Source organism: Neovison vison, chromosome 9 (genome assembly GCF_020171115.1).
Source record: "Neovison vison isolate M4711 chromosome 9, ASM_NN_V1, whole genome shotgun sequence".
Lineage (NCBI taxonomy): Eukaryota > Metazoa > Chordata > Mammalia > Carnivora > Mustelidae > Neogale > Neogale vison.
Window position 1 is genome coordinate 101110277 of NC_058099.1, and position 70653 is coordinate 101180929.

General features: G+C 52.6%; 2 protein-coding genes across 3 annotated transcripts; both read right to left on the reverse strand.

The window, feature by feature from the left end:
- Window positions 1-652: 652 nt before the first annotated feature.
- On the reverse strand, window positions 653-13432 carry NFIL3 (nuclear factor, interleukin 3 regulated). 2 transcript variants are annotated; one of them, XM_044266105.1, is made up of 2 exons: window positions 13381-13432; window positions 653-2487 (listed from the first exon to the last, which is right to left on the reverse strand). In XM_044266105.1, exon 2 carries the CDS (start codon window positions 2337-2339, stop codon window positions 954-956), a length of 1386 nt encoding a protein of 461 aa, XP_044122040.1. In that variant the 5' UTR covers window positions 2340-2487; window positions 13381-13432; the 3' UTR covers window positions 653-953. The 2 variants fall into 2 exon arrangements, with proteins under 2 accessions (XP_044122040.1, XP_044122039.1); XM_044266104.1 differs by lacking the exon at window positions 13381-13432 and adding an exon at window positions 12685-12734.
- Window positions 12218-14185, reverse strand: LOC122916800 (collagen alpha-1(I) chain-like). Its single transcript, XM_044264181.1, has one exon. It carries the CDS (start codon window positions 14183-14185, stop codon window positions 12218-12220), a length of 1968 nt encoding a protein of 655 aa, XP_044120116.1.
- Window positions 14186-70653: the final 56468 nt, after the last annotated feature.

Sequence of the window (70653 nt, forward strand, 5' to 3'; positions counted from 1 at the left end):
GTTTACGTTCCTCTCTGGCAAACCGGAAAATAACAAGGATCATGTACACCCAGACCAGACGTGCCCAGATGGGATAGCTGGTGTGTTCTCTGAAATTTCAGAAACAAATAAAAATGGAATTTCACTAGCTTAACTCCCTGGACTGTTAGAGTCAAGAATTCTTTTAAGATTTAGAATAACACAAAGTGACCTCACCCTTAGTCTTCAGACGCTCTTTCAAAAGAACCTGTAGTTAATAAAGTGGGTCAGTGACTCAACTATTCACACGGACGTGTCAGACTCACAGACGAGATGGCCCGAGAGGGTGATGCCGGACCACGTGGACTTTTCTACTTAAAACAACAACAACAAAAAACACCCAAAACTGAAGCTGAGAGCAAAATGAATAAAGGGGAGTGACTTAATAAATTAGCCTCAAATGCATGAAAAGTCATTGTTATTTTTTTGCCCTCTCTTTGGAATGTTTCTAAACTTCCTATAGCCCAGACCAAACTAGAAGAAAACCAAACCATGTGCTGAACTTACATTTCGGCTTCCTAAACGCAGGGGAGTAAACTTCCCTGAATGAGTAAAACACGGAATATATTAATACCACTTTTGGAACTTAAATTGCTTTTTCTCTTCCATAAAATCATGTGCAATGGAGCAGAGGTTCTGTGTCTGTCCCCAATCCTTTATTGAAACTGGCAACGGACACGCTTTATAGCAGAACAACAAAAATAATGTCCGATATATACAGTCTTTGCGTGGGCTGTGTGACTATACACAAGGCAGAGTGAGAACACGATCTAATCTCCATAATAATTTGTGCACGAAAAGACACCCAGCAGACAACGTGTGAACATTACAGTGGAATGACATCACAGGTCCAGTGAAAATTCAGCCTAATACAAAACGTACTCATCTATTGCAAATGACGGCTTCGTAAACAGCCAGAGCTTCTCAGTAGTGATTCACCCAGAGTCCGAGGCAGAGATCTGGTGTGTGGCGATGAGTGTCTTGAGTGACACCACCTCTGCGGACAAGCCTGCCATGCCCCGCTTCAGAAACAAACCCTCTGGGTCAGACACTTTGTAGCCACTGTCTTGCATCTCCGCAACTCCCGTTTTGAAGCTGTTCTGAGCTTTGCCGTTCAGTTCTTTCGGATGCCAGTGTTCCGATTTGAGAGACCAATCCTGAATGTTGGTCACCTGCACGGAGAAAGGGGGGAGGGCAGCGTGTACCATACTCGGGGCGGCGTGCTTCTCCAGTCCGAAATGTCTCTTGGGCGCCCCGTCAACAGGCGAGGGCGGTTTCGGCGGGGCGTCGAACTCGTGATCCAACGCTTCCACTTTGATCTGCATGGCTTTGGCTTTAATGCGCAGCTTGTGCGGCAAGGCGGAGGAGTTCACTTCGGGCACCTTCACCACGGTGGCGTGGGTGCGCTGGAGCTCCACGGGAGAGTGGATGGGGCCCTTGGGCACCTGCTGCTCGTCCTCCCCGTCGGACGACTTCCCCACCGCGCCGTCGTCCGTCTCCGACGTCCTGGGGGAGTTGCTGGAGGACCGGGCGACCTGCAGCAGAGGGGGCGAGTGGGAGAAGCCGGGGAACGCGGCCCCCATGAGGCTCTGGTACACGGAGGCCCGGAAGGCGCCCCGCTCCTCGCCAGGCTCCCGCACGTAACTCTCCAGCTCCACCGGCTCTTGCTTGATGGCCTGGAACTTGCCGTCGGGGCTCCCGCAGCCGCCCCGCGCGGCCCCGTCCAGCGAGGGCTCCAGCGAGGACGCGTCGGAGACGTCGGACAGGGAGGCCTGCGGGGAGTGCTTGATGACGGAGATGCAGCCGCCGCTCACCACCGACGGCTCCTGCTCATCCACGAAGGGGCTGGCGCTGGACTTGGACGCGGGGTAGTCCTGGAAGTACACGGCGGTGGAGTGACTGAGTTTCTGGATCTCCTGGGCATAGGCTGCGGAGCTAATTAAACCAAACTTCAATTTGAGGGACAGCAGCTCCGCTTTTAAAGTCGCGTTTTCCTCTCCCAGGGCGATCAGTTTGTTCTCCAGGACCAGGTCATTCAGGCGGCGCTTCTCCCGAGACCTCTTGGCGGCTTCGTTATTCTTCCGCCTCTTTTCCCAATACATGGCGTCCTTCTTCTCGTCGGGAATGAACTCCCGTTTCCTCCGGCAGGCGGAGGACTTGCTCTTGCCCACGCTGCCTTCGCTCAGAAGCAGCTCCTCGCCCGCCGTCAAGTCTTCCGAGACCTCGGTCAAGGCCGCGTTCAGGACCATCTTGTCCACGCCGTTGCCAGCGTCCAGGGACACCTGCTCCTTCTTGATGGTCTGCATTTTCCTCAGCTGCATCAGAATCAGACAGACCCCCTTCCCCAGGATTCACAAGCGCTTTAAAAGCTGCGGTGCACAAGCCATCAACGTTCTGTCTCCGGCTCTGCTGTCGAACGAATCTCGCCGGCGCGTCTTCCGAGCGGAGCAGGCGCCGCCTCCCACGTCCCTGCAACACAGGAAAAGAACGTCACCCACTGGCCAACAGGTCCCGCCAGGCACGCACGAGGCGCTGCGCTCGGCAGGGTCCGAACTCAACACAGCGCTTGCCCTCGAGGAGGCTGGGGACGGAGATGGGGCCCCGCGGCCTGGGCTGGAAGAGGCAGAGGGACAGTCCCCAGCGAGACCTCCCAGCAGGGTGCCGCGTGGACCACGACGGAGGGAGCAAACACACACGAGGCCGGGGAGAAACCAAGGAAGCCGTTTCAGGAGCGGAAACGTGTGTGCACGGGGTGGGGGCCAGGCGGGGACGAGACATCCCAGGAAGGGAAGGACAGATCGCCTCTGGCTGGTTAAGTGTTAAACGGCGGCCGCGCGTCGTGGTGGTCCTGAGTGACTTCGGCGGACCTCCCAGCACCGCGGGGCGAACACGCTCACCCCCCTAGAGAACTTTCCCAGGTGAACGCGCGCCCGTACAGAAATTCTGCAACTACGCGGAATCAAGTACGCTCCAGAGCAAAATCTGTGTCTGAACAAAAATGAGAACAAAGCCACAAGACGGTGGAGTCGTGCTGGTTCTGCTCCGAACCCAGCGCCGAAGCACACCTGCCCGCCAGGCCCGGACCGCGCTGCCCCAGGACGCCCGCAGCCCCCGCCCCGGCGCCTCCCCAGCGCCAGATCTCGGGGTGCGTCCCTGCTATGACGTCAGATCCTTCTTTTTTCTGGCTCCTCCACACTGACTTGTCAAACGTCCCCTTAAGGCTGGAGCACGCCAGCCAGGTGCCTGTTTTGGTCCTGGAAAGTCTGTCCCAGAAGATTTCACTGAGGCAACCGTTTGGGACTAGAATAAACAGTTACTCTTCAAAGGGACCTTTTTTTTCCCTTTTTTTAAAGTACAGTGCATCCTTGAAACTTAAAATTATTTTAGAACCGGAGAATGTAATTATGTAAAGGATTTCTTTCCATTTTACTAATTAGTTTTAAACAAAATATTAAAAAAAAAAAAAACCTCAAAAATAGAACCGTCAGCTAGCTTCCTTTTCCACTGATGAGATATTTATAATCTGAATTTGGGTTGACATGAGGTAATAAACCCATATTAGATTCCAGTTACAATCTTTTTATGGTGCTTTTGGGATCCCACTGTGTTTCTCGACGGCTTCTCGGCCCGATTTCCCAGTAGGTAATATGCTCGTAAAGCCGACCGCCGTTCACTCGGTGCTGTCTGCATACGGCGCTCTCTCCTGCCACATTAAAAAGATTTAATGTTTTTGTTTTACATCACTCTCCCTTTCTTGTGCATAGTTTTGTAATGACTAATGAAGTAAAGTTTAATTTTATCAGCTGGAAAAGCTTGCCAGCTTCTTGCGCCTTTTCCAGAAGGAACAGAAGAAATGATGTAATGATTTCAGGATCATAAAGACTAAGGTTTTAATGCCACATTTTTGTCCGTCAGGCTGAGCCAACGTGGAACAGTTGCGACTTAGCGAAACCCACGGTTAATAATACCAGGTTCTGTTTGTTTTTGACGACACGACGCGAAGGGGGCGCGTCTGCACAGCAGGCAGAGGCGGTGTCAGAGGAACCTTCTCGTTATCACTGGGTGCGACAACGCGGTCCTCCACATTCCCACTCAGGCTCGCCTCCCGACACCAACACCCGTCTTTCCTCGACACTGTCCGTGGACTCCGGGCTGCGTGTGAAGATTTCTGTCCCCAGCTCCGTCACGTCCCCACCACTAAAGAGGGCGGAGGCCGAGACTCACGCTTCCAGCAGCGGGGACCGCGGCTCTGATGGATTCCGGTGTGCCCTGCACACCTCCAGCGGCCCCCTGGGTACTACTGTTTTGCTAAGCATCATACAGCTACTTGAACACGCATTCTGGACAGATTTTCCACCGGAGACGCACTCTTCTCCCCTGCATTTTAAAATGCATCCCCTCCTTTAAAAAAAAAAAAAAAAAGTCACCTTCCCTTCATGGCCGCCTTCCCCAGGGAGCTCCGCACTTACACGTTTGAGATGCCTTCGTTACTCTTCCTAAGCTTTCCCTTATTTCATCATTTCTTACCCATTTTCAGCATTTCAAATCTACCAGGGGGCGGAGACTTTCCAGCCTCCCGGCCCAAAGGTCGCCGTGTGCAGGAGCCTGGCAGAGTGGGGCGGGCGGCCCTCAGCACCGTGCCCCACTCCATGTACCAAAAGTAGCCCTGCTCCTCCCCGCATCTCCATGAGCCCCGTGTCCTCGCCGTCGAAGCACCGCGTGTCGACTCCGTCACCTCCAGAACCTCCTCGGTGCGTTCAACAGCGACAGGAAGTCGCCTTCCTATTTGATCTTCTTCGCACGTGAGTCTTACTACACGTACTAGACTCTGACGTCTTCCCTCACCTGCAAACACTGTCTCTCTGACTCACTGGCAAATCACCACCTACTATCTTAAGAGGATCTTCTGTAACATTTTTTATCAAATAATCTTGCGGTGTTGGAAAAAAGTTTCTCATGCACGCGAGGCACCGCAGAGCAGGTGCAGATTTCGTACACTGTACCCTCCGCAGGCCTGCTCTGTGCCCCAACGAGCCTGCAGTCCTTCCCAGGGGCAAGGCGCGGCCTTTGCGTCCTTGCAATGAGCCGGACACAGAGGCGTCTGACATCGGGCTGGCAGGCGCTCATTTGCCTTACCTGAGAGAACTTTGCAAACGAAACACTCTCTGATAGTCTTCTTGACCGAGTATTATCACGCATTCTATGTCATCACGAATTCTAAAAAAGACATCGTGCTTGTTCACGCACAGCTTCTCTCAGTGACTGGCTCACCCAGCAGGTGCGGCGCGCCGGCCACCAGGCACTGAGCCAGGCGGGGGCACATAAGGAGGGAGGGAAAACCAAACTGGAGAGTCCGGGAGCTCCTCGTCTCGGGCAGGAGCCAGACGGGAGAGCCCAGCGCTCGGGGAGGCGCGCGCAACGGGCGCCGTCAGCGGGGTCGGGTCCCGCCGCACGTCCCTCCCAGCCCCGCGGCTTGTTTCTTGGTCGCGGGGACAACAGCGCAGCAATCCCCACGGGCACCACTGACGGAGCACACGCCGCACCGCAGGTGCCGGGGGCCTGGCCTGCCCCCTGCGCGTCACCCCCACGATGACGCTTTCCAGATCAGAACCGGCTCGGAGACGTCGGTGGCTTGCCCCGCGCCCCCCAGCTGGCGACGCAGCAGAGCGGACTCCGGCCCAGATCCCGGTCCGGCTCCGGCCAGCGCCGTCTGCAAGTGCTTTTGCACAGCACGTCACGTTCCGTGATTTCCGCAGGTGGGAGCTGGGTTTTGTAAACGCTGAGCTGTGATGTGTATTCAAGTCAGAAGACCCCAATGTGATCTTTAATTAAGTTTAAAATTTGGTTTAAAAAAGTCTAAAAAAAGAATAAAAGTTCACAACATGAAGCCTCCACCTAATTCTTCCTCAAGGACGGACGGGGTCACTTCTGCTTCCGGAGACAGAGCTGTGCCCGCCCGGCCCCCAGCGCCCCTCTCAGAAGAGCCGGGGAAGTCTTCTTGCAAACAGCCTGTGTCACATATTTTGATCTAAAAATTCTGTCTACACAAAATGAGATACTATTCGATGTGCTTCATGTTTTGGAAACATTTTCTTATAGAACTCTCGTCCCCCACCCTCCGGCTGTGCCGCGTACTCCCTCGGAGCACAGTGTAGACGCCGCTCAAGGAAACAAACCATTTCGTCTTCATGGCAAACTCTCGCGGCACTAAGCAGACAGCCACTGGTCTCTGCCACAGGTGTCAGTTCGGTGAGAAATAAATAAAGCTAATCAATTCACAGCTCTTTAAGCTATAAAACGAGCGAAACGTCAACTGGGCTTCTTGCTGTAGGTCAACCACCGAGGACACGGCTGTCTCAGGAAAACGCTTTACTCTGTTCATGGATCAGAACGACACCAGGACTGAAAACCGGAGCCCAAACGGGGAAGAAGACGCATGTGCGGTCAAGGGGGTGGGGGATGAAAACTCAGGGAGCACTGCAGTCGCAGGGGGACTTTCTAATCAGGCTGAAAAATTAAAGGCTTTTATTTTTTAAAGTAATTTCTATGCCCAACATGTGGCTGGAACTCATGACCCCAAGATCAAGAGTCGCACCCTCTACCGACTGAGCCAGCAGATGCCCCAGAGATTTTTTAAACAAACAAAACTACGTTTTCCCATCTAAGTACTAACCAGGCCCGACCCTGCTTAGTAAACAAACAAAACTACGTTAAACCTCTCTAATTGCCAATGAAGTACCTTCCGTTCAAGAATATAATTGTGTCCGGGAACACAGACTTCAACCCTAATGTTAGAGAGGAAAGTGTACTGATCCAGATAGAAACACACATATACAGGGACCCTCGTGCTTTGCCAGAATCTGTCTTGTCATAGCAACAAACTAACCTACTTTTTCTCCTTGGGCGCATTTGTAAACAATTGTGTCAAAATCTGATCAAGTTTACGCTCCGTGAAAATACTTCAAGTTTCTTGCTCTCTGGTTCTCAACAAAGGACCACTTAAAAATTAGATTCAATCTTAACAAAAAGGACAACATTGCATTTTGTGATAGCTGATACAACTTAAGGGACTGAAATACGAAACAGGATCACCCGGCACTCTTCTGTAAGAGAGGCCAGTGTCTGTGACCTACAGCGCACAGTGCAATTTCCGGAAGACGGTGCAGAAGTGCACAGATGCTAACGCACAGGAACAACGGGGCGGCTGGAGAACCACAGACCAAACACACACTCCTGAAGAGGGAGAGGAATGGGGAGCAGGGTCAGGGGGAGAAGGGAGAGGAGTCATAAAGCATTTTAAAAAGCCACAGTCACTTCAAAGTGGGGACCACTAGTTTCCTTGCTACTTCCAAAGATCAATGTATCAGTCTAACAACGAACCTGAAATCCTAAGGAACGCCAACAAGCACAGAGTCACCCGTTACAGGAAATTCTGCCATTGGTTCGCACCAGCAGAGCCTGCGCAGCGCATGGAAGGGGGACAGGAATGGTGTAGGTGCAGGGCGGGGCGGGGGGGAGGGCAGGGAAAGTTCTCGAATGCTTGTAAGTTCCCCGAAGAACACTGCGGCTCTCCTCAGCTTGACTTTCTGATCTCTTCTATTTCACTTTCTTGCCCCTTGAGCAGATAATCACAAATGTCATTTACTTTATTACATGCCTTGTGAATAGGATGGATTTTTTAAAAAATGTTTCCATGTTTACTTGAAGACTATTGAACTGCCAGTTGAGATCCTTGGAGAGTTAATTGATAAAAGACACCATATTCTGATAACTAAAGGCTTATAATACAAAGATCATTCTGACTCCAACGAAACTGAGTCCAAAGCACATATTATTATGAATGGCATCTAGAAAAACCCCTGCTAACTTTCTTATCATAAAAACAACCTTAAGCTCTCTAATTAAAACCATAAGAGAAATGGTATTTTTTTAAACAGTTTTTTTTTTTTTTTTTAACTACGGGAAAGTTATTTGCAAAGAAATTTGAGAGGTAATTGGGGGCAATGGTAATACAAATTCATTTTGAAACCGAAAAACTCTTATGTAATGTCTGTGATCAAAGGTCAATGTCTTTCGACATTCTCAATGAGTCTGATCTGGATAAAAATCAACTCAAATACAACTTAGGAAAATAACAGGATATCAGACAATGTGTCAATGCTGTGAAATACTGGCACACCTCACAAAACCCAGAAATGCGTATTAAAGGAGCTTCAATTGCATTGTTTCTGTCATATTTTGAATCGAATCCCAAGTGTGCTCTCATTCCCTCAATACAAATTAAAAATAAACAACTCCTCACAGCATCAGTGCCATCTGGATTACAATGGAAATAATGAAGTATGTGTGATTTCAGCCCGGGTAAAAATAAAGCCGAGGCAATATGACTGCACCTTTTCCATTCCATGCGGCAATCACATTCACTTCGTGGAGCTGACGACCGACCAAGGCAAGGTCAACTAGAAATATCCACTCCGTGGGTGAGTCAGGCAGTTGCTCAACGCGGGAAAGCGCTCTAACAAAGGGTTTTTAATTTTCAGGTTGTTGCATCACACTGATGTTATAATTGGGCTGCGCAAAGATAAGCCTTTAACACAGAAAAGGAAACTGTTGCAAAGACTCCAGTGAGCTAGCATTCACACTCCGGGGAGGGAGGGGGAGTGTTACTAGCACAGCCCACCCCCCCTTTCCCGTGTTCGGGCTGATGGTCTGGGCTGCTAACCCATGTCTCCGTGCCTCCAGTCCCTCACCTATAAAATGGGGATGGTGACAGAACGCAGCCCAGTGCCAGGCACAAGCAGGCTAAGGGGCTGGGAAGTGCTAGGTCTTCGTCTCGGCAGCATCAAGGCAAGGAGGCTGGCGAGCCAGGGCGTTTGAGCCTCTTGCGATTCTTAGAGAAGCCCTGCCCTGCGCCGCAGGTAGAAGACTCAACCAGATGAAATCTTGTGTATTAATCAAAAGGGCCAACCATCAGCAGTTTCACAGGGCACGGCCTTGGCTGTCAACCACGCAGCCCGCACACATTCCTTCCCAGAGGGCTCATCTGTGGGGTCTAAGCAGCCTGGGCTGGTCTGGGGCCACAGAAGCGTAGAGATGTGCATCATCAGGCCACGGAAAACCATCAGAGTGGTCAAAGGAACTGGGCAAGGCCACGGGTCTGTGGCACTCGTCTTGTCACTCCTGCCACAGCCACTGGCCTCTCTGTTCCTGCCAGCACTTCCCCTGCGTCAGCCCAGTGATCTAGGAGGCCAGCAACGCGGCCAAGAATTCACTTCCAACTGAAGTTACCATCGAACACAACGGCACACAGTTTTAAGAGAAGAAAAAAAAGTAATCATTGTTACAACAAAAATGGATCCCAAAAAGGATCTTTAACTACAGGGTTTAACTCAAACCTCAGTCCTTACTGTTACTGGACAGAGATGCAGGCAGCGAAAAATGAAGGTGAATACTTTTATTTAAGACAACGAACCAGTCTGTCTGCTGGTGGTTTGCTGAGCTCCTCACAACTGCCCAGCCGGATAGGTCTTCCTCCCTCAGTTTACCCTGGACACCAGTGGAGATCACAGCGGCTCCCAAATCACAGGCCCGGGCTGAGGGCGCAGCTCTTCTGGACCCGAGCTCTCAGCCCTCCGCCAAGCTGGTCGCTGGCGCTGGACAGTGGCCTGGGCTCCAGAGAGGAACTGGATTAGGGGCACGGACTTAGGATGTGATCGCACAGAAACCAACTTTGCAGCAAAGCCGACTGCCGGAGAACACCGGTGATGTCGCCCGAACCCACCGCACACCGGCTGCCCGCGGTCTGCGCGCGGGGACGGACGTGCTGACGTCTGACCGCAGGACCGCGGCGTCTGCGTGGGCGGTGTGATTGTTGTTTTATTTTGAACTCGGGGGATTCAAGTTCTTTCTACTCCAGCCTTTGACCACACTAAGTGAAGGTTCAAAAAAAAAAAAAAACACAACATCAGCTCGACTGTGGCCACAGCCAAGCCCGGCGCCCTTTCCATCACCAGCAGGGCGGGAGCGCCCCCACCCCGGGGTCCGCGGTCTGCTGACATTTGGAGGCGTTCTCGGTCTCTCTCACTTCACGAATCGAGAAGCGCTCGGCTCCCAAATACAATGAAAGCTCCGGGAACAAAGGTGTCCGCGGCGCTCGGAGGCTCACCGGGCAAAGGCAGGAGGCAGGCCGCTCCGGCCGCTCCAGCCTCCGGGCCGCCCTGTCCTTGCGCCTCGCCCCGGGCGCCGCTCGCTCCTCCCCAGCTCCCCTCCTCGCCCGCCGCCGCCGCGCTCCTCTCCCCGCCCTCGGCCAGGCGAACCCCGAGCGCGCCCGCGCTCCCCCGCCCAGGTCCCTCCGCGCCCCCAGCGCGGCGCCTCACCGGGACCCGCCCCCGCCGGGTGGGCGGCGCAGCGGGGCCTCGGCGCTGGCAGGACCCCCTCGCCAGAACAAAGGAATGTGGGGAGGGGGCGAGGACGCGCGCAGGCCGCCGTGCGGCTCCGGCCCAAGCGCCGCCCAGGGCGCTCCCGGGTCCCGACCCTGGGCCCCCACGCGCCGCCCCCACCTCCCGGCCCCCTGCCTCCTTCCCCCCAGGGCCCGCAGGCGGGAGGGGCGCGCCCCTGGAGATCGCGATCGGAAGGTGGCGCTACGCGTTCCCCGCCAGGCCCGGGGCTCCCTGCCCAAGCTCCAAAGTAGGTCGGGGTCTGACACGGGGGGGCCTGGAGCAATATTAGCTTGTTGGAAAGCAGCTGCGATTATTTGGGGTAATATAATTTGTTCTAGGGATGAATGTCTATAACACGCGCCCCCACCCCCCAAAAAACCTGAACCCTGTTCTGTAGTTATTTAAATGTTAAGTCAGGGGGAAAAAAATCTGACATATACACACCATCATATACATATATTCACACCTAATTACACTACCTAAGAGTGCCGGAGGAAATTTAAAATCTCGGTATATTATATGTCCATATATACTCACAGGAATAAAACTCGGGTATCTACACCAAAATGCAATCCACTAACCTATATCTGTTTCCCATAAATCATGTCTAGCCTGGAAGAAAAAAAAATACCCACGATGTGAAATAAATACTTGTGACCTCATTCCCTGTTGTTATTTACAAAAGCCAAGACCAGAAGACGACACTTGGCCATCCCCTGCTGTTCTCAGGGAACACAGCAGTTTCCTAAAGTGTCCTTTATAAAGACAAACGGGAGTCAGCATCCAGCAAATCGCCCGGCTCTGCGAAATGCCTTCCTAAAAATATAATCTTATCAAAGGTCTCCGAAGGCGTGGAGTTAAAACTACGGCAAATGGCCTTGAACTTGAATCTGCACAGAGCCCTGGAGAAAACACCAGAAATAGCGCTGCGAGGCCACAATTGTTAAAATGCGATAGGCTAAATTTAGAAGAACGCACATTTCATTTAGGGCAAAAGACACACATTCGGCAGCGTGAGCTAACTCAGTGCTTTACCCGGTTGTCTACTTTCCTGTTTAAAATATCCTTTAAAAAAAAAGAAAGAAAGAAAGAAAGAAAGAAAAGGAAAACTGTTACAGTGACATTTTAAAGGCTGAGATTGTCCTACTTTCTTTGTAGCAAGAATATAAAATCACGTAATTAGCTCCCGTTTCCTATGCTGACTGCCAGCAAATTCGGCGGTTACATAATGCAACATTTCCAGGAAACTATTATGTGATCTGTCTCGTGTCTGAAAAAGCAATGACAATAAGGTGAGGAAAAGGGCTGATGGAACGGAATGCGTGAAAATCAAGAAGGTAGGGAGGTAAACGCCACAATGGTTCGTCCCAGATTTAAAAATAATAGCTCGGGACACCTAAGGGGCGAACCCCGGGAGTATCCAAGATCGGAACACAACGCGGGGAATTCTTCACGTCGTGGAGGAGTGTTGAGGGGCACGTCTTTTTCCTGGGGTCGTAGCGTAGGTGTAAACAACGACCCCACCGCCCGCGCGGCGCCAACGTCTCCAGATCCCTGCGCACGTCCGCGCACATTCCCACCTCGGCCCGGAACCCCGGCCCGGGTCTCGCGGCGGACAGATTATGCAATGCGCGCAAGGACACATCCCACAACCTTCCCGGGCGCCGGCAGCGCGCGCTGACGACAGACAGGGTGGGAGACGTCGGTGCCGACACAGCCCCTGACACTGGCAGACGCGGGCGCGCATTCCCGGGATGCCGTCACGGTTCACGCTGCCGACGCGCCTTCCCCGCCGGCCGCCCCGGACCAGCCCCGGCACTCGGCGCCCCGCGCCCCCGCCGCCCCCGCCGCCCCCGCCGCCAGCCCCGCAGGAGGGACGAGGAAGGAGGCAGCGCCGCGCTTCCCGCTCGAGGTGGCTCAGCGTCCCCGGCGCTCTCCTCCACCGAAACATCAATTTTCCTGAAATCGGGAGACATTATGCAACCGCGGCGGGGGGGCGCGAGCCGGCGCGAGGGCGCTGCAGCCGAAGCGGCCGCCTTCGGGTGGCGAGTGCCCCCCCCCCGCCAAGGCAGCAAAAGTTTATGTAACGAACGCCCCGCGCACTCTCGCCGCCGCCGGCCAGCCCCGCGCGCAGCCCGGCCCGCGCCCCGCGCCCGCCGGCCGCGCGCCCCGGCAGCGGGCGGGGAGCGGGGCGCCGGGCCGGGCCGGCGGTGGGCGGAGCGCTTACCGTGTTCCTGCTCTCGGGCCGGCGAGCCCGGGCGGCGGGGAGAGCGCGCGGGCGGCCGGGAGCGGGGCGCCGCGGCGCGCGGGGTTCGGGCCGGGCCTCCGGGGCGGCGGGCGGCGGCGGGCGGCGGCGAGGGCGCGGCGCGGGAGGCGGGCGGCGCGCCGGGTCCGCGGGCGCCGTGGCCGCGCCGGGAGATGTGTGTTAGTAGGTCAGTTCCGAGCGCCGCGCTACGTCGCCGCCCGCCAGCCTCGCGGTGATGGGCGGCCGCGGCCCCAATCGCCGCGCCCGCACCCGCCCCCGGCCCGCCGCCAATGGCCGCGGCCGGCGGGGGCGGGCTCTCCGCGGCCCCGCCCCCCCGGGCCCGCCCCCCGTCCCCCCCGCCCGCTCCCCCCCCCCCGCCCCGCCACCACCTCCCCGCTGCGCCGCCGGCCGCCCGCGTCCCTCCGCGACCGCGGCCAGCGCCGCCGCCCGAGCGCCGCGAGGATCCGCGCCCCGCGCTGGGGTTGCGCAGCGGCCGGCGCCGGCGTCCCCAGCGGGGCGAGCCGCGGACGGACCGAGACCCCCCCCCCCGCGGCCCCCGCCGTCCAGCTCTCCCGCCGCCGCCTTCGCCCTCCGGCGCCGCGGAGCCTCCGGGAGCCCCGCGGTCCGCGCCCGCTCGCAGGCGCTTTTTGTCTCCCGAGCACGCAGCGGCGGGGCTACCTGTTGCCGACCCACCGCCGGCCGAGGGCCGCGGGCGGCGGCGACCCGGGCGTGGCACGGACCTCCGCCGGCCCCTCCCCGCACCTCGCCGAGGACCCGTCCGCCTCCTCCGGGTGGGCGCCGGGGAGGGGGCGCTGGCGAGCCGCGGGCGCTCGGGGCGGGGGCCGTGCGGAGGGGCCGGCGGCCGGCTGGAGCCCCGCGGCGCTGCGTCGGCGGCGATTACAACGCCCCGCGCGTCTCCCCGGGGAGCGCGACGGCCCCGAGCGGGAGACCGCGAGCGCGCAGACACCGCCCCCTGCACGATTAGGGCGAAGATGACGGAGGCAAAGTTGTTGCGTAATCGGACTGGGGAAGGAGGCTGGCCGAGGTCCGTCTGCGCCCGGCCGCGCCGAGAGGCGGCCGCCGCGGGTGCCCCGGCCGGTGGCCCGCTGGCGCGCGGAGTGTCCCCGGCGGTCTCGGCCCCGGCGCCTCCGTGGTGTCGTCCCTGCCCGACTGGACGCGGTTGTCTTCCCCCCTGAATTCCCGGCTGCGTAAGACACGTAAAGGAACGGGAGAAATGGCACCTCGCGGCGCGTTCTGCGGGCACCGCGCGCGGGAGGCCGTGGCGGCACGTGCGCTCCCGGCGCGTTTGCGGAGTGAAGGAGCGAGCCGGCGGGTCGGCCTCTGCCGAGGGAGCCACGCTCCTCGCGGGGACGCACGCGCTGGCCCGGGCGCGGCCGTGGCAGGTGCGGAAGGACCCCCTGCGCCGCCGGGACCGCGGGAGCCGGGCGGAATGCCCTCGGGGACGTTCCATTCTGTTCCCCATGACACATTTTTTTTTTTTTAAAAGAAGAAAAATTTGAACCAAACCCCGAAGTAAAGAGGAGACTGAATCCCCGGCGACCACGGCCGTGCCCGTCATCAATAGAAAATCTTCCTGTGTCTCTGTCTCCCCCGTTCTCCTACTACACAGTAGTAATAAGCGCCCAAGGAGTGATGCTTAAAAATGTTTATCACGTATCACCTGAGTTTTGGAAAGCTTCACACTTCCAAGTGTTCTTCAAGGACAATGTTGTGTTTCGCAACACACACTTCTTCACAACCCGACTGGTCAAATGTAGGTTTACCAACAAGGCCCTGACAATTTAGGCACGCAACATAGGTTTCAACATCTGCCCCAGATCCACTGTCCGGGCCCTCACCGGTTCAAGAGGCATGTCCCTGGCTCTGAGTCTGCCCCTTCTATTAGACATTTATTCCACAGAGCTGACTCTGTTGATGAAAATAAGTCTTGGTTTTGGTTTATAATTTCCACTTCTCTCTCTCTCTCTTTTTTTTTTTTTTTTTTTTTTTTTACTATTAGGTTTCCTTTTTCCAAACCCTCACAATGCCTATTACAGTTTGAAAACTTCCCTTAGATGAAATTAAAACGATATCCGTAAGTCAGTTACCTTTTCAGGGTTAGAAATGCAGCGAATTCCTAGAACCCCAGAGCAACAGAACTCTCTTATCCCACACCTACAACATATTCTCCACATTGTTCTGCTTTTTGCATAATTTTATAAAATTCCAAAGCTGCTGTAAAATGAAGAGTGAATAATGGTTTTATAGAAGGAAAAACTGAAGAAAAGTAGGTAACATGCTTGCAGTCACCCCAGACAATGATGGGGGGGGGTCTCTGAACTTGGAAACTGGTTCTGTATGCTGGATTTTGAGACCCGATGTTCCCTTCATTACTGGGGGAGGGTTGGTTCTAGACTGAGCCTGTGTCATATCTGTGCATCAATTTTTGGTGCTATCCCGCTTGGAAATCAGAGGCAGTGCAGGAGAGGTCTGTGATACCAACTTAGAAAGTAACTCTAGAGCTCCTCCTGGTGATTGGGAAACCACGGAGCATTACAATGAAGGATCTGTCCCCACTCCCCAAGACGTGGTGTGCCTGATGGCGTGTCCTACAATGTTCCGCAACAGGCAAGTGCTTGCAGATGAACACAAGTCAGGGGAGCCTGCATTGGAAACAAATGACTCAGGGCGGGGAGGCTTCTAGGAAGACGTCCGCAGAGGCCTGACAGTGGAGCAGGGCTGTGACCAGGTCCCTGAGAGGAGGAGGGAAAGGGTTCTTGTTGAAGAATGAGGTCACAGCTTCCTCACTCTGAGCCCCTGTCAGCCCAGGGGCTGGAGGATGCCAGGGAGGAGGAGGAAGAAAGGGACTTTGAACGGGACTAGGGACAGAAGACGGTCGATCCCATTCAGCTACGTCTGACGACGCCCAGCGTACTTTCTGGCTAACCAGATATAAGGAGAGCAGAACGATGGACCCCAAGGGTGGCCTCTCCTTCCCGAGCTGGGCAGTGACCTTAGAACTACAGAACCTGTCAAGCTAGAAGGTTCCCGAGAGGCCATCTGTCTCCAGTGGTCTTTCCTTGGGGCCTCGACAGGCAGAGGAAGATGCAATCTTGGATACGTAGCGAGAACTCAGGTGAACTGTGTTGGACCGTGGCCGCGGGAGAGCCGCACACCCTGCTTCATCCCTCGTGGGTCCTTGCAGCACAGGACAGGGTTCTGGGGCCCTCAGGCTCCAGCTTCTCAAAAGAGAGTAGACATCAACAAAATTTTTATTTGGTAAGCTACCCTGATTTTTCAGTGTTGGCAAGCAGTCGGTTAAAAAAGAAAAGACCCCATGGCTTGGCGAGCTGGATGCTAGGCGGGCTGTGCCACCTGATGGAGAATTCTACAGGGATGCCCAGGGCAGGAGCCATCGCGGGGAGGAAGGCAGGCTCCTAGCTGGTGGCCCCGCTTGGACAGCTCCACCTCACCTGTTCCAGACTGGGGCTTCTGGATTCTTTCTAGGAAACCGTCTGCAGTTAGAAACCCTTTGGCCACCGCTGGGGCCCCAGAGCCAGGCTCAGGGCGGCGAGCCCAGGACCCCGGTGTTCCCACCGCACTGGGCCAACGGAGGGTCTGACGCCCATCCTGTAAACTTCACAAACTGCAGGTGAAACAATTTCTAGGAATGCAGAAGCTATAGACTTGTTTTGTTTATCAGGTTAGGCCTAAAGCCGTGAGCTAGTGATTGCCACAGCTGGTCCCCCACGGGAGGCTGCCCACACCCGTCAGTGTGCAGTACATGCTGGCATTTTGCTTTGACCTCATGAGTCATCGACTGTTTAGGCAGAAACTTCCTGGAATGGGCATTTCTTTCTTTCCTGCTCTTTGTGTTATTTGTGCACTTGCTGCCATTTCCAGTCACTGGGCTTGATCCTGTCCTTCCCTGAGCCTTCTCTTTCCTCCTTCTGCTGGTGTGGACCTTTACTCTTCTTTTGTGTTTTCTTCTCCTGATTCATTCCATGTATACCTTTTTTTTTTTCTTTTTTTTTAGCTTGCAAGGAGGGGTGGGGGAAATGGCGGGGAGTGGCCAGGAGGAGAGCAGAGTGGGGGAAGGAGGGACAGAGAATCGTAAGCAGGATGTACACGGAGCACAGAGCCCATTGTGGGGCTCGATCCCACGACCCTGAGATCATGACCTAAGCTGATCAAGAGTCCGACGTTTAACCAACGAGCCAGGCTCCCCTTACTCGATCATTCTTAGTTTTTCCTTTGGCCTTTCCCCAGGCGTCAGACCCTCACTAGTCCCTGGCTCTCCTCCTTTACCAAGCTTCCACCTCCCCTGCTTGGCCCCTGCCTCTCCTGGCCACAACCCAGACAGCGTGACGGTTTAGAATTCCCACCCTGCCGTCCCCGTTCTCTGCCGCATGGTCCCATCCGCAGGAGCTCCATGGGCATGCTCGGCCTTATTATTCAAAAACTAGTTGTTGTGGGAAATTGAGTAACAGAAGATGGTCAAATAAAGTCCCCTAGAAGCACAGGCTTTAGAGTACGAGAAGCTGAAATGTTTCGTATTCAATGGCTCTTGCTCAAGCTAAGAAAGAAATTAGATCTCTACACCATGATTTCCCCAGACAAAAGCAGCTGATGGCCTGAATGCATTTCAAAGCATCTCCAAAGACCCAGGAAAACACCAGAAAGAGACGGTTTTGCCAAAGAGGACAGGATGTTGCAAGTCTAGCATTACAGAAACCGAACTGGGTCTTCAAACCCGGCCGTGCGGACAGCACGTGTTTCGGTCCATGTCTGTGCTCCTTCCAATTAAATGGCCGGTGTGAGTGAAGGTGTCAAAATAAAGGAAACTCACAGGAACGGCAGGTGACGAGCAGGGGAAGACACCAGAAATGGTCCAGACGTGGGAAGCGGCTGATTGCATTTATTGCAAAATCCCCCAGTGATGGGGCAAGGCCTGTGGCAGCAGTTAGCCGGCAACGGGGACGTGGCAGGGTCACAAGAGTGTGAAATAGAAAATTGTGAAACATGTTCTAACACAAACATCTCACTGGAAATAAGAGGTGACCCATCCGCCCGGCAATGCAGCCCCCACCACCGAGGCAAACCTTATCTAAACATTTCTGTGGAGTCAGGCCCGGACGTCCGCTGGAAGGAGCCAGGACTGCAACCCAGGGGGCCGGGGTGCTCACGCATGTTTGACCCCAGACACGCGAAGGGAATAATTTCACCGGTCTGATCCCCGTTTCTTCCTCGGACGGCTGATGCGGTTGACCAACTCCGCAGCGTCCCTTCTGGCCTTGCAGTGCAGGGCTCTCCAGGACACGCCCAGGCGGAGGGCAGCACATTCAGCATCTGCAAAGAAGCAGACCCTGGTTCACACTGGCTCTGCCCCTGACCTTCACTTTGCCTAATTGCAGCTCACACCGTAGGAAGTTAACGGTGAAACTACATGGACGGGCTTGGACAGAAAGCCTCTTCGTAGGTGCGGTTTGTTTCAGCAAGAGATGCAGAGGAATGCTATCAGTTTGGTAAAGGTCCTGGAAGCCCGGAAACTGGGTGCTTGACCACATTTCTGGTCTTCCGAGAAGCTTCTAGCTTCACAGATTCTGAGCAACAGAGCAGAAGTGCTTTAGACTTTTGTGCAGCTCCGAGGTGTGACGACCTTCCCGAGTAGGGCGAAGCGTCTGCCGAGGGCTGTCATGCGGGTGTGCCGTCCGAATGACGGCCGCGCAGGGACTCGGGGGGCCGTCACCCAGCAAACGGGCGGAGAGCCCGGCGGGGAGGAGCAGACAGTGCTGGGTCCGCACCTCGGCCTCGCGGCCCACGAGCTGCCCACGAGTGGCCCACGAGCGGCCCACGAGCTGCCCATGAGCTGTCCACGAGCGGCCCACGAGCTGTGCGGACAGAGCAAATTACCTCCCTGCCTTCTCTCTTGGTCTCCGCTTCTGGCGGTTGACGACCACAACGCTGATGTCACAAGTTGTTGCAAGGTGAAAATGAGGGAGGACCTACCACCTGCTTCGGGAAGTACCCGACACGCGTTAGGTGTTGTTGTTAACCCAACCCAGAATCGACCTGCGTCAGGGAAACCATGTCCACCAGCAAAGCGGGTGTCCACGAGCATCGCGGTGTGTGTGCACAGTGTGTGTCTCCGTTAAGCGGTGTCCACGATGAATGACATTGCAGTCGGTGCCTCCTTCAGTGGCCTGACCAGTGAGGGCTCACATCTGCGTGAGGCCCCCAGACGTGCCCTGCACCGTGGGTTCATTCCTTCCCTCCCTCCCCTGACGCGCGTTCACTGACCGGGGCCCAGGGACTAAGCTGTGCCTGTGCGATGGCGACGTGGAGCGGTCACGCGCGATGCCGGACCATGGGCCACTAGACACCGTCCCCCCCGCAGGGAGATGGGAATTCTCCCTGAAAGAGGTGGAACTCGCCAGAACTGTTAAGACGGGTGGGCGTTCCACAGGTGTGACGGCTGGTGGAGGGACCTGATGGAAGAAGGGAAGTGGAGGTCAGGGACCCCGGGTGGCCCAATGAGTCCGGGGTATGCAGGGGTCTGCGGCCGGGGAACAGGTGGGAAGGCCGGCCAGGCCACAGCAGCGAGACCTGACCGTGATCCAGGCAGGCAGGAGCACAGCCGGTCTGGCAGACGTGGTCTCCAAGAGCGACACCCTGTTTCAAACATGTTCCTATGCAAAATGTCACACACAAAGCGTCAGCGTGGGAACCGGTTGAAGGCCTGGACCCTGCCGCCTGATGGCCCTGCGTTCCACCCTGTTCAACAGGCGTCTTGCTCAGAGCCGTGTGCCAGAAGGAGCAAGCTGGGAGCGGCGGGCAGGATGAGCCCGCTGGGGGGGGCGCTGGGGGGGGCGCTGGGGGGACTGGAAACAGGTCACTCATACAGGCGAGAGGAGCTGAGGTAGCAACGCCTGGGGAAGTGGGGACGCGCAGGATGACATGGCGGTCCCAGAGGACACAGGTCCCCCCATGCCGTTGGCAGCAGACAGGAAGGTGGCGGGAACAAGCAGTGGCCCGGTGAATACGGTCCCCTCCAAAGACAAGGTGGCAGCCGATGTCCCAGCTCTGGGATTTTGAGCTGCGTGGCTCTGCCCCACTCCCGAGCCCCCAGGTGTCCTGATGTTCCTGCTTTGCTCTCGGAGAGGACGCTGTGTGACTTCTGAATGGTGGGCACCGGGGCCCACACTCCCAGGGAGGGCACACTGAGATCTGCGCCTCCCCCGGCTTCCTGAGCTCACCAAGACACGGGAAGAGGAAATCTTGATGTGCGAAGTTGGTTTACTTGCCCAGGGCTGAAAATTCCTGACCGAGGCCGGACGCGTACGAAGCCAGGTGCACCGAGGTTTCAGCAGGGGCTCTCCGCGGGCCGCACGTGCCTGTCCATTCCAGTCACGGCTGAGGTCACAGGGTACCCCGGGGCTCTGGGACAGGACAGTGCACGCCCACGGCGTTGGACTCTCGTGCCATCCCGCCAAGAGGTGAGGGGTGCCGGGACCAGGGCTCAGACCCCAGCTGCCCACACTGGACGTGAACGGGGAGCTCGGTGCCTCGGGGCTCATGTCCTCCTGTGCGGTGTCCGCCCCGTGGGGACAGCCCGACTGGCCCGTGAGACAGGAATAGGGGTTGATGGGCAAAACTCCTGCCGAGGCCCACGTGCCTTCAGCCCCCGGGCATTGACCCCTTGGCTCACGGCCGTCTGTTAGGTGGTTCCTGGCGCAGGAATCCTGCTGCCCCAGCCCCCAGCCCTGCCACAGAGGACCTCCTTCCTAACATACAAGAAGGAAACCTCTTCCCTGATGAAAGCGACTGCTGCCCCGAGTCCCGAGTCCCGGGGTGCACTCCTCCTGGACTGCCTGGCCTCAGCCGTCCGCCCCACCCCCACCGGCTGCTTGCCAGGGGTGGAGGAAGGTCCTGACCCGGCACCTTCCCCCCTCCCACCTCACCGCCGTTGCAAGCGCTTTCCTGTGTGGGTGGCCTCATCTCCGCTTCCTCCCTGCACCACGTCAGACCCGGCAGACTGGACAGACACCCCAGTGCCTCCGTCACTGAGAAACTCAGACTGGCGCCGAAGGGGGGAGGCCTGTCCTTTCCCGAGGTTGCCCGTGGGGTGGGTCGCGCGGACCTCCGAGGGCAGGGGAGACAGTGCAGCGCAAGGAGGCCTCAGCAGGTTGAAGGGGGAGCTGGACAAGCCGCTCTCCAGCGGCCTGGTGCTCCCGTCCCTGAGCAGGGCCCGTTTGCTTGGGGACCTGGAGTCAGCCTGGCAATACACACCTCCGAGCCGGTCGCCCCTCGGCCTGCCTTCCCTTCCCTCATCGTGCAGTTCTGGAATCGTCCCTCCTAAGAAAGCCTCTGCGCACCAGCTCTGACTCCAGCTCCAGTTTCTAGAAATCCCAGTCAGCTTTTTTCTTTCTTCTAGAGTCTGTAGAAGGTGTAAAATGTCGGGGTGCCTGGGGGTTCAGTAGATGAAGCGTCTGCCTTCGGCTCAGGTCATGATCTCAAGGTCCTGGCACAGAGTCCCCCATCGGGCTCCCCTGCCTCACCTTCTCCCTCTGCCTCTGTGCTTTCTCTCCTTCTCTCTCTCCCACAAATAAATAAAATAAAATCTTGGGGGAAAAGGGAGTTAACTTGTTACTGAGAAGTATCCATTTTTATCATTAACTATCAGAAGAGTCTTCTTTTCCAGGACAAATGTGATCATTTACTTAACAGCAACTCAGGAAAGCCTTCATATTTAAATAGGAAAACCAAGGAGAACACCCCATATTTTTTACATCAAAACAGAGAAATGAGGAAGGGAAAGAAAAAGAATTATCATGATTACAGGGAAGATGTGACCCAATGCATTCTTTTGCGTAAAGTAGGCAGGAAAACAAGGATTCAGCAGCGTAGCGGGACAAAGTGTCGGTATTTGAGATCGGCGGCTTTCCTGCCCCCGGGAGCCCGGTGTCCTGGAGCGGCTCGGCTGCAGGCTAGTGCTCAGCGCTGCAGCTGTGTGACCACGGCGCGTGGCCCAAACCCCTGGTCCTCCTGCTCCCTCAAGCGGGAACCAGGGGTGCGGATCCCGCTGCCCTCGACCTTCTGGGCGGTCACTGTAGTTTGGCTTCCTCGACACCTAATCCCAGGCTTCTCCTTCCAGCCCCCTGGTCTTTGGGGGTTTTGCAAGTGTCGTTCACTTCCAGAGACTTCCTTGGAGCCGGGGTGGTCCTTTGATGCAGTTCCAGTCAGAGAGGTCGAGGAAGTCCAGGTGTCTCCTGTTTCCCTTGGAGATCAAGGTCACGCTGGCGATGCGGCCCATGTGACGAGGAGGGAAGGGCCCGTGTGGGCAGCCTCTGACCACGTCTCGCAGCTTCTCAGATGCGTGAGAAACAGCTCCGGATTTGTTCAAGCTGTCGTTGGGGTGTGCTGGGTGACCCACACGTTTTCACTTGTGTCTGAATAATATGTAACATAAGACGCATTTCTCATGCCTAAAGAACGCTTCGTAAATTGCTGTTCTATGCTAACGGACTATATTTAAATATATTTAAAATACAATTGGGAAAAGTGTGCGACTCATAATATAAAACGGGTAAACATACCCCATCCCGCGAAACAGTGCGGGCTGATCTGGTGAAGAACACCGCTCGACGCTGAACACTGGCGTAACAAGAGACACATAAGTGGAAAGATTGAGCACATTTCCGGTATAAAAGGGTCAATATCTGGACGGCTGGGTGGCTCCGTCGCTTGAGCATCTGACCCTTGGTTTCGGCTCAGGTCACGATCCCATGGCTGTGGGATCGAGCCCGCATCAGGCTCTGTGCTCAGTGCAGAGCCTGCTTCAGCTTCTCTCTCCCTCCCTCTCGCTCACTCTCTCTCAAGTAAATAAATAAAAATCTTTAAAAGAAAAAAATGAGTCAATATTATAAGGAAGACAGTTACCCCCAAATTAACCAATAAGGATAACCCTACGCGGTCAAAATTCCAATGAGCGATTTGAGGAACTTGGAAAGTCAATTCTCACTTTCAACTGGAAGAATAAATATTCCAAAATAACTGAACTGGCTTTGAAAAAATAAACGTTGTGAATTTATTAATTAAAACAATGCGGCATCACTGAAAGAAACTGACCAATAGAATGGAACTGAAATTCTAAAAATAGATTCTCCTGTAAACGTAAGACCGTGTATGATAAATGTGGTCATGTAAGCCGAAGAGTGGATCGGTCGGGGATGAGCGCTGGAAGCAGAAGTTCTCCGGGTCCTGCAGACGCCGACAGCACCCACGGGAGTCCTGCGGGGCACCTTCTAGGCGGGGTCCCCCGGCATGACTCCGCACAGAGCTGGTTCAAGGGGGAGCCTTCATGGTTACTCAGACTCCGCCGCCAAAGCAGGCCAGAAGCCAGCCGCCATCCAAGAAAACAAGAAGCGACACATCCAGGAATCCAGACCATGGTGTCCCAAGCTGTGCTCCGGGACCCAGAAGTCACAGTAAGACGCTGTCCCTGTCCCCACTGCTTCTGATTCCCAGGAAGCTGCAGATGGACATTGGGGTGTCAGGCAAGGAAGCTTCGCATCTCCTGGGCTCCTGCAGCGGCCACATCGAGGGGCGCGGAAGACGGCTCCCAGCTGCCCTCTGGACGCTCTCGCGAGTGTGTCTAAGTGACAGGAGGTGATTTGCTCCGGAACCTTGGCTTCGGGGGAGTCTAGAAAACATTTTCTCTCGCTTTCCGGTTTGGCAGGTGGAAGCCGGATTAGACGGAAGCTCAGAGAATGGACCCGAAGCACCCACTCCTGATGGAAAAGAGCATGATTTCGGGATCGTTGGTCAGACCCTCACCTCCTTCCAAACGTAAAAATACCCCCACGTGATTAAAGGTTTCAGTGTTGAAATTATGCTCAAAACTACTCAAAAACATATGGGAGAACTATAATCTTGGGGTAGGGGATCGCACGGAACCCAGAGGCTATAGAAGAAGAGAGAAGCGTCTGTCATTGAGTGAAAGTTAAGCGTCTTTGGTGTGATCGTGGATATGATAAACCAAGTTCAAAGACAAAAAGCTAAGGGTGTGCGGGTCGTACCCTCCGTGAGGCGTCTGATTCTCCGTTTCGGCTCAGGTCGGGTCCCACGTCGGGCCCCTCACTCAGCCTGAGTCTGCTAGAATTCTCTCTCCCGCTCCCTCTGCCCCTTTGCTCTCTCTCTTAATATAAAGTAAGTAGATCTTTAAAACAAACAATCAAACAAAAAACCAAAGACAGAAAGTTAGGGGAAGTATCTACAATTTGTGTTCTAGATAAAGAGTTAACATTTTTAATATGTAAGAGTTCTTACAAATCCACAGAAAAAGGTCAACAGCCAATTGTAAAATAGGCAAAGGACGGAAATAACTACTTTTTGGAAAAACGCAAATGCAGACGACTTTGAAGCCTATGGAAACACGAGTAGCCTCATTAATAATGAAGACACGAGATTACAATGAGAAGTTTTCACTTATCCAACCGGCAAGCAACGGGTGATAATATCCACGGCCGGCAGGAGCGGTGTGCAAATCGAGTACAAACGGATGCGAACTTCGGAGTGAATCTGGCCGTATGCGTCGGATGTTCAAGTGTCCCCACCCTTCAACCTGCATGACACTTCCCAGAATCTGTCCCTCGGACATCGCCACGCCAGTGAGCAAGGACGCGTGCTGCCAGGATTTAGACTGTAGAGTCATTGGTAGGAGGGAAAACTGGAAACGACTGTTCGTGCCCAGCAAGGGCCATTGGTTGGCTAACTGATGATACAGCAGGCAGTGGGATCCTAGACAGCGATGAAAAAGAAGTAGCTCTAGTTCCATGGACTTCGAAAAATGGCAATAATACGGTAAGTCAAGAGTAGGTGGGTCACATGATTCCACGTGTTCCTTTTCTTAAAAAAGGATTTTCTTTATTTATCTGAGAGAGAGGGGGAGAAAGACAGAGAAAGAGAGAGGGGGTGAGCACAAGCAGGGGGAGGGGCAGAGGGAGAGAGAAATGCAGGCTCCCCGCGGAGCAGAGAGCCCGATGCGGGCTCCATCCCAGGACCCTGAGACCATGACCCGGGCCGAAGGCAGCTGCTTCACCCACTGAGCCACCCAGACGGTTCCACTTGTTTCTAAAGACAAAAATGTTATTATGCCCACAGCCACTCGGGGGGGTGCACGCACAGCTGACTGCGGTGTCCCCCGCCCCGGGCCGCAGGAGTAGCGGTCAGGGTGGGCAGAACCCCACTTCTCACTGTGCCAACTTCTTCCAGCCCTCGGAAAGACGCGCATCTGAACGCATGAAGGAGTGCTGGGAAGTGCGTAAACCTCGCGATTCACAGACATGATGCACAGCTAGTGTTACATTATATGTTAATAAAAAATTAAAAAAAAAAAAACAGAAATAAATAAATAAAAGCATGAAGATCCGTAAAGAACGAAAGTCCCGTTCAGCCATTTGCCATAAGAAGCACGACACCGAGGTGGCTAACCCCCCTTTAATGTCCAAAGTTGCTTAGAGCTCACGCCGCGCAGGTGGAAATTAGGGCTGACGCCTCCTGGGTCGGATCTAGGTGGGAGGGATTGCATGATATCCGGAGGCCATTATGTCCGAGTTCTAAAGCCAGAAGCAGAGAGTGTTCTGGCGTTTTAAAGTTGCGTTACACCTTCCTCCAGAGAAACTTCTGCTTCTGGCTGGAGCGATCCACTCTCCTGCCACGGCCGCCGGGTCTGCGAGGCCAGCGCCGTCCAGCAGCCTCGAGGTGGCGCGCGGCTCTCCTGCTCGGCGTCGCATCCAGGACGCGCCGTCGGCCCCTCGCCTGCCCAGCGTGCGTTGTTTTGTTTTGTTTTGTCGTTGGCCCAGGCTCAGGCCCCTTACCTTGGCTTGCTGCCGGCCTGTGCGAGCTGTCCTGACTGGCCTGTGGCCGTAATTTCCTGGATGCGACCGTAGATGCTACATTGCTTAAAAATTTCCTTTGAAATGTTGCACGGGAGCCTGTTTTCAACCTCGCCTCGCTTGCAAATCTATCCTTTGGTTCTTTCTTGCAAAGAAGTTAATGTCCCTGAACCACTGGCAAGAAAGCACTATGCTTCAGTTAACAAAAAAATAATAATAATAATTTATTTTAAATTTGTCAGAAGAGCCAGAGAATGTGACTGAGAGTGCGCAGCCGGGCCCCTGTGCCCCTTACCTGCTGCGTGGCTTCGCCTCTCAGTCGGCCGCTTCCTGTGGAAGGTCCACACCCGTGCTTGCTACCTTGAACAAAACACTGCTGTGCTAAGTTTTGCTCAACTACCTGGTCACTAAAGCATCAGAGCTTCACTCCTTCAACAAACCTTACGTGGTGATCAGGTTACAGGGAGCCTCTTGGCTGCTGGGGTGGGGGGTGGGTGGACGGTGGAGGAGCCCGGGTAGAGCAGGGAGCCTCCAGCCCCCGTCCCACATCGAGCCGTGTCTTCCCACCTTCACGGTCGCCACCTCGGTCCCAGCCATCTTCCTCTCCACGGGACCTTGTGTCAGCCTGCCGGTTCTGCAAACGGACCAGGACATCCCCGGGCTGCCCCCTGCTCTGCGGAGCTTCTCGGCCCCCATCACGCTCAGGGAGAAGCCACCCTCTAGCTGTGATCCGTGAGTGTCTACACAGCCTGCCCCCTTCCATCTCCCCAGCTCGTATCACGCCTCTCTTCTTGCTCCCAAGGCGCCAGACACACGAATCCTCCTTCAATTTGTTGACCGTGTTACACCCTTTCCTGCCTCATGGCCTTTGCCTCTGCTGTTTCCTCTGCCTGGGACATTCTACCTCGTGTTTTGGATGGCGTCCTTCTCTTTCGCTGGCTCCAGCTGGAGTATCATCCCCAGTAGGAGACAGGCGTGAGTCCGCCCGGCACCGACTCCCGTATCTCTTTCTTGGGGGACGGGTAGTGCCCCAGGTTTCCTCTGTGGAAGTGTTCCTCCCGCCCCGCATGGGGCTGACGCAGGGAAGCCACACCAGGCCCAGCAAGTAGGAGCTACGGACGTCTTTCTTTTCATTTCCCCACAGAGGGATCTTTCAGGCGTCCTCCGATGGCTGGAAATAGTGACACAGTGACCACGTGGACAGAGCACCGAGGAATAGAAGCGACCTTGTACCCAGACTGTCCGTCGCTCCCCACGTCGCCCCCACCTTCCCGTTACTGATCCCGAGTCTGCTGACAACTGCGCGGGGAATCTGAGCCCTTGGCACCGATCTGTCACTGTGGGCAAACTGTGGGCAGCCACCCCCGCTCTGTAGGACCCACTCCTCGCCCGGTCGGGTCCGTGGGCGCGGCTTCTCGCCCTTCCCGCGTCCCGCTGCGCTGACGCCCCGACCAGCCCGGTCCCCTCTTGCTGCTTCCCCGGAGTTGGAGAAAAGAAGAGAGTCCTAAGAGTCTGTCACCAGACTTCAAACGGGCCCAGCAAGCGCAGCCCGCACCGCTCAGGACAGGACCGCGGCCTTTTCCTGCGTCCCTCGGACCTCCTGCCTCGTCAGCGCCCTGCCCAGGCCCAGGAAATGACCTCATGTGCCCTCGCCCCGCAGAGAAACGAACTCCCTCCGCGGTCTGTGCTGGCTGCAGGGCTCCGCCTGTGCCCATAACCTCCTTTCTGTCTCTCCGTCCCCACGGAAGAGGTGCCCTGTCCGGTCGGAGCCGGATAATTGTCCTCTTAGGAGGCTCTGCCGCAGTCTCTCCCGTGGGGCCTCACTCTATAGCCGGGCGCCCCTCTTTCCAGCGCTGGACACTAACCACATCTCATCAGCGTCTGAACGTACGGTGACCACCCACCCCTCGTTTACTGGGGAGTGAGGGGGTTCCCTGGACTCAGAGAATTTTCAGCCACAAAAAACCAGAATGGATTTTCACCAGGTTTGTCTCCTGTATCGGGAGTGACTGCTCCCCCCGCCCCCCCGTTCCTTCATCTCCCTCCGTGACTCGTCCGTCACTCGCCGGCTCCTTAAAGCAGGGGTTTGTAATCTGGGGGTTGCTCACTCCCCGTCCCTTCAGTAGAAAAGCAACAGTCTGGTGACCCCAGGAGCACCTTCAGGCATCTGCCTGCCCTGCGCTCCCCATTCGGCAGGGCTGGGGGGACCCCGTGCCCTCCATCCCACGCACGCTGCCATCTCGTTGGAAGTGTTCCGGGCAGGGTCAGCGGTCCCCGTGCGGGCACACGTCCATCGTCTTGCCCCCTGAATGTCCGGCCACCGATGCCCAGCAGAGGCAAGCCCCGGCCGCCGCGCCCTCTTACCGTCTCGGGCCGCAGCGAGCCCTGCAGCTCGCTCGCAGGCTCCGTCCTTCTGATCACGGTGTGGCTCGGCCCTCTTCTCATTTTACACACTCACCACGGGAGCTCACCCTCTTGGCCGGCTGGACGTATCCTTTCCATGCTGGTAAACATAGGTGTGCCTGCATCACATCCCTCCCGGGGACAGGACCGGCATGTCCCATGGACGCACCCGTTGGGATGTCTCCAGGGCAACGCCCGCTCAGCTCGTCCGATCTCCTCGTCCTCCCGGTATCCGTGTCAGGTAGTGGGACCAGGACCCACCCCGTTGCACAAGCCACTGGGCATCTGTCACCCTTGATTCTTCCCTCGCCACCTACTAGGGCAGTGAGGATTCTTGCTTGCAAGCTGGGAAACCAATTCTGATTCATCTAAGTCCGGAGGATTTTACTGGAAGGGTCCTTGGTAGCTCACAGATGCTCCAGCCAGACTGCCCAGCCAACAGTCCATCTTAGCCGAGCCAGCACCGACGCCTGGTCACTGAAGGAACGGACGCTGCCTCTGGGCGCAGACACGCTACTGTGCCCTCGACGAACAATGCTCACCCGGGACCTGGGACAGCTGCTAAAATCCCAGCAGATGCCGCCATCACCAAGGTCCCGGGACGGAGCACATGTAATCCCAGCTTATTTTCATGAGTGGTTTATGACCACGAGAGAAAGACAGGGGCTGCGGGGAGGGTGAGCCGTGCGTTTGACAGACGAAATATAGTGGCTTCATGCGGGGACGCTGGGGAGTGAGGATCCGGCACGTTTTGCTTCAGGAGTGGGCAGAGTGGGCTTGTGCGTCACAGGACGGTCCATTCCTCAAGCGTAGGAATGAGGTTCTGACGTCCGGTGGCCACCAAGAATGGACGGCACCCACGGCCCCTCCCACTGACTGCTCAGCGTAAGCTCTTCACACAGCGACACTTCCTTGTTGTTTTAGGTTTTGTTTATTTATTTGCAAGAGAGAGAGAGACGGTGCGTGCACACAAGTAGGGGGCAGAGGGAGAAGGAGAGGGAGAAGCAGACTTGGCACTGAGCGGGGAGCCTGACCTGGGGCTCGATCCCTGGACCCTGAGATCCTGACCTGAGCCGAATGGAGCCCCCAGGAGCTCCTCACACACGTACACTTTTTAACGCTTAACATAATGCAACTCTTCCTCCTACAACAAAGCCCTCCTGCTACCTGCCCAGGACCTTATCTTATTGACCCTGGATCTTGCTATGGCCATTTCTGCCTTATCTCTACGATGATCACCTCTCCATATTTTCTCACATAGGGACTGTATGTCAGTCACATCTCAATAAAACTCAAAGAAAAAGAATTCTTCTTAATGGTGTAGGAGAAATTCACATGCGGTAAAATTTACCCATTTAAAGTCTACAGTTCAGTGGTCTTTGGTACATTACATTATGAATGTTTGTAATTTGGGATAAAATACATAACATGAAGTTTGGTCTTTAAACCATTTTAAATGTGCAGTTCAGTAGCAGTAATTACATTCATAACGGGTGTAGCCATCACCACTATTTCCAAAACTCGTCTCATTCCAAAGAGACTCTCTGTCGTCATAAGCAATAATGTTCTCTTCCCCACCCCGTAACCCCAGAGAACCTCGGATCTACTTTCTGTCTCTATGATTCTCCCTGTCCTGAGATTTCGTATGCGTCGCATCATGCAAATTTGTCCTTGAGTCTCGCTCACTTTTGTGTCTCGCTTAGCATAAGGTCTCCATGGTGTAGCCCGTACTGGATCTTCATTCATTCACGGCTCAATGATGTCCCTTGCGTGCGTAGCTCCCATTCGTTATGCCTCTGTCTGTTGGCGGACACGTGTCCCACCTTCGTGTCATCCTGAACACGGGCCTGCACGTGTTTGTTGGGATGCCCGCTCTCAGTTCCTTTGGGTATGTATCTAGGAGTGCAATGGCTGGTTCACGTGGTAACCCAATGTTTAGCTTTTAACCCCAGCAAAAATACAAGAAGCCTGCAGGTTGTTTTCCGTAGAGGCTGTGCCATTTTATATTCCCCCCAGGAATGTGCAAAGTTCCAATTTCTCCATGTCCTTGCCAACTCTTGTTATTTTCCATTTTTTATTGTAGCCATCCTATTAGGTGTGAGGTCATATCTCAGTGTGGTTTTGATTAACATTTCCCTGATGATTAGTAATATTCAGCATCTTTTCATGTTTAGATGCATGTGTACATCTTCTTTGAAGAATTTTTATTCAAGTCCTTTGGCCATTTAAAAAATTGAGTTATTTGTCTTATTGTTGTTGAGTTGGAAGAGTTCTTTATATTTTGTGAATAATGTACCCTTATCAGATATACAGTTTTCAAACAATTTTCTCCCTTATGTGGGTTGCTTTTTTATTCTATTGATAGTGTCCTTTAATGCACAAATATCTTTAAATGTGATGAAGGGCAAGTTGTCAGTTTTTTCATTGTTGTTACTTGTGCTTCTAGTGTTCTATCTAAGAAATCATTGGCAAATCTAGATCTTGAAGATTTACTCCTAAGCCTTCTCTTAAGAGTTTTATGATTTTAGCCATTATATTTAGAACATTGATCCATTTTGAGTTAATTTTTAATTTTGTATATGGTTTGAATTAGGTGGTCTAACTTCATTCTTCTGTGCCATGAGTTGAAAACTATTTTACCCATTAAATGCACTTGTCCCTCTTGCAAAACCTGTTCACCAGAGATGCACGAGTTTGTTTCTGAACTGTCAATTCTATCCTACTTGTCTCCTGTCTCTTCTCATGAACACCACATTGTTATAACTCTAGTTTTTGTATAGAGTTCTAAAACCAGGAAATGTAAGTGCTCTAACTTCATTCTTCTGTTTTCAAAATTGCTTTGGCTATTCAAGGTCCCTTATAATTCCCGATGAATTTGAATTTTGGATCCTTTATTTTGGCAAAAAAGGGCCATTGGAATTTTGATAGCAATTGTATTGAATCTGTAGATCTCTTTGGTTAGTATTAACATCTTTACACTACCAAGTGTTTCTATCCATGAGCATGGAATGACTTTCCATTTACATAGGTCTTAATTTCTTTCAGCAATGTTCTATAATTCTTAGTGTTCAAGTATCTCACATCCTAAGTTATATTTACTTTCAGGTATTTTATTTTATTTTATTTTTTTCAGTTGCTATTGTTCCTTAATTTCTTTTCAACATCCTCTTCTGATTATATGTAGTGGGTGTACAAAAATACAACTGATTTTTGTGTTTTGATCTTGGTTCCTGCAACTTTGTTGAGTTCATTTATTACTCCAGTAGCTTTTTTTGTGGATTCTTTGGGATTTTCTGTATGTGAAATAATGCCATCTGTAAATAGAGATATTTTACCTCCTCTTTTCCAATTTGGATGTCTTTTAAATCTTTTTCTTGTCTAATTGCTCTGGGCAGTATGATTTTGAGTTACAGTGGTGAATGTAGGCATCCTTGCCTTGGTCCTGATCTTAGGGGGCAGTTTTATGTCTTTCGCCATTAGGTATGATGTTAGCTGTGGGTTTTTCAAAAGTGCCCTTTAGCATATTGATGAAATTCTCCTCTATTCCTCATTTTCTGAGTGTGTTTTTTTTAAATCATGGAAGTATGTTGGATATTGTCATATGCCTTTTCTGAATTGACTGAGATGATCATATGTGATCATATGGATTTTTTTCTTTCATTGCATTTATGTGATATATTACATTTATTGATTTTCTTATGTTTTACCACCCTTGCATTCCTAGTACAAATTCCACTGGTCACAAAATATAATCCTTTCAATGTGCTGTTGGATTAAGTTTGCTAATGTTTTGTTAAGGATTTCACATTTCTATTCATAAGGGATATTGGTCTGTCTTTCTCTGGCTTGGAATCGGGGTAATGCTGGCCTCATAGAATGAGTTAAGAAGTGTTCTCTCATCTTTAGTAGAAAAGGTTGAGAAATATCGTATTAATTCTTCTTTAGATATGAGTGAAATTTACCAATGACGCCATCTTGTCTGAGACTTTTCTTTGATTCAGTCTCTGTTGAGATTTCTATTTCCTTCCACTTTTTTTAAAAAGATTTTACTTATTTATTTATTTAAGAGAGAGAGTGAGCAAGGGAAAGAACAGAGGGTGAGAAACAGGTAAACTCCGTGCTGAAGATGGAGTCTGATGGAGGCTGAATCCCAAGACCCTCTCTCAAGAACTGAGCTGAAATCAAGAGTCACTTGCTTCACCAGCTGAGCCACCCAGTTGACCCTAGATTTTCTATTTCTTTTTAAGTCAGTTTAAGTAATTTGTGTTTCTGGGTATTTGCCCATTATATCTATATTATCCAAATTGTTGCTCTACAATTGCTCATAGAATTTTTATGATCCTTTTAATTTGTTTTCTATGGTCAGTAGTGATGTCCCCACTTTCATTTCTGATTTTAATTATTTTCATCTTCTCTCTTTTTTTCTTTGTCAGTCTAGCCATGGATATCCTCACATGTTCTTATTGGTTATGCCAAGAATCAAGGCCTTGGCCACTCTTTATCGGGGCCACTTATAGTGCGTAATCCCAAGAGACGAGGCAGCATGTCCTCCCAGATGAGGGGCAGGTTTCCTTCCATGTCCTGCAATGGTGGTAACTCTCCTAAGCTCTATGACTTCCTGTTTTGTAACACAACTCACTGCACATACAGGCATCCATTTCGGACCCATTGTGTTGTCCCCGTGGGACTGGGGGTGGGTGGCAGAGGAAACCCATGCACGCCTGCTGTTTTTGCCATCCACAATCAAAGTCCTTTTTCTCTGACCCAGGAATCTCATGTCTTCTGTTAACATCTGAAAAAAAAAAAAAAGCCAACAGGATAACTTGTTAGCTTGTAAGTAGAATAAAATCCTAGACTCTTCACTGTCCTTCACAGAATCAGAATATGGTCATTATCTCTAGGGAGAAGAACCAGAATTGACACTTCTATTATTTCGCAAGGGCTGCCAACAAGCATTGTAGACTGGGTGGTTATACAACAGAAATGTATACTCCTGCAGTTCGGAAGGCTAGACATCTGAGATCAAGGTACTGGAAGGTTTGATTTCTTCTTAAGCTTTGAGGGAAGATTATGTTCCTTGGCTTGCTGAGGGCCATCTTCTCCCTGTGTCTTCACTTCACCCTCCCACTGCACATGTCTGTGCCCAAATTTCTTCTCATCAGTCATATTGGAATAAGGTCCACCTAAAATCCTCGTTATACCTTAATTACCTCTGTGAAGACACTGTCTCCAAATATGGTCACATTCTGAGGTACTGGGGGTTAGGACGCTGACATATGAGTTTGGGAGGACCACAGCTCTGCCCATAACCTTCTGCACCATAAAGAAAAGCAGAATATAAGCATTCATTAGGTTTTATAGCATAAACTCCTCCTTTTTTAATTATATGTAATGAATTATCAATAAAAAATAATAAAAAACTGAAACTTAAAAATTTCAAAGTTATTTTGGAAAGATATAAAATTGATTTTTCCCTAGGTATTTCAAAAATTGTTCTTAAATCCTTGGAACTTGGCACTTTCCTCAAGTGGTTACACTATAGGTCTTTTTGACCACCTGAAACTATGTTTCAGAGCAGAGATATTTCTGGCATTACACTAAAGCAATCATTTATTACACATATTAATTTAAAATTTTCTCTGAAATTAAAACAGAGGAACAAGGAGCATCTTTCATTGGTAGATATTATCTAAGAGAAACGATAGAACTAAAACATTACAATTAGTCACAACATGACGGCAGTCTATATTGACTTGGGATTTATGCATTTAGCTTATAATAACGCATTTCTTATTTTGTTTATTATGTGAAATTCAACATTAGCTTTTGATGTGGAGAGAGATTTCAAGTGAATGAGCCTTGAGCAATACAATTAAAGAATAAAACAGCTAAAATAAGTCATAATTTATGTTCCCTCAATACAAACAAACAAGACAGTTGGAATAGAGAAAATATTTCTATTCCAGGGAAATCATCTTTCAGAAAGGCTTTTAATCTCAAAACATTCACTTTTGCATTTTTCTGTTTACTAAAAATTGGGTTTTGTCTCTGAAGAACTACTACAGTAGAACCACAGTCTTAATTATGTGTAAGATCATACATTTTCTTATAGATTGGGCCATAACTGAATTACCTCAAAAACTGATCATCAAATTTTACTTTTTAAAAATTTTCTTGAGAAGGGGAGGCTCGGTGGCTCAGCCGACTTTCAGCCTCCTTTCGTCAGTATAACTACGTTGCCTCTCCGCGCGGTTGTGGATGTCCATAGTGTGTTCCTTTTTACTGCTGAGTCGGATCCCATGGCACGGATGGACCGCAGCGCGTGACGCACTCGCCGGCCGATGGACGTGTGGGTGTTTCCCGGTCTGGGTTATCACCCACCGGCTGAGACGCATTCTCATGTTGGCTTCTGTGGGGAGGGGACGACTTCGGTGGGCGTGATGTGGAAGGTAGAGAGATTGGGGTTTTACGTGTTCCTCTGGTCACTAGCCATTTTAGAAAGAGAATTCTGAGCCAGCGGCTCCCTCAATGGTGTCGAAGGCCGGCACTCACATGCCCGTACTTTGAGACGTAATCCCCAGAGCGGGAGTGGGGGCCTGGGTGTCTTGTGCGGGGAAGGAGGTAAAGTCAATACAATGTGCTTTACTGGCGCCGCCATCTTAAGCAAGGAGGCTTGATTCTTTAGTATATGTGCTGCCAGAGCGAGCACAGGGAGCCTGGTTCTTCATGGACACCTCACGAAGCCAGAATTGTCCCCCCGAAGGGCAGGAGATGGGCATGTCTCTCCCCCAGGTCTTACTCCTCCTTGTGCCAGGGTTTTCCCTGGGGGAGTTACTCTGTGCTTCTGAGCTGTGCGTGTGCCAGAGCCTAGCACACGCTGCTCAGCTCTGTAGTTACGAAACAGAGAAGTAAAGAAATGAGCATCTGGCTCATTATGCGTGGCATATGGTGTGAGTACATTGGGCACCCTCTGAAAAGCATCATAAATCCAAAAGTACTATTTTACTTATATCCTGAAAACTGCAAAAATACCTCATCCATCCTAAGCATATGGGCAATATAGAAAGATTTAGAATGGAAACGAAATGTTACATTGCGATTCAGTTCCTCATGTGTAGCTTGAAGAGCAACGAGTAAACCCGTTTCATCATTTTCCCGCCGGGGAACGTGCACGTTCTGTGCCCTCCATGCCCGTAATGTATGCCATGTTTGTGGTTTCTCGCGGATCCTGGGTGAAAACTTACTCCTGGTCACTGATTGGTGGAAGATTTGCTCAGCCAGTGGCACTGATGGGGAAGAACGTGTTACGCTCCATTGTATTTAGAGCGACATAGGAACCCGGCTACCCAGGCAGCCCTACACTGTCGCATCCTCCAGTCGATATACAGAAAAACAAAATCAGACCCTTGGGACAATGAGGTTAAGTTTAACTTTGAAGCTTTTTAGACTAAAAATGAAATAAAGGTAAAAACCCAAAAGATTATGAAATTAGACACAGAAAGTAATAAAACTGGAGGGAAAACCGAGTCGCTCATCAAAAATCAAAAGATAATGGTGTTCGCTTCCTGGGCTTCCCGTAAGACCTCACCACGGACGCAGTAGCGCAGACAACGGAAATTTATCCTCCTGCAATGCCGGAGGCCAGAAGCCTGAAATCAAGGGGCGGGCAGCGCTGCGATGCCTCTGGAGGTTGGGGGGATCCCTCCTGCCTCCACCAGCCGCTGGGGGCTGCGGGCAGTCCTCCACCTCCCTGGCTGGGTCCCCATCTCTGCAACTGTCTACCTCCATCTTTGCCCGCTTCGCTTCTCCTTCTCTTCGGTGTCTGAATCTTCCCCTCTTCCGTGTAAACCACTCTCTGCTTTTCTCTTACGACACTTTTTTTTTTTTTTTCTGTGATTGAGAGCGAGCGAGCGTGAGCACAGGTACCGGCAGACTGAGCGGCAAAGGGAGAGGCGGACTCTGCACTGAGCAGGATGGAGGTGGGGCTTGATCCTGGGACTCGGGGTCATGACCTGAGCCAAGGCAGACGCTTAGCCGGATGAGCCACCCAGACATCCCCAGATGTCCTTCTCTCAGGACACTTCGGATGAGGTTTTGGATCCACTCATAACCCAGGGTGAGCGTCTCAGCTCAACGTGCTTCATCGTGTCTGCGAAGACACGCAGATGTGGGGACGAGGAGACACACGTATCTTCTCGGTCTCACCATGCAACTCGGTACAGTCGCTGCTTGAAAAAGGAATAAAACAGACATATCCTGGGCAAGTCTGATCAAGGGAGAAAAGAGAAGAAAGAAGGCACAAGGGAAGAACAACAGGATAGAAAAGGGTGTGATTGTAGATTATGGATACAGGAGAGATTTAACATTATGGGATGACAAAAATAACAAAATGGACAGCTTTATACCAATACATTTAAAAACTTACAGAAAACTGGCAATTTTCTAAAATGCTCAGGTTTGCCAAACTTGGCTCTAAAAAGCGTAGATCATGAATCGAAAGAGGCCTTGAAACAGTAGTCAAATTTCTTCTAAAATAGATATTACTCAAATGGCCTTAAAGTTGAGTTCTACCAAACCTGCAAAGAACAGAAAAATGGTAACCTACATTCCAAATACAAAAGAAATAAACAAACAGAAACAAAAAAAGATTGTGTTCATTTTCCTGAGCTGCCGTCACAATGTATCACAGGCTCCTTACCTAAAACATAGAAAATTACGTTCTCATGGCTCTAGAAGCCAGAAGTCCAAGATCAAGTCTACAAGAAAATTCAGCTTCTGGTGAGACATGGTTGCAGACAGCCCTGTTCTTGCTGTGTCCTCACCTGGCTTTTTCTCGACAACACATACAGACATTGATGGAGAAGGCTCTGGCGTCTCTCCCTCTTCTCATAAGGACATCAGTCCTATTACACTTGGCCATCCTGACCTGAACCGCCCCCTTACATCTCACTACCTCCTTAAAGGTAATCTCTCCAGATAGAGTCCCATGGTGGGGGCTGTCAGGCCTCTAACATATAAACTTGGGGGTGGGACGCAGCCAGTTTTTAACAAAGACAAAAAATTAAATACCTGAGTGTATGACAATAGTTTAAATCTGATATCGAAACAGGAAAAGAACATCAGAAATTGAAATTTATAAGACGATGTTGCTTGCACATGAGTATAGAAGGAAGCCCTCAGGATATTAAAATAAGTTTATGCAAGGAATAGGGAATGTTTCAAAAATAGAAAAATGCCACTCCGTGTTTTCAACACAGACACTATTCAAAGCCAAAATCTACAGTATCTTCAATTCGACACTAATGATAAAAGAATAAGCATAATTTGGAGAAATTAGTCATAGCAGGAAACAGCCTAAGTCTGTGTTGGGTGCAGAAAGCTGCCAACAGACTCAAGAGTGCTCTGCGTAAATCAGAAACAAAACTGGCCGGTTCCTCCCCCGAGTCAGCCTTCTCCTGGAGACCCGAGCTGACGCACTCGCAAACAAGAAGAGGTATGCACCTCACTAGGAAGACAGGACAACACGATTTTCCGGCGACACGATTTCTTTCTTAAAAAGGGGCATCAACTGGTTAATGATTAGTTTCAATAAGTTACTTTAATCAGACGGCCAGACACAAGCTGAATACCAGCGATCAACGGCGTTGCAAGCCTAGATGGCAACAATCAACTTCAGAGCCATAATAGAAAAAATTATCAACAGTAGTGGCCAAACTTTAATAGCTACAGGAATAAGTCTAACACAGGGAGTGGAAGATCTACACAGAGAAATCTATAAAATATGACCGGATGAGTTAGAAGAAAATTTAAAAAGTGAGAAAATATTGCCAAAGTTCATTTCTAAATTCAATGAATAACACTCAAAATCTCAATTATTTTTCTCATGGAAATTAACCCCCTGATTTTAAAATTCATAGGGAGACATAAATGTGCACGAGTTCCCAAATGCTTCTAAAAGGGGAGCTTCTGTACAGATCTGGTGGGGTAGACGCTGTTGGCCTACCTGACATCCATTCTGTCTCTTGGTTCCTAAATTTGTTTGGGGCGGTGACATTTTCAACCTCCCAGTCTCCCTTGCTCTTGAAGTGGCCCGGTGACACAGTTTAGGTCAATCGGATTTAAGTAAAGTTTGTCATGCGAGAGTTCTGGGGCAGGGGAGCAGGTTGGACGCTGGTATAATTTTTTCCTTCGCCTGCTCCTTCCACCTTTACTCGGCTCTGATACACGCCTAGAGGTTCCTCAGCCATCTGGTAACCACGAGGGCCAAAACCTCGGGTGACAAGTGGCCCTGCTAACAGCAGAAGGATTCTGGGTCACAGATGCCGTCTTGGACCTGCCGTGCCTGACCTGAACCCTCCGGCTCTGGCGTTTTTGTTACATGAGGATCATTAACTCCGAGGAAGCTGCTGCTCTCAGAATTCTGTCCCATGCGGCCAAAGGCAGTCCCGCCCGATGCAGGAACAGGGATGTTGATGGCAGCGGGGGAAGAGACCAATCCATCGGTCTACTGAGGAAGGTGCGAAGTCCTACATCAGACCCATGCAAGTATGGGATTCTGCATAGAACAGTTAATGGCAAAAGAATGGGCTGACGAATACACTGTGATTGGCTACCGTTTTGAGGAAAAACAACAACAACACAGAGATATTTACCAGAGACAAGGGGACAGAATGCAGGGTGACCTGGCATCCTGGCTGGACCAGGACAGGCCCCTCTTACTCTTGTAACTATCAACAACGCTCCGATTCAGGCTCAGAAGTGAACTGTACGGCCGCCGTCAGTTGTGAAAGGAGATGGGCAGCGGCAGAGCCCGGCCTGCCCTCCGGCTTGTACAAACCTGCAGGCCAGCAAGAAGCCAGATGTGGCTCGTGACCAGTTCCACAAACAAGCCACTTGCTGGCACAGAGAAGGGCCTGCCTATCCCCACTGCCTCTGTAGGGCGAGCGGTTAGAATCGTCAATCTCACATCTGCTTCTCGAGGTTGGGCCCTGGGGGACTGAGTGAGCACAAAGGAGATTTTGAAAAAATACAGAATCAAAATGAACTTGCAAGCCAAAATTCTTTCTTTTTATATTTTATTTATTTATTTGACAGAGATCACAAGTAGACAGAGAGGCAGGCAGAGAGAGAGAGAGGAGGAAGCAGCCTCCCCGCTGAGCAGAGACCCTGATGCGGGGATCGATCCCAGGACCCTGAGCTCATGACCTGAGCCGAAGGCAGAGGCTCAACCCACTGAGCCACCCAGGTGCCCCTTCTGAGTATATTCATTCATTCATTCATTCATTCATTCTTTCTTTCTTTCTTTTGGTGTGTTGCAGGGGGGGAGCTCGAGCACCAAGGGTGGGGGCAGGGAGGAGAGGGAGAATGTCAAGCAGGCTCCACACTCGGCTCGGAGCCTGACATGGGGCTCAATCTCATGACCCTGAGATCATGACCTGAGCCGAATCTAAGAGTCAGACGCTTCACCTCACCGACTGCACCCCTCGCAGCCCCTGCAGAAGAGCTTACACTCTAATACTGAGCTGAATTAGAACGATCTGGACGAAAGTCCTGCTTTTTAAAAACTTACTCTCCGTGCTGGGGCCGCAGAAACGGTCTGGGGGAAGGAGAGCCCGGTATCCAGCAACACATCGGCACCCACAGCCGGGGATCCGCACCAGGAGCGAGGATCCAGGCTCCCTCGGAAAATGGCTGCTTGTCAGCTCTCTTGTGGATCAATTAGAAAGAATAAATAGAAACAACCTCATGTTACCACCGTTCACACCCTTCTGATGCCCTTCCGTGCGTTATGTACACTCGGGCTCCCAGCCGTGATCATTCCCGCTGCGGGAACTTCCTGTGGCATCTCTGGCAGAGCCAGTGGAGCAGTGATGAACGTTCTCATTCTCTTTCCTGCAGAGTCTTTGTCTCCGCTTTGCTGGGGGGCTAGTTGTGCTGGATGCAAAACTCTGGGCTGGGGGGTGTGGTCTCGTGCCGTCCTGTGACTACCCCAACTGGGGCTTGCCTGCATTCTGGAGAGAAGGGCTTGATCTTCCGTAAGGCAGTTCTTATCCTTGTTCTCTGTGGCTGAGACGTAGTTTTCCTTGGGATTCTTCCATGATTTCCTCTTCGTCCTCGATTTTCTAGGTTTTTTTTTTTTTTAAAGATTTTATTTATTTATTTGACAGACAGAGATCACAAGTTGGCAGAGAGGCAGGCAGGGGGTGGGGAGCAGGTTCCTCACTGAGCAGAGAGCCCAATGCAGGGCTCAATCCCAGGACCCTGAGATCATGACCTGAGCCGAAGGCAGAGGCTTAACCCACTGAGCCCCCCAGGCACCCCAGCTTTCCAGGCTGGAATAGGATGTGCGCAGCTGTGATTTTATTGGTGTTTATGGTGCTGGGAGTTCTTTGAACTTCTGCATTGGTCCTTTGGTGTCTGTCGTTAATTTTGGGAAGTTCTGGGCAATTATTACTTGAAACACTTCTTCCGCTCTGTGCTTTCTTTCTTCTTCTGGTAGTCCAGGTACACATCTGTTACAGCTTTTGATATTATCCTGAAGTTCTTGGATACGTTGTTGTTGTTGTTGCTTTTGTGTTTTCTTAAGCAGTCTGCACACCCAGTGTGGAGCCCAGTGCAGAGCCTGGACTCACAACTCTGGATCAAAACCTGAGCTGAGATCGAAAGTCAGACACTTGACTGACTGAGCCACCCAGGTGCCCCTTGGTTATAATTTTTTTAATCCTTTCTTCACTTTGCTTCTCAGTTTGTGAAGTTCCAACTGACCTGTCTCCACTGTGCATGACCCTGTGCTGGCCACAATGAGCCCTTCAAAGGTATCCTTCATTTCCACCATTATATTTTTTTTTTAATTTCAGGCACTTGATTTTGATTCTTTCTTACAGTTTCATCTCTTCTTGCATTATCCACTTGCTTTTCCATGGGGCCTATTTTTCCATCAGAACTCTTAACATATTAGTCATATTCTTTTACATCCCTGTGTGATAATGTCACGGGTACGCCGCACCTGAGCCTGGTGCTGGTGCTCGCTTTGTCTCCTCATAGTGTTTTTGTAAATTCCCCTTGGTTTGCCTTTCCGCTGGAAGCCTAGCGTGCTATACTGAGCAGCCGGGGTGGCGGGATCTCAGCTCCGGCACGAGGACTTACATGAATCTGCGTCGGAGCTGAGCCGTGGGCAGTGTTTGCTGCGGCTGCAGGAGCCGGAGGCTTGAGATGTCTCCAGTGTCGTCCTCACTTTGGGTTCCCTCCACAGCGCACAGCTCTTCTAGTAGGAGCCCACGGTTACCGTCCTGGAGGTCTGTTGGTGCAGGTGATGATGTGTGCATGTGTGTGTAGGTCTGTGTGCGGTGTGTGTGCACGTGTGTGCGGTCTGTGTGTGTGAGCACCCTGTAATCACGCGTATGAACCTCAGTCTCCGCACTGTGTCCCTAACAAGTGTCTCTCCCATAGACTGGCTGTTTTTCCCCTCCTGTCCCCTCCTCCCTGTGTCCAGGCTGCCACATTCCCAGCCTGTTTCTTGAAACCCTGACCCCTCTTGATGGCAGTGTCACCCAGTCCTTGCTGTCAGGTGACGGGAGGGTTGGAGGGGCTGGAGGAAGGAAGAGGCGTTTCTCCTTCACCCGGCAGAGGCTCTGGCAGGTCTGTTTCCCCAGAAGAGGCTCTGGGTGTATTTCACGGTGACACTTCTTCCTTTCGTCGACCTTAGCCACCAGGAGATGGTTCTCGGATGGGAAAGATGAGAATCTGCTGGTTTCCTGCGGGGAAGGCTGGCGGTGGGCCCCCGAGACGGCCGCCCCGGCATCGCTCCCTCACGCCAGCCCACACGTGGCCCCTGAATTCATCGCAGTCTCCGTGTGGCTTTTCTCAGCCGTGGGTGGCTCCAGCAGCCCCAGGCCCAGGAGGCCGAGCTCGGCCGTGACTCTCCAGATCTGCCCCATTCCAGACGGGGGCTCTGGTCACGCTGCCCTGAGTCGAGCGCGGCGACGGGGCACAAGGCTGGTCGGGGCATGAGGGGGTCGGCCTCCAAGCCCTTCACACGTCCCAGCTGCATCTCGAAGCCTCCGTAAGAACGTGCACGCGTCATTATTGGTTATTACCTGTTACTTCAACATGGAGATTCAAAAGCACGTCTCAGAGTAGAGAGAAAAGCGCAATGACCCTTCGGGGTGCCCGGGTGGCTCCGTCGGTTGGCGTCGAACTCTTGGTTTCGGCTCCGGCCGCGGTCTCAGGGCTGTCGGATCAAGCCCTGCGTGGGGCTCAGGACTCAGCAGGGCGTCTGCCGAGACCGTCTCTCCCTCTCTCCCTCTCACTCACGCGCTCTCTCTGAAGTAAATCAGTCTTTCAAGAAAAAAAGCACAATAATCCCTCAAGTGCCCCTCCTCAAGGTACGTCCTGCTTCCCCCGGCAGCGTCCTCCGGCCCTTCGGCTGCAGCCCACGGCCCACAGCACGGCCGTTACGTCAGCGCCCCAGAGACCAAGGTCATGGTAGACGTCGGTTCCCGTGGGGAACCCCAGCTTCGACCAGTACCAGAGTTCATGACCCGCCTGCTCCCCCGAGATCATTTTGAAATAAGCTGGATTATTAAAATTTCATCCACGAACGTTTTATTCAGAATTTTTCTACGCATGAACATTTCCGCACGTGGGTCTAGAGGATTCCATCATCGTACCTGCTTCTCTATCCAGGCAGAGTCCGCGTGTCCCGTCACCTGAGAATCCTCTGGTAATAGCTCAACCCCATCGGGGCCCCAATGAGGACCTTTCCGTGCCAGAGGCCTCCAGTGGCCCCTCCTCCATTCCTTTATGTGGGAAAAGTGGGTGATTTGTCTTCCAGAGCTCGTCATGGTCAGGTTGTCACGAATTATCCCTCCGTTCCCCGTACTTGCTATAAACCAGTACTTGGAGCACAAGCTTTGCTCAGATTCACTTTCCATTTTATTTTCTTCTCTGGCAGGATTCCTTCCTGACTCTCCGGGTGAGGTCCGTGGGCTCAGCCCCCGCCTCCAGCAGGGACTGCAGAGGGCCCTTTGCTCACTCACAAAACCGTCTTCGTTTCTGGCGGGAGTATTTCTGCAAAGACAGACTCCGACCCGGCAGCGGGCAGGAAGTCACCCTTCACGGCGGTGTCCCGGCCTGGGGGCTCGGGGCCGCTCAGCGGAGACCACACCGTCCCGTGTGCTGAGTCTCGCCCGGTGGAGACGATACTGGCCGATGCAGACCTCAGCCACCGCGACTGCCTGTGGAACCCTTAACACCTGGGAGAAATGAAGAATGACACAGAAAAAAAAGACCAAACATTAAAGTATGTTAGGATTGAGTTCTTAGTACACAGGGTGTTGATTATGCTATACTCTACACTTTTTTAAATTTTAAAGTATCTTATGACAACATGTCTTGGAATGCAAGAAAATGTGTTCATGACCTTGAGGTAGTGAAAACTGTAAATAACTTGTCCAAGCCCGGGAGACGAACAGCCTAAATGTGAATAGGCCAGTCAGAGGAGCAGAAGAAAACTAAAGAGCAAAACCAAAGGGTGAACGAACATGGGAGTAAATCATGGCCCGATCGCGCTAGCAGTGAAATCGGGGTTTGATGTGAGATGCGATTTTCCCCTTTCATTTATTTTTACTCCTCAGCAATGGAAGGGTTTGGGGCATAGAGTTTTCCACTGAGTACAACTTAGCCAAATGCCCTGAGCTTGTTACGTCCGTCTAAAAAAAATTCATTACTTTTAGGTGTTGTGCAACTTTGATTTAGGGTTCCTCTTGGAGAAAGGATGTTTCTTGTATGAGAGAAAATTAAGCATTTTTGATGTTTGAGTTTTTCTGGTTGTTCATTTTCTTTTATTTCTCCTCAGTGCCTCTTGGTCTAAAAATGTTATCTGAATTATTTCTACTTCACAGAATTATTTTGAAGTATCAAGGACTCTCTATAATCAAATATTTCCGATTCAAACAACTCAGGGTACTCTGTGTTCTTCCCCTGCCCCGCACAGTGCTCTGTATCGTCCGACACACTCACCTCACTCGGTGTGTCTTCTACATTTTCTCTACCTTTTCTCTTTTAGAGTGTTGTCTGTGCGTTAGACTGTCTGGAGAGCATGTCCAGTTCCGATGCCCGAGCCCTGCTCCAGACCGACAGGTCTAGAGTCTTCTGAATGGCATTTTAAGAAACATCACGGATCATTCCGTGCCCGTGGCACTTCAAAGATCATTTCCGTCATCTTCATTTTTCTCTACTTGAAGACACTCACTTACACTCACCCGCACTCACCCCCCCCACACCTGCAGACGTGCCTGTTCTCACCCACACTCACATCACACGGCACTGTGTTTGCACAGGAAATGGTCAGCACAGGCTGAGGTGAATCACACTTGATCTTTGTATCTTTAACTCTTGATGCTCAACTTATAACTAGATCCTTGTTTGCAGGAGCTCTGATTTTCATATTTGGTGGTCACCTGAGGTCTCCTTCTGAGTACATGTCGCAGTTCCATTGATTTCTGCTCTTGATCTTGACCTTGGGTGCAGGAAGGGTGGGATGGAGAAGAGCTTTGACCTTGAGTCCTACAGACCTGCACTGCGTTTGACCCTCAGCTCTGTCGTTGACTGACTGCAGGAACGCCAAAACCTAAGTCTTGTCTCTGGGCCTCAAGTGTCTCACCTGCTAAATGGGATACAGTAGCAGCACGGGGTCTGGACTTTCTGAGCACTCAACAAATAGAAACGTGAAGGGACAAGCCCTCTTAGCATGACAGCTAAACATATTTATTACCAAGAGAGCTAAATTTAAAACCTTCAACATGAAGGAAGTTACCTATTTTGATTTTTAGATGTGGAAAATAAAAACTGGGATGATTTGGAAAAAAAGGAAAACATTTTCTCAGTAGCTGGCAGGTAGAGAGTCTCTTGTTGCTGTTGTGTTTGTTTCTCTCCGTGCTGGCCTCCTTTTTCGCTTTATGACTTTTGACCCTAAATTGCTCAGAGCGTTAAGGTTGACGAGGGCTCCCCATGCGCATGGCAGCTCTGTCGTTACGAAGTGAGTCCGCTTGTTTGCTGCTGTTTGCCTCAAGTTAAACCTTCTCTGTTACTATTATTCTACCATGATTTCTTCTTAATCGTGTTTGCCGAATACGTCTTTGCTGTCTTTTGTAATTTCAAGTGTTCTGGGTGGTTTTCATCTTTGTCATTTTTTTTAAAAGATTGTATTTATTTATTTGACAGAGAGAGAGATCACAAGTCGGCAGAGAGGCAGGCAGAGAGAGAGGAGGAAGCAGGCTCCTCGCTGGGCAGAGACCCCAATATGGGGCTCGATCCCAGGACCCTGGGATCATGACCTGAGCTGAAAGCAGAGGCTGTAACCCACTGAGCCTCCCAGGCGCCCTTTGTCGTTTGTTTTTAAATGCAGCTTCCAGATGGGCTTTGATTCGATCTGAAAATCATTTTCCTTGTAATGGAGTGGTTTATCTGTGACTGGATATTGCAGATATATTTGCCTTTATCTGATCACCTCATTCTTCTCCGTGTCTTCTGTGCTTCTTTTGCTCCTCTTATCGACTGCTATGTGGCTTCTCTTTCTGACTGTGTCAGTATTTTCCTCTTGATAATTTGGAAGATTTACAGTCCATTTCATTTCATCTAGGATTAGCCTTACAACTTTGAATAACTTACTTAAACCTTTTATTTTCCTTTTTCCGCTAACCAACTTTAACGATATCTATTGATTCCCTGCAAGGGAACAAGCACTTCCCCTACCTCATAATTTTTATGTTGTAATATTATGTTCTTCAAGTGGGTGCTCTGTTACCTTGGACAGTGCGTGTTCCATTCCAGCTTTCTCCACTGGGCTCCAGGCCTGGCCAACCGGCTGTCTTCTCAACCCCACGACTGGCTGTCTGAGCAAGCCTCTTCGACCTGATGTGCCGCACCTCAATGGGGATTGCTGCCCCCCAAGGTCTCCTTGCACATTCCCCCACATTTCGGTAAATCAATCAGTCTCCAACCTCTGTGAAAGCCAAAAGCTGAGGGGCCATTCTTGGTTCCTCCTTGGTCCTCGTCCAGAAAATTCAGCCCAACATTCCTTCTCGCTTTCGCTTCTCTCCCTCATCTCGCCAGACCCTCAGCTCCTGACGGCTGCAGCTCCTAAGCCTTCTGCCCGCCTCCCCTCAGCACAAGCTCCCCCTCTACGGTCCATTCCAACACAGACAGGGGACATCGCTGTCCTGCGTTAGACCCTTCGTGGGTCCTGTCAGTCTCAGAATGTGACTCTGTCTCCCCGCACTGCCTAGGAGGCAGGTCTCTGGCTCGAGACCCAGACCCAGCGCCAGGGCAGCCCCCGTTTACTTGCTGCCCCTGCGCAGGAATGACCTGTGCCCCCTTCCCTCCGAAAGCCTCTGGCTTCGACAATGTGCATACGGCGCACGGCGGTCTTGGCTCCTGTCTGTCTGTCCCACAAACTCACAGCTCTTTCCCTCTCTCCGGTCTTGCTGCAGTCGTGTCTGTTATGTCTCTCAGGCTTGCCAGCCCTTCCCTGGCCTGTTCTGGAACGTGGTTTCCCCACATCCACACCCAGCCGCCCCATCCCCCCCTCGGGTCCAGGGCAAACGTGACCTCCTCGCAGAGGCTAACCTCTGCTCCCCATTTCTCCTCGCGCATGTGTTCGTGGTTGCCTTTCTCAGTGAGCACCCGGGTACCAGGACCTCCCTCCTGTGCCCTGCGCTGTCCCCCGCAGGGACGCCAGCCCTCACTGCCCACTTCACAACGTCTGCCTCAGACCAGAAGCTAGGCCTGCTTCATAGAGTTACTCAAAAAATATTCGTTGAATGAATGGATATATTTAATTGACTTTTTTTAAAATTTATCAGATCTGGGCGTTATGTAACAGTTCCCAACGGAAGTTGAGAAATTTGCTCACTTTACACTTTCTCCATCTGCTCCATCGCCGTGATTTTCTGCTCTCATTTGCGTTTGCCTGTGGTTTGCAGTGTTTCCCTTCCGCTGGACGCCCGCGGGAGCGCTGAGCTCCCCAGCCCCGGGAACAACCGCACCGCCCCGCTGCCTGTGAACCCCCGGGGCCCCACCTTCGCGGGCCTCTCATGCCCACGCCCCATCCACCTGCTGCACCCACTTCCCACCCATCCCTGCCATGTCACTCCTGGCTCACACATGTTTTACGGGTCAATACCCCATCTCCGGGGCCAAACCATCCGCACCATGACAGCAAACACCACGTCCAGCATTTCCTTCGTGTCTCGGTGGCACCTAGGCCTCGGTCGAGGACCTCCTCCACCCCCTGTCCCAAAAGCCGCCCCAGAATGGCCGGCCCTGTCCCTGAGCAGAGGACTGGTCGGCACAGCCCAGTGGGCCCAGCCGAAAGATGCCCGGGCGCGCGCACCCTGTGTGGGTCCTGTGGGCCCCGGGGGTCTCAGCGTCTCAGTCACTGGGTGTCGCGACAGCGTGACGTTATACGTCGGTGACAACGCGTGTCCCGGCGGTCCGCGCTGAAGCGAATCCTGGGGACCCGGGGCTGGCTCGGCCACCCAGAGAGCAGTGAGAAGCAGCTCTTTTTTTTTTTTTTTTTTTTTAATTTTATCTGTTGGGACGCCTGGGAACAGTCAGTCACGCCTCTGCCTTCAGCTCGGGTTATGATCCCAGGGTCACGGGATCGAGTCCCACCTCCGCCCTCTGCTCCGCGTGGATCCGCGTCTCCCTCTGCCGCTCCCCACTTGTGCGCGCGCTCTCTCTCTCTCTGGAAAATAAATAAATCACATCTTTAAAATATATTTTATGTATTTAAGAGAGATTGAGCACAAGCAGGGGGAAGGGCAGAGGAAGGACCAGACGCCCGCGGAGCAGGAGCTTGACACGGACTCCACCCCAGGACCCAGGATTGTGACCTGACCCAAGGCAGTCGCTTCATCAGCTGAGCCCCCCAGGCTCCCCGAGGGGCAGGCCTTTAAGGATCTCCCCCATGAGCCCTCTTGCATCTCAGGAACAGGGGACCTGTGGTGGGTCATCCCAGAGCATAGGCCTGGGCCCTGTTTGAAAATCATGCTTTTTGTACCAAACTGTTGATCCGATGGTTTTGTCAACAGATAAATGTTTTTCATGACGTTTGCGCACGTAATCTCTGCCCCTGTTTGGGGCCATGAAGACGACCTCACGTGCCATCTCCGCGAAAGGCGCTTTTCCTGAACGACAAGCACCTTCTGTAGGAGCATCTCCCGGGGGCAATGAGTCAACTAGAGAAGGACGATGACGCCGCGCGCATCATTTTATCTTCTGCTTTCGGAAATACGGGATCCCACGTTCTTCCCCGAGCTCGTTCCTTCCTAGGTCCGGGGCCGGTTCTGGCGGCGCGGGTGCGCTGCGGTCGGCGTCTGCGGTTTTCTCCCCGCGTCCCTGCGGGGCGCGTCCGTGCATGAATTCTGCGGCAGAATTTTAGATTTTCCCTAACCGCGATGCTTCCAGTGGCAAAGTTTCCTTAATGCCAATGCTTCGATCTGCCGCAGGGCCTTCGTGTTCAGAAGGCAGAGGGAACGTTGTTCAGCAAGAAAAGGAAGGAGCCCTCAAGCCAGGAGGAGACGCGGAGGCACCTGGAGTACGTGCCGTGCAGGGCAAGCGGCCCGTCTGCGGGGCACGTGCTGGGGAGCGCAGCTCCGCGACGTCCCAGCGACAGAACAGCGGCGGCGGCCAGGGGTCAGGGCAGGGGCTCAGAGGACGTTTGACGGCAGGGAAACTGTCTGTCCGATACTGTAACGGGGACGTGTGATACTATGCATTCGGCAGAACCCAAGACCTGAAAGCACCAAGTGTCCGCCCCGACGCGGCCTGCGGACCCAGCTAACCCTGACGGCCGAAGCTGGCTCGCCGGTCTGACGCGAGATGCCGGCGGCAGGAGCGTGGCTGAGAGACGAGGGAGCCCGGGAGCCCTCTGGACCTGCCGTGAGGCCTCTCCCCAAACCTAACCTGCTCCACTATAGTCTGTTGAAGTCAAATTTTGACAGGTGTGCGAGGACCCCCCACCTCCGCGCCGGAGAGAAGTGACAGAAACCCAATGCGACACGTGGTGACCGCATCTTCGGACTTCTCCCAGTCAGGGGAGACGCTTTCCTTCGTCGGACCCCCTTTTCCACGAGGAGACACACCGTACCTCTCATTTCGCTGCGTGACGGCTGGTGTGAAGCTCCTTTCGCGCCACTTCTAGGAGCTTTTGTACACATTTAAAGAGAACAGTCGACAGGAGATGGATAGAAGACGTTTCGTCACAGAACTCTCCAAGAACACAAGGGAAGACTGAGCGGGTGGTCACGGGGACTGGATTCCGACTGAGCAGAATGTTCCGGACCTGAGAAAGCAACGCTACGCTGTCAGGTCCTGAAAACAAAATCATGTAATATTGTTAAACGTATCCTTTTCCTCTTCCGTCTCCTTACAACTGTTCTGTTTCTCCCTTTTGAGGGTGAACGTGGTCCGTATACCCAAGGGAATATTACGCAGCCGTCAGAAAGGATGAACACCCGACTTCTGCTCAACACGGACGGGACTGGAGGAGATTGTGCTGAGTGAAGTCAGTCACGCAGAGAGTCATCATATGGTGTCACTTACTTGTGGAGCATAAGGAGTAACACGGACACGGGGAGATGGAGAGGAGAAGGGAGTTGGGGAAATCAGAGGGGGAGACACACCATGAGAGACTGTGGACTCTGAGAAACAAACTGGGTTTTGGAGGGGCGAGGGGTGAGGGGCTGGGTGAGCCTGGCGGTGGGTATTAAGGAGGCACGGATTGCATGGAGCACTGGGTGTTCTACGCAAATAAGGAATCATGGAACACGACCTCATAAGTGAATGATGCACTGTACGGTGACTAACATAACACAATAAATACAAACAAATAAATAAAAATAAATCCCAATTCAGTTACAGCATCCCCTGTCATTCACGGAAGATGTACTGAGCACCCGCTGTGGACCCCACGGCACGCGGCGTACCGGCCGAGCAGGGCTCCGTGGCTTCCCGGGCACGCCTGGCAGCCTTTGCCCTCAGGACATGGGATCTCGCTCACGGGGTCTGTCTGCCCGCTTTCCCATCCTCCCTTGAGGCCTTCCTCAGAGGGCAGGCGATTCCCAATAAATGCCCCATAAAACACACTTGGTGTCGTGGAGAACGAGGGACACGTTGGACGTGAGCTCCCAATGTGCCGTCCCTTTGAGAGCGCCGTGCGGGGAGCGGCACGGCTGATGTCTGGGCACAGTTTAGTTTTGTGCATTGACCGGGTGGTCTCAGCGGCGGTCAGGGGCTCCCCTTTGGTCCATTTCCATTTCAGAAATCTTAATTATGTGGAGGACCGTCTTTCTCTCAGAAGCTAGAGCTGCTGGAAGGTTACGGTTCTGGACCCCGATTTTTCACTTACGGGACTCTTAGCCACCTTCTCTGCATCTTCCCTGCCAGCCTGATGAGGGGTCAGGGCGAGGAGGAGACCTTGCTTCCTGCCCGTGTTTACCGCGGACTTCTCTGGAGCCCCTTCTCCGTTGAAATACCATCTATTGTTGGCCGTTGTGTGAGGCTTCCTGTCAGCGGAGCTGCTGTTTAAATAAGGCATTCCTGAAAATTACCTTATCCCAACCGGCTTCTTGCACTTTCCGGACGGAGGATCCCGGAGGTCTGACGAGGTCGTCTGCGGGGTGAGGTCATCGGCTGCTGGCAAAGCCACGTCAGTTCTCCTCTTCGCCCAAAACGTTCCCCTGTGGCTTGTCACTGCCTGCCCTAAAGTTTATCCACCTCTGTGGTTATGAAAAGGTTCGGGATCGAGAGAAGGACTTGAACACATCCCCGCAAGGAAGGCCAGTCCCTTCCAAGGTGTGCAAAGGACACACGACTTCCAGCTGGTGCAGGGAGCCCACAGCTGCCCACCAGTGCCCCTCGGGGCCCCGCGCTGGACGATACCAGCCGGCGGGAAGGGTTCCGTCAGGTGCTTCCCGAGGCCGGCACCCCTGCACCCTCCCTGCCTTTCCCGAGACCGGCCAGGAGCCTTCCTGGCCCCTGGGTGCAGCAGACCAGACCGTAAGGCGTCTCCACTCCTGATGCACCCCTGCCCCTCGCCAGCCCCCACCCCTGTCCCAGACCGGCCCATCACTCGTCTCGGGTGAAGCTTAAATATTCTGGCCGAGTCAAGTGGGCAGAACTGGTTTGTCTTTCAAACATTTCTTGCGTCGAAGCTCCTCCCGCCTCCTACAGTAACGACTTGAAGGAACCTAAGAAGAAAACGTACCAATTAAACCAGCGGTTCCGACCCGTCGTGGTCCCGGGATCCCTTTATGATGGTAAACAGGAGCTGAGGACCCCGGAGAGCTTCGGTTGAGCATTTCTTTACTGGTGTTCTCTGTGCTGGCAATTAAACCTGAGCTTAGAAATGTTCATTCGTAGGTATCCATTAGTAACAAAAATTTGTTGGTAAAATATGTGCTTGTGTGTTTAAAATAACAATAACACACTCAGGACATGTTGGCACAAATGGCCTATTTGAATCAAAAGTAAAAACTGCCCGCACGAACCAAATCGTGAGCAGAGTGCCCGTGCGTTTCAACGTGCCCCGCTTTCCCACGACAGCTGCGCAGCGGGCGGTGGGGGCTCGTCCCCGCTCCTGTGCCGAGGCCCTGGTGATCGCACGGGGGTGTGGGCTCTGCGAACCTCCAGGGCACAGCCCCCAGCCGCTGAGGCAGAAAAAGCAAACACCACTGACATTATCACGGCAAGGTTTGACCCCAGCCTCCACCAGGGTCTGCGAAGCCGACTACTGAGGAGTACGGAGTTAAATCAAGTGTTTCACTTCAGAAAAGCCAGCGAGAGTGGCATCATTTGTCCCTCTGGGACCCCCTTTCTGATGCTGGAGGCCCCCCAGGGCCTGGCATGAAGACACAGGCTCGCGCTGGAGGTCACCTCGTCTCCGGCTCACCAGGTGGGGTTCGCCCCCTTGGCCCACGGCCCCCGCACACTCCCTCCATCCCAGGGGACCCGAGCCTCTCTTTCTGTGCGGGATCAAGTCATGCCCTCCAGGACCTTCTGGCCAAGACGACTTGCTGGTTTTCAGCGTTTTCACACCAACCAGGTCCAACTTGGCGGCATTTCCTCTTTGTGATAGCAACAGTGGGTCCCCCTCTCTGAGCCCGACGGCCGCTTACTCCAAGTCGGGGGAGGGCTGGGCGCGCGGGGCTCGCGCTGCTGCCTGCAGGAGCCCTCCCAGGTAGCGCGGACGACGTCGGACTCCCGACAGCGGAGGCCGGAGCAGGCAGATCCCTGCCTCTCGGGTCAAAAGTGTAAGCTGAGATTTCTGGTCTGATTTTTTAGAATCTTGGTTTGCTGACAAGTGCGTCACCCCGTGTGTTCCCTTCCTCGGCAGCTCTGAGGCAGCGCTGCCCGTCACAGCGAGTCACATCTTCCAACCACAGCGACCCCCCCAGCAGGGCTTCGCATCCTTTGCCAGCTGTGCCGCTGGCTCAGGTGTTCACGTGCCCTAGCACCGAGGTCCGTGCGTTCGAACGGCTTCCTGACCGCCGTCACCCACACACAGAAACGGGCCTCAGCCGCCCTCCCTTGAGCAGTGGCAGCTCGTGTGGTGACACAAACCCCAAATCTCAGAGCCTGGCTGCGGCCTGGAAACGCCGGCCCACCACCCGCAGCGACGGAGGACTGTCCCCCGCCGGACGGCCTTCGGACTTTTTGTCGTAAATCACCTGACCGTGCATGTACACGTTCGGTCGCCACTTTCCGTCCCCTTCCACGGGGCTGCGTGGACGCCCGCCGGTGCCGCCAGCCTTTCCCTTTCTGTTTCCAGGCGTGCGCTGGGTCACTCCGCACCCGCACGCCCCCGCACGCTCCGGGCACTGCTCCGGATTCTGTCGGAAGCCTGGTGAGTAAGCCTCCTTCTCGCTGGCCTGTAGAGCGGCCGTGGCCGAGGAACCCAGTCTGGGCTTCGCGCCATTGACAGATGTGTCCCGACTCTCCCTTTCTATCAAGGCTTCGCGTGTCTCCTCCTCCATGTGTGTGCGTGGCCTCAGGTTCAGCCGGCGACGGGGGGATGGCCAGGCCCCCTCTGGCCTCCTGTGAGTGAGCACGTGCCCTGTGCACCGGCCCAGACTTCCAGGCTCACAGAAACACGTGGGAGCTTCTCGGGGTGCAGCATGGCGGCCTCAGTCTATGCATCTCCCTGTTACACTTCTGTAAGTCTGCGACCCGGCTGGCCCCACCCAGAACCATAGCCTCGGGCTCTCCGGGGTCTCCGTCCCGTCCTCTCCAAATCCGGTCATCAGCCTCTGGTGGCAGAGCGTACGGATTTCGAGCCCCCAGCAGTCCGGTGCTGACAGAGCTGAGAGGTGCGGACAGGACCTGCCCCCAACGAAAGGGCCACAAACTCGGACTGTCTTTCCCTAATAAACCTTCCTCTGTTTGGGAACGAGTGCCGGGATGAGCAACCCTGCTTCTGTCTAAAACCGATTTTCAGCTTGTGCCACAGCTTGTCCTGTGCCCTCCCGCAGGCGCGCCCTGCTCTCTCCTGAGCTTCCATCAGAAGCCGTCCCACGGGGTTTGCCCTCTGCTGTGCTCTCCTCCGAGCCCTCACCTGACTCCTGGCTCCCGAGAGAGCGAGAGTGCGGCAGGGAGGGGCGGAGAGAGGGAGAGGGAGAGAGGGAGAGACTCAACAGACTGCACGCTCAGCCTGGAGCCCACTGTGGGGCTCGTCCTCAGAGCCCTGAGATCACGACCTGAGCCCAAATCAGGAGCCCGCCACGCCGTCGACTGTACCCCACATGACTCACTTCTTCACCTCCTTTAAAATCTGTTCAAATCTGATCCTTCTCTATGACATTGTATAAAATCGTAAGTTTTCTTATTTTTTATGCTGATAGTCTTTTTTCCCCGCTTCTCTATACTAGACTATACACCCCAAAGGGCAAGCGTCTTCGTTAGTTTGTTCACTGACATGTCCCAGGTGCCGAAAACAGTCTCCGGAACACAGTAAGTCACTGTGGGATGAAGGCACGTAGGACCAAGAATGTTGCATAGGAAGTGACACCGGCTTATTTTATGTAAGTTAGTGCAAGGGGCTCAGTTATTTCCACCAAGAAAGGGATGCTGTTTTGTTAGAATTCTAAGAAGTCACACAGGCATTGGACTTCTTGGCTGAATCTTGGCAAAGTTAGGGAGGAAGAAGAGAGGAGAATCATGCATTATTTTCAAGTATACGCTGCCTCTGCGGTGCTCAGAAATCTCACTGTTTCCATTTATTGTGCTCTTGGAGGGTGGTAATACTGGAGTTTCTTCTTTTGTTATCTAGTTAGCATCTGGTGGTGGGAAGGAAAGACCTGAGGACTGTATCATCCCACCCCTAGGCCTTTTTGCTGTCACTTCTAAGTGAGGCACAGGCGCTGCTGGATACAAGGGCACAGCACCTTGGAGAGAGATTTGCTTTGTTCTTCTTCACCAGCTTCCAGCCTGTCAGTGTGACCACCAGGATACCTGGGCTGTGGGAGCAGACTGACCGTATCGAGTCCCCATGACTGGCGCGCGTTCCCACAGCAGTCAGTGCTCTTTCTCCGTCTGTTGCTATTGCTTCTGGAAAGCTTGGCTATTAAGTCCTTTGCCATTTTGTAAGCCATTCTTTTAAATATTGTTTTTGTGAAAAGCAAATAAACTAGTGATTTTTTTTCATTCATCCAACTCTGAAACCACCAACAATCAACAGCTGAGCAATATGAAAAGTGAAAGTGCAAGGGACGGACCACAGTTTTTTTTAACTTCTTATTTTGAAATAAGGATAGACTCTCAAGAAGTTGTAAATACAGTACAGAGAAGTCCTGTGTACATGCCTAGCAGCTTCTCCTAATGGTAACAGAACGAGGCTACACGGCCAGACCCAGGAAACTGACACTGACGCAGTAAAACAATAAGACACTTTAGAGTAAATTTAACTAAGGAGATGAAATCTCTCTATTCTGAAAACTACAAGACATTGATGAAAGAAATTAAGGAAGTCATACAAACGGAAAGGTATCCCATGTTCATGGATTGGAAGAATTGATATTGTTTAACTGTCAGTACCAGAAAAACCCATGTGTGGATTCAACACAATCCTGACCCATATTCCAATGACATTTTTTACAAAGAATAAACAATCCTAAAGTTTACATGCACCCAAAAAAGACCCCAAATAGCCAAAGCAACTCTGAGAAAGAAAAACAAAGCAGGAGACATCACACTTCCTGATTTTAAGCAATACTATAAAGCTATAGTAATCAAGGCTGTGGTATTGCATGAAAATAGACAACTAGACCAATGGGACAGAATTGAGAGCTCAGAAATGAACCTAAATATATACGGTCAACTAATATTTGACAAAGGAGCCAAGAATATTTAATGGAAAAAAGACAGGGTTTTTTTTAAGTAAATGGTGCTGGGGAAATTAGATATTCACACATAAAAGAATGAGCCTAGACCCTTATCTTATACCATTTACAAAAATTAACTCAGAATGAATTAAAGACTTAAACGTAAGACCTGAAACCATAAAATCTCTAAAAGAAAATACAGGAAAAAACTGCCTTGACATGGGTCTTGGCAATTTTTTTTTCTGTTTGATTTTTTAAAATATTAAATTTAATTTTTTTCAGTGTTTCAGAATTCATTGTTTATGCACCTCACCCTGGGCTCCATGCAATACATGCCCTCCATAATACCCACCACCAGGCTCACCCAACTCCCTACCCCCGACCCTCCAAAACCTTCATGTTGTTTTTCAGAGTTCACAGTCTCTCATGGTTTGTCTCCTCCTCCAATTTCCCTCAACTCACTTCTCCTCTCCATCTCCCCATGTCCTCTGTATTATTCCTTATGCTCCACGAATAAGCTAAACCATATGATAATTGACTCTCTCTACTTTACTTATTTCACTCAGCATAATCTCTTCCAGTCCTGTCCATGTCAATACAAAAGCTGGGTATTCAACCTTTCTGATGGAGGCATAATACTCCATAGTGTATATGGACCACATCTTCCTTATCCATTCATCTGTTGAAGGGCATCTTGGGTCTTTCCGTAGTTTGGTGATTGTGGCCATTGCTGCTATGAACATTGGGGTACAGATGGCCCTTCTTTTCACGACATCTGTATCTTTGGGGTAAATACCCAGGAGTGCAATTGCAGAGTCATAGGGAAGCTCTATTTTTAATTTCTTGAGGAATCTCCACACTGTTTTCCAAAGTTGCTGCACCAACTTGCATTCCCACCAACAGTGTAAGAGGGTTCCCCTTTCTCCACATCCTCTCCAACACATGTTGTTTACTGTCTTGTTAATTTTGGCCATTCTAACTGGTGTGAGGTGGTATCTCAGTGTGGTTTTGATTTTAATGTCCCTGATGGCCAGTGATGATGAACATTTTTTCATGTGTCTGTTAGCCATTTGTATGTCTTCTTTGGAAAAGTGTCTGTTCATGTCTTCTGCCCATTTTTTGACATGATTATCTGTTTTGTGTGTGTTGAGTTTGAGGAGCTCTTTATAGATCTTGGATATCAGCCCTTTGTAGTGTCATTCTTGGCAATGTTTTTAAATCACAAGCAACAAAATAAAAAATTAACAAGTGGGACTATGTCACTAAAAAGCTTCTGTGTAATAATAGAAACCATCAACAAAGTGAAAAGAAAACCTATAGGAGGGGAAAAATATTTAAAAACCATATATCTGGTAAGGGGTTAATATCCAAAATACATAAGGAATTCATACAAATCAATAGCAAACCCCCCAAAATCAAAAAAACCCACATAACAAACAAATAAAGAAAAAACCAAACAGTCTAATTAAAAAAATAGGCAAGGGATCTGAGTAGACATTTTTCCAAATAAGCTATACACATGGCCAACATGTATATGAAAAGATGCTCAGTAGTCATTAGGTCAAAAGCACAAAATCACACGTGCTGGAAGAGCCATCACCACGAAGACAAGAGACGACAGGCAAGGATGTGGGAAAGGAGACCCTCCTGCGCTCTTGGTGGGAACGCAAAATGGCGCAGCCACTATCGAAAACAGTATAGAGGAGCCTCAGAAAATTAAAAGCAGAGCTACCCTATGACCCAGCAACTCCACCTCTGGGAATATATCCACAGGAAGCGGGAACTCTAACTCAAACAGCCAGATGCCCCCGTGTCTACTGCAGCGCTATTCACGGCAGCCGAGACACAGAGGACACAACCGGTCCGCCGGCAGGTACATGGACAAACCAAGTGTGGTTTATGTAAGACAGAATGTAATTCAGCCGTAAGAAAAGGAAATCCTGTCACTGGCAGCATTACACCAAATGAAGTCAGTCAGACAAAGACAAGGCCTGTGTGGTTTTATGTACATTTGGAATCTAAAAACAAAAACCAAAAAACGAAACTCAGAGGAAAGAGATGGGACTTGTGGTTCCCGGGAGCCGGGGCGGGGAGAGGGGACGCTGGTGGTCGGAGGCACGGACCCGCCGTTGTGGGGGGAGCGGGAGCGAGGAGGAGCCCGGCCGTGGGCGTCGGGAGAGCAGGTCCCGAGGGCCGTCGTCACCAAGCGAGACTTTCCCTTTCTTTACATCCCTTTTTCTTGTATCTATGAGATGACGGGTGTTCACTGAACGTACGGTGGCGGTCACCTCACGGTGCAGGCAAGTCAGACCTGCCCGCCATCCACCTGACTCGCGCGGTGGCCCACGTCAACCTCTCAGCAGCACCGGAGACAAACGGGCCGGCTTGGACCCACACTCCTCGAAAGAAACTGAGTGAAGACATAGTCAAATTCCAGGAAACACTGGCCTTAGGTTTTACGCTTTACTTTTTATGACGTCCGTGATCTAACCAAGTGGTAAGAGAGACAAAATAAAACCGTAGCCTGTTTACGTAGAAATAGGGGTATTTGTTTCCTGTCGCTACCCTAGCCTGTCAGCCTGAGCTCGGAAGCCTCCATCGACAGAGGCTCGTTCTCACGTAGCTCTGGAGGCCGGGCATCCAGCATCAGTCTGGGCTGAAATGAAGCTGTCTGGTGGCCGCGCTCCCCTGGGAGCTTCTAGGGAGAATCCCATTAAGTTCTGGGGCTACCACACCCCTGACCCGTGCCTCTCTTGTCTCACGGCCTCCTCTGTGAACTCTTGTCCTTCTGCCTTTCTCTTCCGAGGCCACATGGACGTGTTCGCGTCTAGAGCCCCTCAGGGGATATGAATAATCTCACCGTGTAAGATCCAGAACTTTGTCCCTGGTGCAAAGACCCTTTCTCTGTATAAGGTCACACGGGCAGCTTCCAGAGATTAGGAATCTCTGGGGGTACCTTTAGGGTCATCTGGCATCTTTGGGGAGTCATGATTCAGCCCAGCATGGAAGGCAGATTCAGGAGTCAGAGGAGGAAAGGTCTGTCCCCGGTGGGGTGGTGGGTTTGTCCTGGGAACCAGCTCTCGCCTCAGCTTAGCCAGAAGGTAAGTCCAGAAAAGAAAGAAGAACTTGGGGCTGGTTTGTAGGCATTGGTCCGCGGCCGCTTCAGGGTCCAGGGGTGCGGGGCTCCTCCGCTGGAGCCGCTCGCCTCTTTGGATGCTTTGCTAGAGGGTCCGAGATACTTAGTGGAATGAACCACCTTTTCCTCAAACACAGCTGTAGTTTTTACAAAATGGGTAGGTTTTGTTTCTGCGATCTAAACTACTTCTCTCGTCTCGGTAGACAGAGTAACTGTTTCCGAATTTATAAACCCGGCACTGAGTCTGGTCCGAGTCCCGGTCACGGATCTTCCATTGTTACTGGCCGCTTTGCCAACGAACATCCAGAAAATCTCCGGGCGCGTGGGCAGACCCCCGCAGGCGGTAGATGCTTGACGAGACGGAGGGAGAGAGCTCGGGGCGAGCGCACCCTCACCCCTGCCAGCACCTCCCCCAGGAGCCGCACGAGTCCCGCAGGACTGACAGCCCGTCGGAGACGAAGACGCCGACCGGGGCATCGCCAGCGAGGAAAGTGCCCTCAGCGCCTCCTGAAGCGGCTTTGGGCAAGTCTCATCCCACGAACCCAGCTCATGGATGAAATGAGCCCAAGGGTCGGAGGGAAACAAAGAACGTGTTTGTGACACGCCGCGGTCGCGCGGGCCGGCCGGCCGGGTCCTTCCCGCTGCGCAGGGCGCTGACATCCCGGGGGGGGGTCCGCTCGCCACCACGACAGCGTCACCCCCTCTGGAGGGCAGTTTCTATGGGCAGTGTGGACGCTGTGGACGCAGCGGGACCGGTGGTGCTTTCGAACAGTGCTGTTGACCAGGCGGTCCCAGAGCGGTTCTGGTTCGTTTTCCGCATCCACAGTCGAGTGCGAGAGCCCAGGAACGCGGTCTACCGTTGCCACGGTAATTCCAGCTTTACCTACTTCTCTCTTGTCTCTGTCCCTTGTAAGGTGTGTTGTTAACTTTACACTAATAAAATAGAACAAATCTACACTGTTGAAATGCTCAAGTAAGTTGGGTTGTTTTTGTTTATAAATAAAATATAAATACTTCGTAAAGACTTGTTTCAGGTTCAGGTTCAAGTGCACGTCCCGCCTCATGGCCAACTTGCAGCAACACAAAAAATGAGGATTAGAGAAGAAAACACAATTTTCTTTGAAAATACTTGCAAAAACTGAAGTTTCAAAGGGTAGCTACCAAGTCTAACAACCTTGGGCCAGAGGGAGACCCGACACCGAAGGGGCAGCGCCCAGGCCTTTCCCAGCCTACGGTTTCTCGTAAAAGGGTTGCAGCCCCTGCGTCCGGTGGACGGTCCTGCCGGAAGCACACGCGTGAGCACCGCGGGGCAGCCAGGACCAGAGGGAAACCGTCAAGATGCCCGGCGACAAGGCCTCCCAGAATGAACGTCAGGGAAGACACGGCCGTCGCGGGACCTGGACCACCCGGAGGTCTGCGCTCTGTGGGGCTTTTCAGGTGAAGGAAAACAAGCCGGATGGAAAGTCAGAAACGCAGGACAGACAGCGGCGAGTGACAAATACGTTGTTAGGTCTAGAATGACACTGACTTCCCCAAGCACCTCGGGACAAACTTGAGAAGCAGAAACAGCAGGTGGAAGGGGCGGGGCCAGCGTCCTGCGGTCCGGCAGAGTCAGAGCATCGGTCTGTAGCGGCTCCGGGCGCCCCGGCACCCTGTAAAGTACCCGGGAAGCCATTACAAGATGGGACATTCTCGGCAACCCAAGCAAGATAAAAACGTAACATTAGGACAGGTGGGGCAACAGACAAACAGAAGGACAGAAGGACAGAAGGTTTGGAATAAAGAAGGAAGGAAAGAGGGAGGAGCTAGCGCTCAGCCAAGAGACGCCAACGGCCGGCAAGGTGTCCGCAGGGCCCCGGCTCTGCTACGGGCAGTGAGCGCCTCTGTGGGGAGCGGACGCTGAACTCGCCTGCAACTTAGCCTCAAAATATGTCGGGAAAAGCGAGTAGAACTACAGTTCACGATCACGGGGGGAGGTTTTATTACATATCACCTGGCAATTCACCCAATAAGAACCCCCAAATCCGACCTTGACCGAACAGGCCCGCAGGCCGTATTTCCTCAAATCTAAGAAGCCACGTCTGCCACACAGTTACTCGGCCGACCGCTCGGAGAGAAGGAGTCTCGTCAGCGGTGACTTGATTTCTTCACTCGGAGCCGCGCCTCCAGACTCACGGAGAAGGCTTTTCCGTGGTCCATGTGGATGTTCTTCTGCATGTGTGAAACGGAGAACAGAAATAAATCGCAGAAGGTATTTCTACGACACCTTGGAGCGTTCTTTGCTTTGGGATCTCTTGAGACGAGGGGCCATCCGTATGCATGCTTCTGCGCGTCCTAGTCCTCGGTGACTCAGGAGGGCTGGGGGTACAGCGTGGCCCAGAGAGAGCCCCGTCCCTGCCCACCGCGACGCTGCCTCTGAGACTCTGCTGCTTGGGCCGAGCTGAGCGTGACAGTGGAGCCTGTCCAGGCAAGATGGGGACCCACACGACATCCTTCAACGGCCCTTCAGTGATCTGTCTGCTGGAAGTCACGCATGCCTTCGTGTATACACACGCAATGATGGCCGCACCCCAATCCGTCCCACGCCCCTTTCTGGTTATAAAATCCACCTTAATTTTCAAGATCTTGAACTGTGGATAGCGTACATCTAAAATTCATTGAAATACAGTAACACACGGTATCTGGCAGCACCAGAGTATACAATATTTTCAGGCATGCGTGGAACATTTATAAAAATTCCCCACAGAATGACCTTAAAAAGAGCCTCAATACATTTTGAAGACTTCTAGAATTACAGAGTGGTTCTCTGCTCACAGTCCCGTCAGGCTATAAATCTATAACAACGGAAAAACTGAAAGCTTCCTGTATGTTTGAAATTCGAATTCTACTTCTAAATAACAATAGGTCCAATGAGAAATTATAACGACAGTTGGAAATACTTTTTAATAAACTTAACAGGAAAAAAATGTTGGTCTCAAAGGAGTATCGGTTCATCCTCGAACAACAGGGTTCGCACCGTGCGGGTCCGCTTGAACATGGACTGTTTTCGGTAAGTACAGTATGGTACCGCAAACGTGTTTTCTCTTCCTTATGATTTCCTTAATAACATGCTTTCCCTCTAGCTTACTTTATTGTAAGAAGAAAGTGTATAATAACAATCTGTAAAATGTGTGTTGATCGAGGGTTTCTGTGATCGGGAAGGCTTCCGGCCCACAGTAGGCCACTCGTGGTCAGGTTTTGGGGATTCAAAGTTACATGAGGATTTTCAATTGCACGGGGCTGTCGACACTCCAACCGGCCCCATAACTGTATTAGGAAAGAAGAGAAAAGAATCTTAGGAAATCAACACAAAAGTGGAGCAAAGAGAGTAGAAGAAACGTCAGAACACACGTTAACCAGCCAGAAGACCAGTACCTCAGAGAGAAGAGCGGTCGGACGCCAGCCCGAGAACGGGGCAGGGGCGGCGAGAAAGGCCTCCTCTGTCGCCCTGATTTCTGTCTCCGGGGGAGACGCCGGCCCTCGCGGTCCCTTTCTCGCTACTTTCTTAGTTCAGCAGAGCGACCTTGTTCTCCCTGAGATTTTCCGGGCCTTGCCCCTGCCTCCCCCTGGGCGCTGCCGGTCTCCTTAGAGCGTGGAGGACGGGGTGTTCCCAGCTTTCCTCGCTGTCTTCTTCCGGTCAGGCTGGCCACCCCCTGCTGTTTCCCGCCAGTCCCGGACCGTCCCTGAGCGCTAGCTGAGCCCCGGCATGGACGCCCTCGGACTGCGGGGCAGACACACGACCTTAACACTGACCCCATCGTCCCCGGAGGCAGGGGAGACCGCATCCAGCTCTCGGGCAAGCAAACAAAACTATTCGAAGGAATTCAAAACGGGGAGAGAGGGGCGCCTGGGTGGCTCCGTCGTTAAGCGTCTGCCTTCAGCTCAGGTCACGATCCCGGGGTCCTGGGATCGAGCCCCACGTCAGGCTCCCTGCTGCACGGGAGCCGGCTTCCCTCTCCCACTCCCCCGCCTGTGCTCCCTCCCCTGCTGTGTCTCTCTGTCAAATAAATAAGCAAAATCTTTAAAAAGCAAAAAACAAAAAACAGGGAGGGAAACCAGGTCACACACCTTCCAGGCAAGCTTGCCCATCGCCCCCCATGAGAGGGACACGCCAGCGGCTCGGCTTGCCGGCTTCTCGTGCCATCGTCCTGGGCAGACTCACCCAGGATGACCGTCTGAGTGGCCCCTGTGTGGGATAAAGTGTGGCTCCCTTTTAAAACCCGTCTGTTCTGCCGTCCTTTGCAAGGTCATTCCGGGAAGCCGGGCCCCCGCCGTGGGTGGATCTGTGTGGTCACCGAAGAGCCTGATTTCATGGGAACAGCCGCCTCCTCCCCGACCTTCAGCTAAGGGTTACCATCCCTCGGGGAACCGGCCACGCTCTGTCTGGGCAGAGGGCAGGGAGACGGAGGAATGCGTGTATCTCCTTACCGGTGTCTTAGGGCTTCCTGCAGCCCTTAGCGGCTCCACACACCAGACACACCATCCACCACGGCTCACTCAGCGCGGGAGGCCAGAGCCCCCAGGCGTCCTGCCCGGAAGAGGTCACATTTAAGGTCGCTTCTGCGCCAAAGCCACCATGGCCGTGTCCAGCTACACAGTAGTGCTGGACTGCTCTCCGATGGACCGTTCGCAATGACATGGCCATCGCCCCGGAGGCCACAGCTTTCCTCCAAAAACGCAGTTGTAAAAAGATTCATGTAAACCGTGTTACCCGCCTTTGGAAATCTCCTTATAAACAAGGCAGTTAAGTTCTTCCCACGAGTCATCGGGTCAATCGCCGGCGCTTGGCAAGGTTCAGCGTCAGAGCAGGAGGGGGTCAAGACATACATTTTCCCCTCAAGCTCCTCTGTTTCACGTCCAACATCTGTAAGTCCCCAGACAGAAACATTAACCCTTGGGCGGGTCATCACCATCACTGGGGTCGCCGGGGCTGGTAGGGTTGGCTCGTAGGGTCCGTGGGAACGCTGCAGACCGCAGCGTGAGCACGGAATGACGGTGATCGTGAGGCCTGTGGGGGCAGGGGACCCGCCGTGCACCTTCAGCTGTCCGGTGCAAGCTCAGCCCGTGGGAACGTCACTTCAAGGAGCCGCTGTGTCCAGAGCAGCTCCCGTCCTGCTGGAACTGGAGGGGCTTCTCCTGAGAAGTCCACCTGACCTTGCACATTCCGTTTATGTTCTTAAAAGAATGGAATTGCAGCATTTCCCCAAGATGGGGTCTTCTGACCTTTGAAAGTACCACAGTGGCAATCTGAGCACTTCTCTGAGTTATCTTCAATACTTCCTACAGCTTAATAGAAACCAAACATTTACCAATAATAAGGCCACAGAGGCTAACTCAAACGGCCTGTTTCTTCTCATGAGCCTGGATCTCGCCCGCGTAATGCGATTTTCATCTTGGCTTACTGCCGCGAGTTGTCATTTCTGCAGCTACTGATTTTTGTGTACTCAGCGATGATTAATAAAAGGGAAGAATTTATTTGTTTTCCCTTAATGAAAGCAATCGGGTTGGTAGATGCCATCTTTTAACTCATGAGGTCTGTGGGTAGAAGTATTACTCCAGGGCCCTTGCAGAGGAGAAGGAGCTGCTGGCCAGGCCCATGCCCTTCGCTGGCCATTGGCTGTCATGGTTCCTGAGCCCAGAGAAGAGCCGGATCAGACCAGGTTGCGGGGAACACATCACGAGGTGAGCGTGGGCTTCCGCACAGCTGAAGCACGTATCCTGGTGAGACCTCGACCCACAGATGATCACGTGTGTTTTTCTCATGTCTGTGCATAGAAACGGTTCAGGAGTTGTTGATGATGTTGTTTTCACGGCGGCTTTCATAATCTGATTATAGAACCTGGGATAGATAACACAGAAAATTAACCATCAGATGACCCAACTTCATGGCCGGTGGCACAGAGACCTTAACTATACATTAGTAAATTCAGCACATTTATTAAACATACAACAGACTGCAATCAAGTAAGTTTATTCTAGGATGGTTTAACCTTGGTAATTTTTTTTTCAAGATTTTATTTATTTGAGGGAGAGAGAACATGAGCAGGGGTAGGGACAGAGGGAGAGGGAGAAGCAGACTTCCCGCTGAGCAGGGAGCCTGATGCGGGGCTCCTTCCATGCCAGGATCCTGGAATCACGACCTGAGCCACAGGCAGACTCTTAACTGACTAAACCAGCCTTGGTAATCTCTACAAATATAATTTATTAATTTATCACAAAAATTTTTTAAGATTGATCACATCTATGGAAAGCAAGAATTTTGAAAACTTGACATCCTGAAATTTTTTTTTTAAGGAACATTTAGTGCCGTGCAAATGACTGGAAATGTCTTTAATAAAGAGTGTGTTTCGGGCCGCCTGGGTGGCTCAGTGGGTTAAGGCCTTTGCCTTCGGCTCAGGTCATGATCTCGGGGTCCTAGGATCGAGTCCCGCATCGGGCTCTCTGCTCAGTGGGGAGCCTGCTTCCTCCCTCTCTCTCTCTGCTGGCGCTTGGCAAGGTTTAGCGTCTCTCTGCCTACTTGTGATCTCTGACTGTCAAATAAATACATAAAATCTTTTTTTTTAAAGATTTTTTTTCAATTTATTTATTTTCAGAAAAACATTATTCATTATTTTTTCACCACACCCAGTGCTCCATGCAAGCCGTGCCCTCTATAATACCCACCACCTGGTACCCCAACCTCCCACCCCCCCGCCATTATTTATTTGACAGAGAGAAATCACAAGTAAATGGAGAGGCAGAGAGAGAGAGGGAAGCAGGCTCCCTGCTGAGCAGAGAGCCCGATGCGGGACTCGATCCCAGGAGCCTGAGATCATGACCGGAGCTGAAGGCAGCGGCTTAACCCACTGAGCCACCCAGGCGCCCCTAAATAAAATCTTTAAAAAAAATAAGGAGTATGTATCGAGATCGAGACACTGTACATCCTGATAAAGCAACTAAACACACCCGTGGTCTGTTGGGGACTGGACAGGACCCGTGCAGGGATGGTTTTCGGCGAGTCTGAATGTGTGAACGAGGCTGATGCGTACAATGCGGCGGGATCCCCCATCCCAGCTCGAATGCAAACGTGCAGAGCATGGCCAGGGCGTGTAGCGTGTGGGCCGCAGACCAGGCCCCGGCGGTGTGTAGCCCCCGGAGCAGCACCGTCCCGGCCCTGTCCCGCCGCAGGAGCCTCACAGCAGCGCCCTCAGCCCCTCTCCTGGCCCAGCCCGCGGCTTCATCAAGCGTGAGGTTCCAGCCGTGCTTCCCACCCGGAGCGTCCGGGACCCCACAGGCGCTGGCGTGCGGAGGCCGGGGCTGGCGATGGCTCTGCGGGGGCTGCGGGTCTGTGACCTCACCCACAAGCAATGGTTCGCTTCAGGATTGCCGGGAAACCCAGGGGTCGCCGGGTCGTGGGCCGCGGGACCCTGTCCTCCGTAAGGCCTCCCCTACTATTCCCCTTCGCGCTTCGGCAAACTGCACGCAGCGGGAACACTGTGTGTGGGGTCGTGGGGGTTGGTGCGGCCTATGCGACGGAGGGGAGCGGACGCCCGGCTGGCGGAGCGCGGACCTCCACGATCGCGGAGCGCGGGCGCCCGCCTGCCTGCAGCCGCTGCGATGGTCCGGCTGCTTTCTCCCCGTCGATGCGGCAAATACGTTTCTTTCCAAACTTTTGTTTCCATTCTAGTTCATTAACATCTACGGTGAAATTGGTTCTAGGACTAGAATTTAGCGGTTCGTCACACATAAGGCTCCCAGGGCTCATCAGTGCCCTCCTCAATGCCCGTCACCCACTATCCCTCCCCCTCCTGCCCTCCAGCAACCCTGAGTTTGTTCTCTGTAGCTACGAGTCTCTTGTGGGTTGTTTCCCCCCCTCTCGTTTTTCCCTCCCCCTTCTGCTATGTTCATCTCTGTTTTTCCCTTAAATTCCACATATGAGTGAAATCATACGGTATTTGTCTTTCTCTGAATTACTTTGCTTAGCATAATACCCTCTAGTTCCATCCACATTGTTGCAACTGGCAAGATTTCATTCTTTTTGATGGCTGAGTAACATTCCATAATATATATATGTAAGTATAATATTACATATATATAAAATATACACTACATCTTTTTTATCCGTTCCTCAGTCCATGGACATTTGGGCTCTTTCCATAGTCTGGCTGTTGCTGATAATGCTGCTGTAAACATTGGGGTGCACGTGCCCCTTCGAATCTATTTTGGTATCATTTGGATGAACACTTAGTAGTGCAATTGCTGGGTTGTAGCTAGATTTCATGCAGACAAAAAGCTTCTGTGCAGTGGAGGAAGCAATCAGCAAAACAAAAAGGCAGCCTCCAACATGGGAGAAGGTATTTGCAGATGACACATCTGATAAAGGGTTAGTATCCAAAATCATACAGAATTTATCAAACTCAACACCCAAAAAATAAACAATCCCATGAAGACATGGGCAGAAGACGTGGAGAGGCACTTTTCCAAAGAAGCCGTCCAGATGGCCGGCAGACACATGAAAAGATGCTCAACGTCACTCACCATCAGGGAGATGCAAACCAAAACCCGGCTGAGGTACCACCTCACACCTGTCAGGACGGCTAAAATGAACGGGTCAGGAGACAGCAGATGCCGGCGAGGATGTGGAGAGGGGGAGAGCTTTTGCACTGCCGGTGGGAACGCACTGACTGATCTTTAAAATATTAAACCAACCTTAAGTTTCCAAGACAACCCCTATTTAGTCAAGATGTGTCGTTCTGTTTATGAATGTACGGGTTTGCTTTGTTAATGGTTTTCTTAAGAAGTTTTATGTCTGTGCTCATGAGGGATGTTGATGTTGGTAATTTTCTTGCAGTGTCTTTGCTTAGTTTCGTATCGAGGGTATTTGACCTCACGAAATGAAGTCATTTTCCCTCTGGAAGGATTCCCTCCTCTCTTCTCTGGGGGAAGGAACTTTTGGACTCTAGCAGCGCCATTTCCGCCGTTTCTCTTCTCGGGCGGGAGGAGAACTTTCTGCTTTTCGTAACGCGGTTCTGCCGAAGAGGCATCGTCTCTCCAAACGTCCTCTTCATGTTCGAAGGACGAATCCGTCAGGGTTAGCTGCAGAAACGGAGCCTGCTCTTTTGAAAGCTTCTCTCCTTACCAGTCCTCATCCCCAGGGAAGTGGGGGCTACACCAGGAGAGCCGAGAGCACCCTCCTACTCCTGCCGGAGAGGATATGCTTAACCCCGGGATGCCGTCTCCCCACATCCCCGCGTCCCCCTAAATTAATTCACCGCAAGTTTTCCCCATGATTTGCTTCCTCGTAGGTATCACGGATTAACGTTTCGTTAACCTCTCACAGGTGCCGCCCGGCACGGACTTCCCAGGGACGTCCGGACGTCAGACCCCCTAGCTCACTCTCCCTGCAAGCACAGGGACTTTCTTGGCTAGCCCCACGTTTTAGCATAGAGACAGGGTTTCGGTCCTGGAAGAAACAGGGCATCTTTGCCGGACTATGTTTACCCGGTCTGGCCTACTGGACGAGGGGAGCGAGAAGAGCCGGAATGTCGCACTCACTGGACTTCGAAACTTAGGGAAGCAAATTGGGGTACAAATTCCCTCATGTGGCCCTCAGAGGCTCAAGATACTCCTGGGTGAAAGACACGCCGTCTTGTTTCTGAGCCTGTCACTCAGGGAGGGGTTGGAGACTCCCCTTCAGGTATAGAAGCCAACAATACACCCAGACCTTTCCTTTCAGCACCTTTCAGCGAGAATTCTCATCAACCTTTGTGGCCTCAACCCTTCCTTCGAGGAACAGGAGTTCAGCTCCTTCCACTTGAGAAGGTCCATGACCCCCTTTTTTCCACGGAAGCCTGCAGAGCAGCGGCTTCTGCTTGGCCGCGCACCTGAGCTCCGTCCTTTTGTTCCCGCGCAGCCCTCAGGTGCTCTTGGTTCTTCCCACCACGCCTGCGTCCCTGAGCTGTACAAGACGTGAGTGTCAAGGCCTCCTTCCTTCCAAGAGCTGGTCTCACAGTCAACGGTCTGCGGGGCTTTGTCTGCCCTGAGCCCGGGTGGGCCGAGCCGGGAGTCCTCGCCACGAAGCCTGTGCTCCTTCACCCACCGGCCCGGCACGTACAGGCCTGAAACTGTGCGGACAGAGTGAAGCACGTACAGCAACATTCCGTTTCTCCCCACAGGACCTGAAAATGTGCCCCCGAAGCAGTGAATTTTATTTAAACATGGGTGCGTTGGGGAGGAAAACAGTCTGCAATGATCATACACATTTACCTGCCTTTTCAGATCACTTGGGGGCCAAAGTTGACCTTTCCCTGCTGATTCCGATGGCGTGTTCGTCTGACTCCACTGCCCGTCCTGGGATTCACACGGTGACGCGGTTTCCTCCCCGGCCATCGAACGCCCTCGCGCTCACTTCACCGAGAGAGCGGGGTGACCCTGCAGGGGCCCGAGCCTTAGGCGTCCTGGCAGCTGGTACTTTGGGCTCTGGGGGGTGCGTGCTGCATATACCCCGAGACCACCGTGCTGTGAGAAGCCCACTCGAGCCAGCGGGGAGGCCCCCGGAGGAGGAGGAGACCGACAGGCAGCCCCAACAGGCCGTCCTGGAGCAGATCTCCCGGACCCCGTTCCAGCTGCCCCCGCCCCCGTCCTGTCATGTGGAGGACAGAGAAGCCCCCGCCCTGGCCTGCCCAGGTTGCAGAATCCAGAGCCAGTCGGTGGTCGTTGATCCTTAAGTCGTGGACACAGCAGTGGACGGGGGAACCTGGCCCCGAGGGTCACGGCTGCGGAGCTGGGCTCGTGCCAAGCCCGGGGACAGCGCTGGGACCCAGCGGCGAGGGTGAGGCCGTGCTTGTCGTCTGCCGCTTGCGGCTCGTCTCCTCTGGCTCTAGGAGGCGGCCGGCCGCCGTTCCTCGCTGAGGCCGAGGCGCTGTCACTCTGCGAGGCCCCGAGCCTGCAGGACTGCGGGTCGCCGGGCTTGACCCAGGGAGGCCGGAGCTCGCGCCGCACCGGGCGCGGCTCCTCGGGGGCGCTCGGGGGCAACGCGTGAAGGGCCTCAGAGAGACGCGCTCGGGCAGCAGGTGCTCCGGCAGCGGCGTGTTGTGAACACGCTTCGCACCCCTGCGCCCGGGCGCTCGACGTGGCTGGACGAGGAAAGAGCAGCGGGCGAGGCTTCCTCCAGCCGCGCGCGGTCAAGAGCAAACACGGGGCTTCGGCTCCGCGCTCCCGTTCCGTCTTCGGACCGCGTTCGGAGAGCGCACCGCGGGCCTGTTGGTCCCAGGGACGGAGCTGCGATGGCCACAGGCTGGCGGAAGCGGCCTCCTCCGTGCGCCGTCCTCGGGGCCGCCCCTGGAATCTTCCGGAAACGTTCACCGTCGAATGCGAAGAAGCGTCACCTCCGGACGCTGTCGCGCTCCACACCAGCCGCTCCGTGCGCCGGACGTGAGGGCTTCATGCTGCTCAGAACAGACTTTGGGACCGTGCCTTCGTTTCTCCACCGGCACGCGACGGTCGGGGACAAATACGCACCGTTGAGCCTTGAATAACACGGCTCGGACGTGCGCCGGTCACTCACTTGGGTTTGCGGTTTTTTGTTTGTTTTTTCACAGCAGAAAAGCTTCCTCGTTTCCATGTGCTTCCGAGCGTGGGAGAGGGCTCCAGCCGCGTAAAAAAGCTTCCTGGTGGCTACAGAAGTGGTCCCGGCAGAAGCCTTGACACCAGGGGACACCAGAAAGGCCTGCAAGGGCCCCTGCGCCCCGGAAGCTCTGCTCATGCACAGGGGTGACCCGTCTGGGAGTCACTCGCCCCGCCCAGCCTGGGGCCACCAGCCTGTGGAAGCGGGCCAGACTGTTGCCCACGTTCTTGATCGTTCTGGATGAGTTTAGTCCTCATCTGAGAAGTCTCAGACATGGGGGTCCATGTGGCAGACCCAAAGGGCCGTGGTTTAGGCTGTTCCTGGACCGTGGCAGCTTCCACCACATCCAGGGGTCTACTCCACTCGTCTTGGGACCACTTCCGCACACCCTGGAAAAGGGCGCGGCCACCACGCTGCTTTTGCATCTTCAAGAACTGCGGGGCGCCCTGAACTTTTCCTCCGCCGCCTGGAGGAAGAACTGTCTGTGTGCTC

Coding starts and splice junctions, on each gene's coding strand:
- NFIL3 (XM_044266105.1), bottom strand. CDS start 2,339: ATGCAGCTGAGGAAAATGCAGACCATCAAGAAGGAGCAGGTGTCCCTG.
- LOC122916800 (XM_044264181.1), bottom strand. CDS start 14,185: ATGGGGAACAGAATGGAACGTCCCCGAGGGCATTCCGCCCGGCTCCCG.